The following is a 72,089-nucleotide window of genomic DNA, read 5'->3' on the forward strand; positions in this document are numbered from 1 at the left end:
GGCTTCTAAAACAAAGGAAAAAAGATGTGGCTATCTGGAGTTCTCACTGGGTACTTCAGAAAAATTTCCCTGGAATTCTTTGGCTCTGAATGTATTTTTTAAAATCTTCTTTACTTAAGATAGTACCACCAGCTCATGAGCATGTTCAGGCTAATCATTTCATTCCATAAATTGGAAAAGTAACTCTTTTACTTCATATTCCTGGGATAAGCCTGGTGAGGAAAATAGTACAGGGTCCTGAAGGGTTAAGGATAAGTTGAGGTACCATTTTAGTCCCTCAGTGATGGGACCAAAAAAAATTTTCCCCTTGAAAAACAAAAAGAAAAAAATGCTAAGGAAAATGTCAATACTCAATTAATTCTTTCCTATCATCTCTCCTCCAGTCTCAACCACTAGTGTGGGGAGTAATGCTCACCATTACACCATCCCTAGACGTGATCTAGAACGTCCTTAGTTTGAATGTGAATCCTTGTGCACCCTTTCCATCTCCCCACAGTGCCCATGGCTGAGGGCACAATCCTGATGGCAGAACTCTAGAGCACAGCATTGAAGTACTGAAGACTTTTCCCCTGAGAGAAGGAAAGAATGAGAACATTTACCGGGAATTTCAGTGTGTCGGTTATATGAGGACCAGGAGGTCCAAATGAGCGCTCAAGGCCAGGTGAAAGTTCTTGTGACTTGATCATGAATTACCACTGCCAACTTTTCCCTCTTAGGGATAAACTCAGAATTCTTGGAATTCCTGGACTGTACATTATGCTTGGATATCCCCAGTAGCCTAGAGACACTGCTCAATGCAAGTGACAATTCTCCCCTTACAAGATCCATGAGGGAATGGGACAGCACCTCCCCTTTCTCTGATCCACATTAAGGAGATGCAGACAACTAGAACCCCTGGTTCTTCCTTTCTAGCCCTCCCATCATTCCACACCTGCCAGAAGAGTTCCTTTTATATTTCCACCTACTCCAACTATCAGCTACATTTACTCCAGATTCATTTTCATCTCTTCCCTGACTTCATCTCTTCCCTGACTTCCCTGTTATTTCAGAGTCATCATTCATGATCAAACAGTCCAAAATAGCTTTGCAGACTTGCCTTGAGGCACAAAGCTCAAAAAAATTAACTGGCTTTAATCCCCCTTCCTGGCCTTATAAATAGGGTATGATGGTAGTGTGATTTTCATCCTGAAAATAACATAAACACTACAATTTTGAGAATTTTTATATTTACCCCCAAATTTTGCCTAACTTAATTTAGGCTTAGTTTAAATGATTTCAAAAGAAATTCCTTTCTTGAGTTCATTCATATGTAACAACATGATAAAGCTGTTTTCAAAACAAATAGTCAGCTTATACTAGTGTTTAAAAGTGTGAGCTCTGACCTCAGACTGCTGGGGTTCACATTTGATACCTCTGAGCTGGGAGACCTGTGCAAGTTACTTAACCCCTCTAAAACCCAGCTTCTTCATTTTTAGAATACAGATAATAATAGTGTTTGCCTATCCAACTATTAGGATTAAATGAGATAATGCACAAAATGTACTTAGCATAGTATCATGTGCATTGTAAATTGTATTTTTTAATAAATAAAACCATTATTTTATATGACAGGCATTTCCACATACACTATTGCATTTAATCCTGGTAACTCCATAATGTAGGTACAGCCCTCCCTCGGTTTCTGCAGGAATTAGTGCCAAGACCCCCATGGATACCAAAATCCGTGTATGCTTAAGTTGGTTATATAAGATGGTGAAGTATAGTGGGCAGGCCCTCCAAATCCACACATTTCACATCCCAGTATTCAACCAACCGTGGATCAATCCATGGTTGGTTGGCCCTGTGAATAGAGAGGGCCGACTGTATTTTGTTTCCATTTTGTAGAATGCTGGCTCACTCCTGAAGATATAACTTTCTACAGAGCTTTCCCAAGGAGAATTTGCTCAACCGCATATCCTAGAGTCTGGAGGGGCCTCCTTGTTCCACATAGACATTTCCACACTACTGTTCTTGCACCCTCTTGTAAAAACCCCTGCTCCATTAAGACTCTTGCTTTTGGCTCTACCATCCCTCTACTCCTCTTTGTCACTATTATCCACCAAATCTTGGTCTCTATACCCAGATTCTAACGTCAGCATCTCGTGTGACTTCATTTATGTTAATATCTAGTATCCTGGCTGCTGGGTTCCTTGAACTCTTCCTCTCCAGTCACCTTTACTTCACTCCCAACTTTGGTCGTGTGTTTTTATGGCCACTCTCTGGACTTTGTTATCACCCAGAACAGTTCTACCTTCAAAATCAACAACTCAGACACCTTACAACTCTTATCCTTCCAGGTGGCTCATTCAGTTATTTCTGTTAAACCAGCTCCTTGAATTCATTGGACTACCTTTACAATTTCTCACTTATCAGTGTCCTCCTTTCTTCACTTCCTTCCCTGTCCTACTTATAGTCAATGTTCTGTTACTTCGACCACTCTCACTAATTTCCTCAATTCCCTTACCCCATTGTCCTTTCAACACACCTACTTGGCCTTTCTCAGTGAATCCAACTATTGACCAAGGTTGCTGAGCATCACTGCAGAAAAAGCAGCAGGGCAGAGTGTTGTCATTATGTGTTCATGGTCAGCATATTCAACAGGACATGATACACTGCCAAAAAATTCTATTAACTTTTAAAAAATATTTTTAGTTGAAGTATAGTTGATTTTAAAAGTTGTGTTTCAGGTGTACAGCAAAGTGATTCAGTTTTATATATATATATTCTTTTTCAGATTCTTTTCCATTATAGGTTATTATAAGATATTGAATATAGTTCCCTGTTCTGTACAGTAGGTCCTTGTTGTTTATCTGTTTTATATATAGTAGTGCTTATATGTTCATCCCAAACTCCCAGTTTATCCTTCCCCTTTGGTAACCTTAACTTTGTATGCTATGTCTGTGAATCTGTTTCTGTTTTGTAAATATGTTCATTTGAATCATTTTTTAGATTCCACATATAAGTGATATCGTGGTATTTGTCTTTCTCTGACTGACTTACTTCACTTACTATGATAATCTCTAGGTCCATCCATGTTGCAGCAAATGGCATTACTTCATTCTTTTATATTGCTGAGTAATATTCCACTCTCTATATATATACCACACCTTCTTTATCCATTCACCTGTCAATGGACATTTAAGTTGTTTCCATGTCTTGGAAATAGTGCTCCTATGAACACTGGGGTGCGTGTATCTTTTTGAATTATGGTTTTCTCTGGATATATGCCCAAGAGTAGGATTGTAGGATCTTATGGTAGCTCTATTTTTAGTTTTTTAAGGAAACTGCATGCTATTCTTCATAATGGCTGCATCAATTTACATTCCCACCAACAATGTAGGAGGATTCGCTTTTCTCCACACCCTCTCCAAGATTTATTATTTGTAGACTTTGTGATGATGGCCATTCTAACCAGTGTAAGGTGATACCTCATTGTAGTTTTGATTTGCATTTCTCTTTTATTGAGTTTTTATCAGTTCTTTCTCCTCTTCTCTACAGTGAGGATTTCTCCATTGTCCTTAATCCTCCAATTTCCTCACATCCCTCCATACTCAAAGCAGGTGGCATCAACTCCTACCTCACGGAGAAGGTAGAGACCCTCAGAGGGGACATTCTTCAACTTCCCACCATCACATTTACAAACCCATGTTCTTATGCAGCTGTTCTTCCCCCTTGTCTCCTGACGCTATTTAAGAATCACCCTTCATTTCTAATTAGGGTTTAACTGTCCACCAGTCCCCTGCCATGCTTTATCCATGATGGACCATGCTTTATAAATTATCCCCTCTCTCTTCTATCTTAAACCTTTTGCTCTATACTGAATCTTTCTCATCAGCTTTAAAATATGTCCAAGACTTTTTTTTAATCACTTAAACCTGAAAACAATCATGAAATGCATATTTGCCTTTCTCGATTTCACAGATGAGAAAATGGAGGCTCATGGAGATTAATGAGGAAAAGATAGAGTAGGGTCCAAACCCAGGACATTACAGCCATATACAATGCCTTTCATTATGTGTCATGCCATGTTCTGTAGCAGCTGGTCCTGCCTAAGCTCTCATTTGTGGGCTGTGTAGATCTCTCTATTTTAGGTATATTCATTACAGGATTGGATTGGCTTCTTGGCAAGCCAATCTGCTGATCAATGCTCCAGCATTATGGCTTCCCTTAAGGCCCCTAAAGGGAAATAGTTGGGTAGACCTAATCTGTATGTGGGTTGCTCCATCAGTAAAGTGTAACTGATAATATACCTTCTTCCCACCTTCTAGAAGCATTCTCCTTCTATTTCCTGCCTCCATTTCTCATCTGCAACTTAATAAAGATGGCTAATCCCTCTCCCATGGAAGGTTTTCAATAGCTGAGGGGGAAGGTGCTACATAAATGCTCGATATAGCCATCTTTTTTGGGAAGCTAACTCCTTGCCTGAGCTGACAGAAAACTGTGATGTGGATGGGGCTGGGTACATTTTCTTTAGAAGAGAAAAAGTAGAGCAAGGAGGAGGAAGATTAGGTAAGCATCTGGAGGAAAGACTCAGAGAAGACCCAAGTAAGAACATGGTCAAGCAACTAAATCAACATCCACTGCTGCAGCTATTTGTATCTGCCCTTTGTTAGTCTTAGACCCAGGGGGAAGTGAGGAGGCATGTAGAGTGTGGAATATTATTAAAGAAAGAGAACTAGAAGTGAAGAGGAAGTGAGGGGAATGTGAGTCTTATAAGGAAGATAATAAGAACAGATAAAAAAAGAAACATGGGCCAACAAAGCTAATCTCTCCTTGTAAAAAGAGGTGATTTGTGTAGAAAAAGACTACATGTCAATGTTTGGTCCTTGAATGTTACTTTTCCAGCAAAGATAGTAAAGCCTCTAAAATATAGGACTAAGCCAGAAAAACAAAAAACCCAAGAAACTTAAATGAAAATTATTTTGCTTTAAACAAAGGAATAATTAAAAGACTGAGATAAAATTAAATTTGGATCTAAATTGATGTGGAGTCTGAAGCTTGAAAGTGTAGATAGAAGTAGTATTGGGGTCAAATCCTGGATTTTGAGCTAAGTAGCTATGTGATATTGGTCAAGTTGCACTTAACCTATCTGAGTATAAGTTTGCTAGTTCATAAAATTATGGAGAGTGACTAGATCCACTATTCTCAAGCTGTGATTCCATTAAGAAGCACTTATTTTAACGAGAGATGTTACTGAGGAAGATTGACTGAGCATGGGACCAATGTGTAAAGAGGACAGAAGTTTGAGAAATACTGGACTGTCTCAAAGATTTCTTCTATGGGATAGAGAATAAGATAATTTAAACAACTGGTTTGGGACCAATTTCACCTTTAGAAATTCATATAATTAAGTCAGTTAAAGGGGATATATGTAGAATCTATCATATGTTTTTATGTGCAATTAACTGAAAATCAAATATAAGGAAAGTATGGCAGTAGCTGGCAGAAACAAAGGCTTCACAGAATCTGGAGGAAGTCAAAGTCCCTTTTATCTTGGTGTGTGTCTTCAGATAAGCAGTGAAAAGGAGACTAATTGCTTTTTTTTTTTTTAACATCTTTACTGGAGTATAATTGCTTTACAATGATGTGTTAGTTTCTGCTTTATAAAAATGTGAATCAGTTATACATATACATATGTCCCCATATCTCTTCCCTCTTGCATCTCCCTCCCTCCCACCCTCCCTATCCCACCCCTCTAGGTGTCACAAAGCACCGAGCTGATCTCCCTGAGCTATGCGGCTGCTTCCCACTAGCTATCTATTTTACCTTTGGTAGTGTATATATGTCCATGCCACTCTCTCACTTTGTCCCAGCTTACCCTTCCCCCTCCCCATATCCTCAAGTCCATTCTCTAGTAGGTCTGCATATTTACTCCCCCGTTGCCCCTAGGTTCTTCATGACCATTTTTTTTCTTTTTAGATTCCATATATATGTGTTAGCATATGGTATTTGTTTTTCTCTTTCTGACTTACTTCACTTTGAGTAACAGTCTCTAGGTCCATCCACCTCACTACAAATAACTCAGTTTCGTTCTTTTTATAGATGAATAATATTCCATTGTATATATGTGCCACATCTTTATCCATTCATCTGTTGATGGACACTTAGGTTGCTTCCATGTCCTGGCTATTGTAAACAGAGCTGCAACGAACATTGTGGTACATAACTCTTTTTGAATTATGGTTTTCTCAGGGTATATGCCCAGTAGTGGGATTGCTGGGTCGTATGGTAGTTCTATTTTTTGTTTTTTAAGGAACCTCCATACTGTTCTCCATAGTGGCTGTACCAATTTACATTCCCATCAACAGTGCAAGAGGGTTCCCTTTTCTCCACACCCTCTCCAGCATTTACTGTTTGTAGAATTTTTGATGATGGTCATTCTGAACGGTGTGAGATGATACCTCATTGTAGTTTTGATTTGCGTTTCTCTAATGATTAATGATGTTGAGCATTCTTCATGTGTTTGTTGGCAATCTGTATATCTTCTTTGGAGAAATGTCTATTTAGGTCTTCTGCCCATTTCTGGACTGGGTTGTTTGTTTTTTTGATATTGAGCTGCATGAGCTGCTTGTAAATTTTGGAGATTAATCCTTTGTCAGTTGCTTCATTGGCAAATATTTTCTCCCATTCTGAGGGTTGTCTTTTCATCTTGTTTATGGTTTCCTTTGCTGTGCAAAAGCTTTTAAGTTTCATTAGGTCCCATTTGTTTATTTTTGTTTTTATTTCCATTTCTCTAGGAGGTGGGTCAGAAAGGATCTTGCTGTGATTTATGTCATAGAGTGTTTTGCCTATGTTTTCCTCTAAGAGTTTGATAGTGTCTGGCCTTATATTTAGGTGTTTAATCCATTTTGAGTTTATTTTTGTGTGTGGTGTTAGGAAGTGTTCCAATTTCATTCTTTTCCATGTAGCTGTCCAGTTTTCCCAGCACCACTTATTGAAGATGCTGTCTTTTCTCCGTTGTATATTCTGGCTTCCTTTATCAAAGATAAGGTGACCATATGTGCGTGGGTTTATCTCTTGGCTTTCTATCCTGTTCCATTGATCTGTATTTCTGTTTCTGTGCCAGTACCATACTGTCTTGATTACTGTAGCTTTGTAGTATAGTCTGAAGTCAGGGAGCCTGATTCCTCCAGCTCCATTTTTCTTTCTCAAGATTGCTTTGGCTATTCGGGGTCTTTTGTGTTTCCATACAAATTGTGAAATTTTTTGTTCTAGTTCTGTGAAAAATGCCAGTGGTAGTTTGATAGGGATTGCATTGAATCTGTAGATTGCTTTGCGGAGTAGAGTCATTTTCACAATGTTGATTCTTCTAATCCAAGAACATGGTATATCTCTCCATCTATTTGTATCATCTTTAATTTCTTTTATCAGTGTCTTATAATTTTCTGCATACAGGTCTTTTGTCTCCTTAGGTAGGTTTATTCCTAGATATTTTATTCTCTTTGTTGCAATGGTAAATGGGAGTGTTTCCTTAATTTCACTTTCAGATTTTTCATCATTAGTGTACAGGTGAATGCAAGAGATTTCTGTGCATTAATTTTGTATCGTGCTACTTTACCAAATTCATTGATTAGCTCTGGTAGTTTCCTGCTAGCATCTTTAGGATTCTCTACGTACAGTATCATGTCATCTGCAAACAGTGACAGCTTTACTTTTTCTTTTCCAACTTGGATTCCTTTTATTTCTTTTTCTTCTCTAATTGCTGTGGCTAAAACTTCCAAAACTATGTTGAATAATAGTGGGGAGAGTGGGCAACCTTGTCTTGTTCCTGATCTTAGAGGAAATGGTTTCAGTTTTTCACCATTGAGGATGTTTGCTGTGGGTTTGTCATATATGGCCTTTATTATGTTGAGGAAAGTTCCCTCTATGCCTCCTTTCTGGAGGGTTTTTATCATAAATGGGTGTTGAATTTTGTCAGAAGCTGTCTCTGCATTGATTGAGATGATCATATGCTTTTTCTCCTTCAATTTGTTAATATGGTGTATCACGTTGATTGATTTGCGTATATTGAAGAATCCTTGCATTCCTGGGATAAACCCCACTTGATCATAGTGTATGATCCTTTTAATGTGCTGTTGGATTCTGTTTGCTAGTATTTTTTTGAGGAATTTTGCATCTATGTTCATCAGTGATATTGGCCTGTAGTTTTCTTTCTTTGTGACATCGTTGTCTGGTTTTGGTATCAGGGTGATGGTGGCCTCATACAATGAGTTTGGGAGTGTTCCTCCCTCTGCAATATTTTGGAAGAGTTTGAGAAGGATAGGTGTTAGCTGTTCTCTAAATGTTTGATAGCATTCGCCTGTGAAGCCATCTGGTCCTGGGCTTTTGTTTGTTGGAAGATTTTTAAACACAGTTTCAATTTCAGTGCTTGTGATTGGTCTGTTCATATTTTCTATTTCTTCCTGGTTCAGTCTAAGAAGGGTGTGCATTTCTAAGAATGTCCATTTCTTCCAGGTTGTCCATTTTATTGGCATATAGTTTCTTGTAGTAATCTCTCATGATCCTTTGTATTTCTGCCATGCCAGTTGTTACTTCTCCTTTTTCATTTCTAATTCTGTTGATCTGAGTCTTCTCCCCTTTTTTCTTGATGAGTCTGGCTAATGGTTTATCAATTTTGTTTATTTTCTCAAAGAACCAGCTTTTAGTTTTATTGATCTTTGCTATTGTTTCCTTCATTTCTTTTTCATTTATTTCTAATCTGATCTTTATGATTTCTTTCCTTCTGCTAACTTTGGGGTTTTTTGTTCTTCTTTCTCTAATTGCTTTAGGTGTAAGGTTAGGTTGTTTATTTGAGATGTTTCTTGTTTCTTAAGGTAGGATTGTATTGCTATAAACTTCCCTCTTAGAACTGCTTTTGCTGCGTCCCATAGGTTTTGGGTCATCGTGTTTTCATTGTCATTTGTTTCTAGGTATTTTTTGATTTCCTCTTTGATTTCTTCAGTGATCTCTTGGTTATTAAGCAGTGTGATGTTTAGCCTCCATGTGTTCGTATTTCTTACAGATTTTTTCCTGCAATTGATATCTAGTCTCATAGCGTTGTGGTCAGAAAAGGTACTTGATACGATTTCAATTTTCTTAAATTTACCAAGGATTGGTTTGTGACCCAAGATATGATCTATCCTGGAGAATGTTCCATGAGCACTTGAGAAGAATGTGTATTCTGTTATTTTTGGATGGAATGTCCTATAAATATCAATTAAGTCCATCTTGTTTAATGTATCATTTAAAGCTTGTGTTTCCTTATTTATTTTCATTTTGGACGATCTGTCCATTGGTGAAAGTGGGGTGTTAAAGTCCGCTACTATGATTGTGTTACTGTCAATTTCCCCTTTTATGGCTATTAGCATTTGCCTTATGTATTGAGGTGCTCCTATGTTGGGTGCATAAATATTTACAATTGTTATATCTTCTTCTTGGATTGATCCCTTGATCATTATATAGTGTCCTTCTTTGTCTCTTGTAATAGTCTTTGTTTGAAAGTCTATTTTGTCTGATATGAGAATTGCTACTCCAGCTTTCTTTTGATTTCCATTTGCATGGAATATCTTTTTCTATCCCCTCACTTTCAGTCTGTATGTGTCCCTAGGTCTGAAGTGGATCTCTTGTAGATAGCATATATATGGGTCTTGTTTTTGTATCCATTCAGCCAGTCTATGTCTTTTGGTTGGAGCATTTAATCCATTTACATTTAAGGTAATTATCAATATGCATGTTCCTTTTACCATTTTCTTAATTGTTTTGGGTTTATTATTATAGGTCTTTTCCTTCTCTTGTGTTTCCTGCCTAGAGAAGTACCTTTAGCATTGTTGTAAAGCTGGTTTGGTGGTGCTGAATTCTCTTAGCTTTTGCTTCTCTGTAAAGGTTTTAATTTCTCCGTCAAATCTGAATGAGATCCTTGCTGAGTAATCTTGGTTGTAGTTTTTTCTCCTTCATCACTTTGAATGTGTCCTGCCACTCCCTTCTCGCTTGCTGAGTTTCTGTTGAAAGATCAGCTGTGAACCGTATGGGGATTCCCTTATGTGTTATTTGCTGTTTTTCCCTTGCAGCTTTTAATATTTTTTCTTTGTATTTAATTTTTGATAGTTTGATTAATATGTGTCTTGGCATGTTTCTCCTTGGATTTATCCTATATGGGACTCTCTGTGCTTCCTGGACTTGATTAACTATTTCCTTTCCCATATTAGGGAAGTTTTCAACTATAATCTCTTCAAATATTTTCTCAGTCCCTTTCTTTTTCTCTTCTTCTTCTGGGACCCCTATAATTTGAAGGTTGGTGCATTTAATGTTGTCCCAGAGGTCTCTGAGACTGTCCTCAATTCTTTTCATTATTTTTTCTTTATTCTGCTCTGCAGTAGTTATTTCCACTATTTTATCTTCCAGGTCACTTATCCGTTCTTCTCCCTCAGTTATTCTGCTATTGATCCCTTCTAGAGAATTTTTAATTTCATTTATTGTATTGTTCATCAGTGTTTGTTTGCTCTTTAGTCCTTCTAGGTCCTTGTTAAATGTTTCTTGTATTTTCTCCATTCTATTTCCAAGATTTTGGATCATGTTTACTATCATTATTCTGAATTCTTTTTCAGGTAGACTGCCTATTTCCTCTTCATTTGTTAGGTCTGGTGGGTTTTTGCCTTGCTCCTTCATCTGCTGTGTGTTTCTCTGCTTCTCATTTTGATTATCTTACTGTGTTTGGGATCTCCTTTTCGCAGGCTGCAGGTTCATAGTTTCCGTTGTTTTTGGTGTCTGTCCCCAGTGGCTTAGGTTGGTTCAGTGGGTTGTGTAGACTTCCTGGTGGAGGGGACTAGTTCCTGTGTTCTGGTGGATGAGGCTGGATCTTGTTTTTCTGGTGAGCAGGTCCACGTCTGGTGGTGTGTTTTGTGGTGTCTGTGGCCTTATTGTGATTTTTAGGCAGCCTCTGTGCCTACAGATGGTGTTTTCTTCCTGTCTTGCTAGTTATTTGGCATAGGGTGTCCAGCACTGTAGCTTGCTGGTCGTTGAGTGGAGCTGGGTCTTGGCGTTGAGATGGAGATCTCTGGGAGATTTTTGCCGTTCGATATTACGTGGAGCTGGGAGGTCTCTTGTGGACCAGTGTCCTGAACTTGGCTCTTCCACCTCAGTGGCACAGCCTTGACGCCTGGCTGGAGCACCAAGAGCCTGTCCTCCACATGGCTTTCACGCCACCGTAGTCTCGAAGCTCTAATTGCTTTTTAATTAATGTCGTACAGGGGTTAAGTTGCCTGGGGTCGGGTGCACCATTGAGGGTAATGAAACGCAATCAGTCCTCAATCACTCACTTTGTCAATGAGCCACAGAGACCAGAGACCAGCTTCAGCCCCCAAATAGCAGAGCACTGGCAAGGGAGTCATTCCAAACTGGGAAAGAAAACCAGAACCTTGTTCGAACACGTGGCAGCCACACAGGGCCTTCCATCCATGATGTGGTCCTTGCATACCTCATCAGAGTCATCCCTCCCTGTGGTAGGCAGAATAATGACCCACCCACCACCCCAACCCACCCAAAGATGCCCACACCCTAATCCCCAGAACCTGTTACCTTGCATGGAAATAGGGATTTTTCAGATATGATTAAGGTTACAGACGTTGAAATAATTATATTATCCTGGATTATCCAGGTAGGCCTTTTCTAATCACGTGAATCATTAAAAGTGGGGAACCTTTCCCAGCTTTGGTCAGAGAAAGATATGTACCAAAAACAGGGTCACATGGTACTACATTGCTGGCTTTGAAGATCAAAGCAGAGGGCCACAAGCCAAGGAATATGGGTGAACTCTAGAAGCTGAACAAGACTTAGCTCAAGCATCCCCTCTCTATAGAGCCATTTCTAAAAACCCCAAACAATCTCTTTCTTCCCCAAACCCAGGGTGGACTCCATCACTCCCATCCTTTTGCTCCCACCACACAAAGCGCAAATGCCTAACACAAGACTGTATTCAAGCTGTCTATTTATAGTCTGTCTCTACTTCTTGAAATGGATATCCTTCCAGGACTGGCATCCTAGCAGACTGCCCATCAGCAGGCCCATGATGAAAGATGAATGAGAACCAAGCTTTGGGGAATCACATGTCTTTAATTATATCCTCAAACCAAATGGGGATTATCAGATATTAAATACTCCCACTTTACTAGAAATACTGCATTTTATTAGTTGAGTGAGTTTTTGTTATTTTGTTTTGTTTACATTTTTGAAACACTTCCTTAGTACAGCTCTGTTTGGCTTTGAACTCTGTTAGAAGACAAGATACCACCACCCTCCATGCCTGGAGGTACATGATCATTCACAGAAACAGCATAGTCTTATAAGCAGATCTGTTTCTAGAGTTTATGTTTAAGATCAAAGTTGAAAAGGACTAAACTGAGCCACTTTTGTTCCCAGAGTAATTTCTTCACTCTTTCACAATTTTGAGAGCTACCAGTGTTCTTCTTTTCAGCTCAGACTTTCTTCTCCATTCAATGTGTCCCATGCTCCCAGACCATACTTACAAGATACTTACCAGACCATTTGACCTACACCCCCTAGTATTTTAATGATTTCCTTCACTCTTGGAATAACTAACCTGATTGTGTACTTGACACAATTCTCTGGTCTTCTACCCACCCTCTGAACATTCTTCATACTTGGGACAGATTCCTGGCTGCACAGCCACCAAATTGGGAATCTGTCTCCAAAATCATCTCTTTCATATTTGTTGGTCAGCTTGATGAGTCTCGGTCATACATCATGAAGGAGAAGGTAAAGCCAAACCTCTTTTTAACATAGGTTGCAGGCATCAATAATCAATTAAGAGTGGAGTCAAGATTGCAGACTAGGAGGACGTGGAATTCCTGTCTCCGCACAACTAGGGCACCTACCAGGCACCGGTGGGGGACCACGGACACCTAAGGGGATGGGAGGAACCCCAAGCGACCAGCTTGGGGGATCTTGGTTCCCAGGCCGGAGGTCGGGCCCGAGCTCCTGTGGTGGGAGCTCCGAGTCCAAACCGCTGGACTAACAGGGAACCACAGGCCCCAGGGAATATTAATTGGACTGAGCCCCCTGGAGATCCTAATCTCAGCACCAACTATATCCAACTGCCTGCAAACTCCAGTGCTGCACGATGAAAGAGCAAGGTAAAAACCTACAAGACCACATAAATGAAGATGAAATAGGCAACCTACCTGAAAAAGAATTCAGAGTAATGATAGTAAAGATGATCCAAAATCTCGGAAACAGAATGGAGAAAATACAAGAAACATTTACTAAGGATCTAGAAAACTAAAGAGCAAACAAACAGTGATGAACAATACAATTACTAAAATTAAAAATACTCTAAAAAGAGTCAATAACAGAATAACCGAGGCAAAAGAACGCATAAGTGAGCTGGAAGATAAAATGGTGGAAATAACTGCCAGGGAGTAGAATAAAGAAAAAAGAATGAAAAGAATTCAGGACAGTCTCAGAGACCTCTGAGACAACATTAAACACACCAACATTCGAATTATAGGGGTCCCAGAAGAAGAGAAAAAGAAAGGGTTTGAGAAAATATTTGAAGAGATTATAGTCGAAAACTTCCCTAACATGGGAAAGGAAATAGCCACCCAAGTCCAGGAAGCGCAGCGAGACCCATACAGGATAAACCCAAGGAGAAACATGCCGAGACAGATATTAATCAAACTATCAAAAATTAAATACAAAGAAAAAATATTAAAAGCAGCAAGGGAAAAGCAACTAATTAAATACAAGGGAATCTCCATAAGGTTAACAGCTGATTTTTCAGCAGAAACTCTGCAAGTCAGAAGGGAGAGGCAGGACATATTTAAAGTGATGAAGGAGAAAAAACTACAACCAAGATTACTCTACCCAGCAAGGATCTTATTCAGATTGGACAGAGAAATTAAAACCTTTACAGATAAGCAAAAGCTAAGAGAATTCAGCACCACCAAACAACCTTTACAACAGATGCTAAAGGTACTTCTCTAGGCAGGAAACACAAGAGAAGGAAAAGACCTACAAAAACAAACCCAAAACAATTAAGAAAATGGTAATAGGAACATACATATTGATAATTACCTTAAATGTAAATGGATTAAATGCTCCAACCAAAAGACATAGACTGGCTGAATGGATACAAAAACAGGACCCATACATATGCTGTCTACAACAGACCCACTTTAGACCTAGGGACACATACAGACTGAAAGTGAGGGGATGGAAAAAGGTATTCCATGCAAATGGAAATCAAAAGAAAGCTGGAGTAGCAATCCTCATACCAGACAAAATAGACTTTCAAACAAAGACTATTACAAGAGACAAAGAAGGACACTACATAATGATCAAAGGATGAATCCAAAAACAAGGTATAACAACTGTAAATATTTATGCACCCGATATAGGAGCACCTCAATACATAAGGCAACTGCTAACAGCTATAAAAGAGGAAATCGACAGTCACACAATAATAGTGGGGGACTTTAACACCTCACTTACACCAATGGGCAGATCATCCAAAATGAAAATTAATAAGGAAACAAAAGCTTTAAATGACACAATAGACCAGATAGATTTATTGATATTTATAGGACATTCCATCCAAAAACAGCAGATTACACTTTCTTCTCAAGTGCGCACAGAACATTCTCCAGGATAGATCACATCTTGGGTCACAAATCAAGCCTCAGTAAATTTAAGAAAATTAAAATCATATCAAGCATCTTTTCTGACCACAACGCTATGCAATTAGCAATGAATTACAGGGTAAAAATGTAAAAAACACAAACACATGGAGGCTAAACAGTACATTACTAAATAACCAAGAGATCACTGAAGAAATCAAAGAGGAAATCAAAAAATACCTAGAGACAAATGACAATGAAAACACGAGGATCCAAAACCTATGGGATGCAGCAAAAGCAGTTCTAAGAGGGAAGTTTATAGCTATACAAGCCTACCCCAAGAAACAAGAAAAATCTCAAATAAACAATCTAACCTTACACCTAAAGGAACTAGAGAAAGAAGAACAAAAAAACCCAAAGTTAGCAGAAGGAAAGAAATCATAAAGATCAGAGCGGAAATAAATGAAATAGAAACAAAGAAAACAATAGCAAAGATCAATAAAACTAAAAGCTGGTTCCTTGAGAAGATAAACAAAATTGGTAAACCATTAGCCAGACTCATCAAGAAAAAGAGGGAGAGGACTCAAATCAATAAAATCAGAAATGAAAAAGGAGAAGTTACAACAGACACCGCAGAAATACAAAGCATCCTAAGAGACTACTACAAGCAACTCTATGCCATTAAAATGGACAACCTGGAAGAAATGGATAAATTCTTAGAAATGCACACCCTTCCAAGACTGAACCAGGAAGAAATAAAAAATATGAACAGACCAATCACAAACACTGAAACTGAAACTGTGATTAAAAATCTTCCAACAAACAAAAGCCCAGGACCAGATGGCTTCACAGGCGAATTCTATCAAACACTTAGAGAAGAGCTAACACCCATCCTTCTCAAACTCTTCCAAAAAATTGCAGAGGGAGGAACACTCCCAAACTCATTGTATGAGGCCACCATCACCCTGATACCAAAACCAGACACAGATACTACAAAATAAGAAAATTACAGACCAATATCACTGATGAATATAGATGCAAAGATCCTCAACAAAATACTAGCAAACAGAATCCAACAACACATTAAAAGGATCATACACCATGATCAAGTGGGATTTATCCCAGGGATGCAAGGATTCTTCAGTATACGCAAATCAATCAATGTGATACACCATATTAACAAATTGAAGAATAAAAACCATATGATCATCTCAATAGATGCAGAAAAAGCTTTTGACAAAATTCAACACCCATTTATGATAAAAACTCTCCAGAAAGTGGGCATAGAGGGAACCTACCTCAACATAATAAAGGCCATATATAAAAAAATAAATAAAATATACCTATCGTGATAAAATATATCTTAAAATATCTCTTTATCTCTAGTAATGCTATTGCCTTAAAATTTACTTTGTCTTATATTGGAATAGTTATATAAGCTTTCTTTTGGTTAGTGTTGCATGACATACTTTTTCCATATTTTTACCTGTGCTTTATATTTAACGTTTGTATCATGTAAGGAGCATATATATGGATTTTGTTTTGTTTTATACACTCTAGCAATCTCTGTGTCTTCATTGGAGTATTTACCTCACATTTAATGTAATTGCTAATAAATTTAGGTATAAATCTACTATATGATATTTCTTTTCTCTTCATTGCATCTAGTTTTTGTTGTTTTTATCCTTCCTTGCCTTTTTTTGAATCAAATATCTTTAAAACCATTTTTCTATTTTCTTCATTAATAGTGGTTTTAGAGGTTGTCTTAGACATTTCAAGGTGCATTCTTAAGTTATGATAGTCTTCCTAACATTAGTTCTTTTACTACCTCCCAGTCAGGGCAGTCTTTTTTTCTTTTTTTGCTATTATGACAGGGCAGTCTTATATCACTTCAACTCTCTTTATCATTCCCCATTGCTGTCTGTGCTATTGTTCTCATGTATTATAGGACTCTATATATTTAAAACCATAAACCATTTTATAATTATTTTTCTCAATCATCAATATTTATTTAGATTTCTCTACTCTCTCCCCACCCACAGTGATCTTCATTTCTTCTTGCATTATTTTGTTTCCATATGAGGTCATATTTTTCTTTTTCTGCATAAAATAAATTTTTAGTAGTTCTTTTAGTGCAGCTCTTCCGAAGACAATTTCTCTCATTTTTGTTTGTCTAAATCTGTCTTTATTTGATGAGGACATCTTTACTATACATAACATTTTAAATTGACTGTTATCATCTTCCAGCTCTTTAAAGATAATCAGTCATTTTATTGAATTCTGGCATTCAACATTTCTGTTGAAAAGTCAACTGTCAATCTTGTAGTTTTGAAGGAGAATGTCTTTTTTGATTACTTTAAAGATTTTTCTCTTTTTATTTTGTTTTTATCAGTTTGAATATATTGTCTCTAGAAATGGTCTTCTTTGTGTTAATCCCGCTTGGGGTTTATAGCACTTCTTGACTCTGTAAACTTAATGTTTTCCAACTTATGGAAAATTCCTAGCCAGTATTTTTTCAAATGAATTGTTTTTGTTTTCTTCCATCTTTTCTTCTCCTGGAACTCCAACCATATATGGTAGTCATCTTAACCATCTACCACATATTTCTTACATTCATTCTGTATTTTCAATTCTTTTCTTATCTGTGTGATATTTTCTTAGATCTGGATATTTTCTACTAGCCTATATTTTAGTTTAATGATCTATTTTTATTCCATGTTTGAATTCATAGTATCTGATACTGTATTTTTAATTTTTAGAATTTCTACTTGACTTTATTCTTTTTTATAGATACTAGTTTTCTGGAAAAACTATCTTTTAAAAAATCTTGATCATATTAATCATAGTTATTTTAAATTTCTTATATTATAGTTGTTTTAAATTTCCTATATCATAGTTATTTTAAATTTCCTGTATTATAACTCCAACATCTGGACCCGTTTCTATTGTTTGCTTTTTATTTTGCTTTTTAGTCTGTTCCTGTTTCTTGGCATTCCTAGTAATTTTTCATTGAATATCAAACATTTTACGTGAACAACTTGTAAGATCTCTGGGTGGAGTAATCTTTCTCCTTGGAGGATTTAATTTTGTCTGACAGGTAAGTGAGTATGTGAAGATCAACTTCAATCAAGGCTGGGCTCAAAGTTTTGTAAGAGCTAGTTTGTGGCATAATAAAGATGACCTCAAATTCTTTGACACTCCTCTCACTGAGTTGACACTCCCCTCACTCTCTCCTTCCCTTACAACTGGGTAGGTCTGGGGACTGCTTTGACCAATATAATATGGCAGAAGTGATGCTGTGCCATTTTAGGGCCCAGGTCTTAAAAGACCTCCAGCTCTGCTTCCTGTCTCTTAAAATGCCCACTCTGATATAAGCCAGTCACCACATAAGAAGTCCAACTACACTGAGACTTCCAAGTGTGAGGAAGCCCAAACTAGTCACGTGGAGAGGACACCTATAGAGATGAATGCTCAACCACTCCCCACCTATTCCATATTTCCCAGCCCAGGCTCCAGACACTTGAGTGAAGATGCTTTCAAATGAGTCCAGCTTCAAACACTATCTGGCTGCACATGAAGGACATGAAACAAGAAACACCCAACTGAATCTGTCAACCTCTAGAACTATGAGAGATAATTAGTTATTGTCTTAAGTCTCTTGGTTCTGAGAAGGTTTGCAAAACAGTAATAGGTAATGGGAACATTGTCTACTTCAGGATTGCCTTTAATGCTATTGTTTAGTCCTAGCCCTTAGGGCAGTTACTCCCCAGTATCTTCAAGCTATTGTTTTATCTAGCTTTTATAATTTGTCCTGGCAGGAGAGTTAGTTTGATACAAGTCATTCTATAATGCCAGAAACACAAGTTCTAATGATCACACAGCCTTCCTGACCCACTGCTTATAACTAGTAGACACTCAAATACTCTTAGTAGTCTTAGATACTCTTTCTTTCAATCACATATGGACTGAACTTCTGACACTGCCTACTTACTTCTACACCCCTCCAACATATTCAAAACTTTCAGAGCACAGAGACTCACAACTGGATGCTAGTTTGGGTGAAATTCCAACCATGATGAGGTTGAAAAGAGAGAATTGCTTATCATATTTCACTTCTCCTCCTTTTGCTCATGGATCCCATGATGCCTTCTGCCTTGCTAATCACCACACCACACTGGTAAACTATTCTGAATCCAAATAGCATATCTTTCATCCATTTTGTGCAGTGGGAAACAGTTTTCCAGGAATTATTCAGGAAAGTCTTAATTAGCATCACCACCACCACCACCATCATCGTCATCATCATTATCACCATCTGCTCACTGAAAATATGTGGAGACTGCAAATAGCTTTTTCTAGAAGTGACTCAAAAGGAAGTCTCCATTTGACCTCATCGAACCAGGAAGGAGCTGGGCCTGCTCTGGAAATGGAAACAGAATATTGCAACATATGATTTTTTTGATTCTGTCATTTTCAATTTTGGCAAACACAAACATCCCCACCCTGTGACTTGTAGAAAGCAGAAGCCCAAAAGGCAAGGCTTCAAACTCTGCCCAAATCCACAAGTGGTTAAAAAAAAAAAAAGTAGTCTGAAGCTCTCTTGCTTACCAAAAAATAAAAAAGAAAGAAATCCACAGTGTTCTATTTAAGGGAATTTCAACTGACACCTAGGACTTGATAAATTGATTTGCCTTTAGTTTCCAATTTAAAAAGTGATAGCCTACCACAATAATAAATGGGTATTAAGTTATACTTTCTTCTTTAAAGGTATACAATTTTTTAATAATACATTTACCAGGTATTCAGTTATCATAATTAATTTTAAAACTCATCATGCAGTCGTCACATAAAAAAGGATGGTTTGGGAAATGTTACAAAGTTATTATATTTAACTTGCTACGTTGCCTTCATTGAGAGACAGGGAAGTAGTAAGCAGAAAGAAATATAGAGAGCAAATGAGGGAGAACGAGAAAAGGGTGACAGTTATAGAGAGAAAAGAAGTTGGCAGGTTTAGAAATAAGAGCATGTTCAAATTTTAAAGATATCTCAGAGCTTTCTAGATTCCTTGCTATATTAATTTCTCACTACTAACCAACTATGTTTTTTCTTTAGTTGATCAAAATAGGTTTGCCTTAAATTCTGTAAATTGCTTTCCTGTTTCCATGTCCATCTTTGCCCCAAGGCCATGTCTCCGATACACCCTGTATTTGATCTTTGTCTGGCTTGAGAGGCTAGAGATGAGAAACATTTTTGTTTTCTGTTCTTCACATTTTGCAACCTGACCAGTTGTTGTTGTGTTGTTGTTTTAAGCTCATCTTCTTTTTCTGTACCTTATCTTTTAGCAACTAACTGATACTTTAAACATTGTGCCTAGAGATCTTCTTAGCCAAATCCAAAAGGTCGTTAGGGACACGATCTATATTCCAAGTTTGCTAGTCATTTCATTGCTATATAACACGAGTTGCTATTTTTCCAGGCTCCCCTAAAAATTTCCTCATCATTTTTCCAACCAGAGTTTACAGTTGCCCATCATTTTTCTAGCCACCACTCACCACTCAGACACAAAGCCAATGCCACATACTTTAGGATGTTGTCATGGGCATCAATTTCTGTATCCTTTAGTAATTGCTGTGCAATATATCATCCACAAACTTAGCAGCTTAAAGCAATAACCATTTTTATTTCTTGTGACTCCAGGTTGACTAGGCAGACTTGACTTGTTGATCTGGGCCAGACTTGATAGTTCTCTTCTGGGGTCCTTCATACATCTGTGATCAACTGGTAGGTTAGCCAAGAGCTCTATTTCTGGGGGTTGGCTCAGCTCTCCTCCATGTGCTTCCTCGCCCTCTAACAGGGCATCCCAGCCTGTACACATGGAAAAGGCAGGGCTCTAAGACACTAGGAGTCACAGGATCTCTAGAGGTCCAGGCTGAAATTGGCCCATCATCAGTCAAACCACTATCTACTGGTTAGAGCAAGTCACAAGGCCAGCCCATGCTCAAAGGTCAGGGGAAATAGAGCCCACCTCCTGATAGGGCTGCAAAGGTACGTGGCAAAGTGCATGAATACGGAGAGAGGTGGATGACTGGGGACATTTTTTACAATCAATCTACCATGAGCTATGTCAGAAGTCAGCACAGGGTGAGCAGAGAGCAATAAACCAAGAGCATTGCATGCAAGGAAGTCTTCAAAACAAGATAGTATCCAAGCTAAGTTTTATAAGATGAACAGAAATCAGTCAAATGAATAAAAAGGAGAAAGCATTCCAAGTACAGAAACTAGCATGTGCAAAAACATTAAGCTGAGACATTAGGTTCTTGGAGCTTGGGTACAGAGTATTTTCTTGATTTGGAATGCCTCCTCCCATCCAGTCATCAGGCTTATGTCCTCCACTGCTTAAAGAAATTACAAACCTTCCTCCAGGAAACCTTTCTTAATCCACTCCTTTTCTTTTCTGATCTATCAGTATAGCCTCAAATGGCCTTAGTACTGGCATCAGAATGGCTGGATTTGAATCCTGTTTCTTCCACCTACCATCTGAATAGCCTCTCTGTAACTTAACATCTGTAAATGGTGATAACAACTTATAGGGATATTGTAAGAATTAATTAAAATAATGCGTATAAGTGCTTAGAGGAATACCTGGCACTTAGTAAGCTCTTATAACTATTATTGGTTTTTAATGTTGTTGTTATTAATATTGTTAATATTATAGCAAAGTGCCAGTTAGCAATTCTGAGTAGAACTTGTTCTGTATGTTACTTGGTATGTGTTCCTTTCTCCCTTCCTGGACAAACAAGGCCCCAGAGGAGGCGGAGGTTATAGGAGCCTGGGACTGCCAGTGAATGCAGAGTAAAGGCCAAAGGCAGATCCAGGGGGCCATCCTGTGGGATGAATCAGGACTGAGATCAAAGTGTTACTATGAAGAGGCTTACTTTTGATGCATCAAAGCAGGAATTGCTGCCTCTGAGGCAGAGCAAATGGGTTTGGGGGGAAAGATAGCAGGCAAGGGCTGAAGAGATCCCCTCCTTTGTTATAGGGCAGTCTCAAGGACTGTAGGATGAAGCTTAACTGATTTAAGCTGCTTTCTCAATTAAAATAAAATTCCTTTTAAGGGTGGAAATAGGGACTGGAGACTGAGTTCAGTCCCCCAGTGACCAATTATTTAATCAATCATTCCTACATAATTAGACCTCCATAAAAATGACTAAATGACAGGTGATCTGGAGAGCTTCCAAGCTGATGAACACATTAAAGTGTTAGGAGGGTGGCATACTCCAGTTCCATGGAGATAAAGGCTCCTGCACGCAGGACCCTTTTGGTGCTCACCCTCTGTACCTCTTAATCTGGCTGTTTATTTTTATCCTTTATAATAAACTGTAATAGTAAGTACAGTAGTGCCCCCTTACCCATGGGGTATAAGTTCTAAGACTCCCAGTGGATGCTTGAAACCGTGGATAGTACCAAACCCTATACATAGTGTGGTTTTCCCAGCATCGCTACTCTTGTACTTTGGGGCCATTTTTAAGTAAAGTATGAGTTACTTAAACACAAGCCCTGTGATACTGCGAAAGTCAATCTGATAACCAAGATGGCTACTAACTTGACTAAGAGACAGGTAACATGTACAGTGTGGATTCATTGAACAAAGGGATGATTCATCACACTACTCAGAACAGCATGCAATTTTTTTTTTAATTTAAACTTATGAATTGTTTATTTCTGGAATTTTCCATTTAATATTTTTGGATTGAGGTTGAACACAGGTAACTAAAACTACAGGAAATGAAACTGTGGATAAGGGGGGACTACTGTGTAGAATTTTCCTAAGTTCTGTGACTCATTCCAGCCAAGCTAGACAGAAGTGCAGGTATCCTGGGCACCCCATTGCAACTGGCATCTGAGGTAGGGGGCAGTCTTGTGAGACTGAACCCCTAACCTGTGGGGTGTGATGCTAAATCTGAGAGTTAGTATCAGAATTGAATTGAAATGTTGGACACCCAGTTTGTGTCAGAGAATTGGGAAATAAGAGATATTCATTTATTCATGATGCTCAACACTTTACTCAGGCTTTCAGTTTGGGACTCTGAGTCCTCCTCCCCTTTCCAAAATTAGCCTTTAACGTGGCCAGCCAAAATCTGTAGTAGTGTTAGATATCAAACTTTTATCTGGTAAAAACTTGACTTTGTCACTTCTCTCCCCAAAGTATGTCTATGTCAAATCCTTCTCACTTCACAGACTTGCGTGTTTCTCGCCATAGCCCATTGCTCCCTTTCTCTACCTAATCAGAGAAGTCGATGAGCCTGGAGTTCCTCAGTACCCGGCTCAGAGACTTTACAATGAATTTCCACAACTTTGCAGATTTGGAACTATAATCCATCTTCCCTGCCTTTTCTCCTCCCCTCCCTGCAAAAAAGACTGGAACTACTGCTTTAATCCACTGACTTCAAACATGGAAGCAACTCTGGAAATAATTAAACCCAAATATAACAAAAAGACATTCCCCAAATAACCAGTCCTTAAGGCCTACAATCCTATTCAACATTTTATATTTTCTCAAGAGGTGAGTTAGTTGATATAAACAGGGAGATCCAGAATCCACCATCTGCCATTTAATTTGCTTGTTGGAAATACGAGATCTTCCACAAATATTTTAAGCCTTCTGTGATGAATCAAGATTATCAGAATATTTATTATAGATAAACTTAATGTCCAATTATAAAAGAATGGTTAATTAAAATATAGTGCATAAATAAGGGTAGCATTATGTAAACATTAAATTTATGTATTGAAGATATTTTAATAGTATTGGGAAATGCTTATAATCTAAGAGTGGGTGAAAAAAGGCAGTTTACAGAGGAATTATAAAATATGATGTCAAAAAACATATACATGTACACATAGAAAACTGGCTGGAAGCATACGCATTAAAATGTTAATAATAATATTATTTTTCTTTTATAATTTTGTGTATTTTCCAAGTTTTTCTGTGTTAACATCTGCTCACCTCCTCATGTGAGTTATTTTTTTTTCTTTAGGAACCACCAGGCAAATTGCAAATGCCAATAAATTGGCTTCAACAGTTCATAAATTGGCTCATTAAATTGCTCCCTATCAGAATAATAGCAAGCAGTCTATTCTTTTCATAATGAGTTATTTCATTTTTCTCTAAGATGGGCACAATCTAAAATTTATCTTAATCAATTTCCTCAAATTAAGCTGCAGCAAGACCTACTTTCCTCTGGCTTGTTACAAGTGTTATCTCTAATGAAAAATACAATTTAACAAATGCAAAGGATGGGACGCCTGAGCAGTGGTGAGCGTGCGACTTGCTTGAGCTCCCAAAACTCAAAATAAGATTTTCTAGAATCACACTCCCATGCCCTCCATTAGAAGTCAGCCAATAGGCTCACACATGACAATGGGCCTCACCCTCCGAGAAAAGGCACCAGACAGCTTTTCAACACATTTAATTTTTCTTCTATTATCTGAGACCATAATGCCATTCCCAGTTGTACTTAGCAAAAGCTAAATGGCAAATGAAGTAAAAAAGAAAATGCATTTGATGGGGTAAGTATTTGGGGGTGGATATGATGACAATGTATCCCAAGGTTCCTCACTAAAGAAAAGGCTAAAATCTGAGGAAAAAGCAAAAGACAATACAGTATAGTGGTGATAACCAAACTGAGTTCACATTTTCCCTTGCTGGTTTCATAATAATTGTTATTTACATGTGAGAAACTAAATTGTTTTTTACATCAACCTTCTAAACATTTCACATTTTCTAAATATTTTCACATTCAGTCAGGACCCCCACTGAATATAACTCAGTAGTCTAAAGAAAATGCAGTGGGGGAAGGATGAAAACTGAAACAGCTCCACTGCAGGGCCACACGTTGAGGTTTCTATCCAGTGCTTCAAGAGAGAGATCCACATGGCTGCCCAGGGATCCACTGCCACTTCTTAGCTGCAGAATGCAATTACATTAGGTGCTTCAAGCTTCGAAAAGCTTGGCATTTACCAAATGAATTGCATTTGTGGCCAGAATATGAATGACTATTATCATACTTGGCCCATAATAACTCTCCAGTGAATCATTTCACAAAACTTGTCATTTACAAAAAAGAAAAAAAAAGGAGTCAGTGAAAGGGAGAGTCATTTTCAAAGCTAGATTTTCTCCCGTTCTATTTTAGCAAGCTCTCTTTTGCCTCACAGTGTCTGCACTGGTGAAGTTCAATGTCTGTGCTAGTTTTCAGTTACAGGACATGCATAAACACAAAATTCTCAGGGATGATCTTCTTACCAGGATTTTTAAGCAGGTCTTCTATGGTCCTGGCTACATTAGAATCATGGAAAGGTACTGATTTAAAAATATAGATTTGGGGGACTCACCCTAACGTTAACTACATACAATCTCTGGTGGTGGGAGGTCAAGGGTCTACATTTTTATAACTTCTTCCCTAGGTGATTTTTATGCCCACTAAAATCTGAATATCATCACTCTAATAGGAGATTTCCTTAGAAACAAACTGATGAGCAAATCATAAAACTAAATATTAGAAGAATTAACTTACCACAACTTATCCACCTTTAGTGGGTTTGCCTGAAGGTCTATCCTGAATGAAGAGGCATGTCCAAGTTGCTCCTGGAGCGGTGCTCAAAGGTGTATTAACTTCATCAATGTAGAATTTATAAAGACAAGTCGAGATGCGTTTTCGTTTAATGATCTTTTAAAGCAAATTTTTACATTCCATATTTTGTCTTTCAAGAGATGTGCATGCTTGATAAGCCAAATCTAAATCTATAGGTGCCAAGAAAGAATAGAATAAACAGAAGTAACAAAAGGAACAGAAGTGAAATATCCAGCTGCCTGTAGGCTGCCAATACACACACCAGAAAGCCACCATAAATTCAAAGGAATCTGAGTGAGCCTGGGGTTTAGATTTATATTTCATAGCCAACTCTAATCTAAGACAGAAGGGTAGTTTCGATTCTCAGATAAGTGAGAGAGGAGGCCATTGAAGAGAGGTTTCCAAACTTGGTTGTATGTTTGAATCACCTACAGAGCTAAAAAATAAGTTGTTGGTTGTCTTATTATTGAATTTTGTGAATTGTTTATATTTTATAGATACAGGCCTTTGTCAGAAATGTGATTTGCAAATATTTTCTTCCAGTCTTGAGCTTAGCTTTTTATGCACTTAACAGTCTTTCACAGATCAGAAGTTTTCAAATTGGATAATATCCAACTTACAGTTTTTTTCTTTTATGGATCATGTTTTGGGTATAATATTTTAAAATTCCTTGCCTCACCTGAGGTCACAAATATTTTCTCCTAAGTTTTCTTCTAGAAGTTTTATAGTTTTATGTTTTATATTTATGCCTATAAAACATTTTGAGTTAGCTTTTGTGTAAGATATGAGATATGGTTTCGAGTTGTTTTTTTTTGTTTTCACCTATGGATGTAGAGTTGCATGTAATGTGTCTCTTTTAACTTTAAAATTTTTCTTGTCTTTTGTTTTCAACTGTTTAATTATGATATGCTTAGGTGTGTGCTGTTGTTTGGTTAATATTTATCCTGTTTGGTGTTCTCTGAACTTCTTGAATCTGTGGTTTGGTATCTGTCATTAATTTTTGAAAATTGTCAGCGATGATTTCTTCAAATATTTCTTCTGTCCATTTTTCTCTTTTCTCCTTCTGGCATTCCAATAATGCATATAGACAATTTGATATTATCCCATAGTTCTTGGATGCCTGGGGTTTTTTCCTGCACTTATTCCTCTTTTGTTTCAGATTGGGTAATTTCTATTGACATATCTTCAAGTTTACTGATTCTTTCCTTGGCTGTGTCCAGTCTACTGATCAGTCCATACAGAGCAGTCCAGATCTTTGTTATTATGTTTTTCATTTCTCTCATTTCCATTTTGATTCTTTCTTATAGTTTTCATGTCTTGGTTGAAATTACTCATATAATCTAACCCATTGTCCAACTTTGCCACTGAGCCTTTTCCTTATTAATCACAGTTATTCTAGATTCTCTGTTAGACAATTCCAGCATCTCTATAATAGCCACATCTGGTTCCGTTGACTGTTCTGCTTCTTGCGAGTGTGTGTGTGTGTGTGTGTGTGTGTGTGTGTGTGTGTGTGTGTTTGACTTGTGTAGGGCAATAGAGACTGAGGTAAGTAGGTTTTGAGCTTGGAAATGGGCACAGCTTTCCTTCTGCTAGGCCTTTAGTATTTAGGCTTTAGGTTTGTGTTAATCAGAGTCAACTTGAATTTGAGGTTTGTTGTTGCTTGTTTACTCTCAATGCATGCAAGATTTCTCTAATGATAACTCATGTTTGAGGGCTGGTTGCCAAGCTGGTGTTTCTCATCATCTGTTCTACCCTCAGCTTTAGGTCTTCTTTTATACTCTACTGTATAGAGGGCCTGAATGTTACAGCTCTCCTGGCAGTAGTCCACTGTTTTCTATTACTCAATGGTTTTTAGCATTGTGAAGGCAGTGCGGTAGGTGTGGTCTGCTCTGATATCCTGATTAAACCTTAGTCTTAGATAGGTACTCTTTCCCTGAGTTCGGGGAACGTAGCCTTTAAAATCCTCTTGCCTCTCCTCCAACTGTAGTTCTGGACCCAGCATATATTCAAGCTCCTCCCTCAGGGTAGAAGGTACTTTTCCTGTTTCCTTCTTCCAGCTACAAGGAGTTTTTACCATTACTCTAGGGGCAACAATTTTTCTTGCCCTCCTCCCCCTACTCTGTATAGTAAGGCTTTGTTCTATAGAGGAAATAGGGGAAATAGAAGAGAAAGATCCAGGCAGAGTTTTGTGCCCCTTCCACAGCAGCTGCTCTTCTCCTCCCCTGACCTACACCATGAAGGAATCTTTCTCAGGATTCTCCTTAGCCTTCCTGGTGAGTAGTTGTGATTTGTAGAGATTTGTAGAGAAAAAACTTGCAAGAAGATGTAAATTCCTCCCCTCTCCCATATCTGTGGACCTCAGGGTCTTCCAACTATCCCTCTAGCCCATACTCACTTTTGCCAATTTATCAACTATTGTAGCTGAATTCTCCTTACTGGTGTCTGGCTGCATCTGCCGAGGTAAGCAAGCTCTCGTGTCCCATCTCTGTCCATATTTCAGCTTTAGTTTTTCACCATGCAGTGTTAGCATTCTGTTGGGTCCAAGGAAATTCGTGAACTTGAAAATTGCCCAGCTTTTTTTTTTTTTTAAATATTTATTTATTTATTTATTCGGGTCTTAGTTGCAGCACATGGGATCTTTAGTTGCGGCACATGGGATCTTTATTTGCAGCACGTGGGATCTTTAGTTGCGGCATGTGGGATCTTTTAGTTGTGGCATGTGGAATCTGGTTCCCTGACCAGGGATCGAACCCGGGCCCCCTGCATTGACAGGCAGATTCTTAACCACTGTGCCACCGGGGAAGTCCTGAAAATTGCCCAGCTTTTTATGTTCTTATTGTAAGTGTGGGAGTAGCACTCTTTGTAGTCTCAAGATCCCCAAGCCCATCCTTTCATTTTTGACTTTTCTGTAATGTTATTTAAAATTAAAATGTTTTACTCATAAGAAGCATATAGTTGGGTTTTGTGTTTTTAATCTAATTAATCTTCATCATTTAAATGATGTATTAATCCATTTACATTTAATTACTGATATAACTGATTTTTTAGCTATAATTTTTCCATTTGTTTCGTTTCCCATCTGTTTTATATTTCCTTTTTTCTTCTTTCTATCGTTTTGGATCAACCCCTTTTTTATTATTTCAGCTTTCCTCTTTTAAACAGTAAATATGTACTAAAACATTATTTTTTATTCCTTTAATGACTACTTTAGAGATTGCAGTATGCATTTTTAAAAATTTATATATTTTATTTATTTTTGGTTGCATTGGGTCTTCGTTGCTGCACGCGGGCTTTCTCTAGTTGCAGCGAGTGGGGTCTACTCTTCACTGTGGTGCGCGGGCTTCTCATTGTGGTGGCCCCTCCCATTGCAGAGCACAGGCTCCAGGCATGCAGGCTCAGTAGTGTGGCTCGCAGGCTCTAGAATGCAGGCTCAGTAGTTGTGGCGCATGGGCTTAGTTGCTCCGCGGCATATGGGATCCTCCCGGACCAGGGCTCGAACCCGTGTCCCCTTCATTGGCAGGCGGATTCTTAACCACTGTGCCACCAGGGAAGCCCCCTTTTTTATTTTTTATTTTTTTGCATTTTTGATTTATTATAGCTAGCTCAAATAATTATCACTTCCCAAATGCTACTTTAGAATATTTTCACTCCTTTAATCCCCCTTTATCAAATTTTTTATTATTGTTCTCATGCATTTAGTTCTAATTATATTTTAAACTATATAAACATTACAATTATTTTATAATATTCAATATTTATTTCTATTTCTTGGATATTTACCCTTTTTGGTATTCTTCATTTTCTCCTACATTTCCATGTTTTTGTCTGTGTTTATTTTCCTTCTGCTGGAAAATATCCTTTTCTTATTTTTTTAATACAGTCATAATAACAGTGATTTCCCTCAGTACTTGTCTAAAAAGGTCTTCCCTTTCATTTTTGAAGGATATTTTTGCTATGTACGGAATTCCAGGTTGGCACTTAATTTTCTTTCAGCACTTTAAAGGCATTTTCCTATTTTCTTCTGGCTTCCATTCTTTCTGTTCAGAAATTAGCTTTTCAGCTTGTCAGTCCTTGAAATTAATTTGTCTTTTAAGTTCTGGCAACTTTTAAATTCGTTTCTTTACCTTTGTTTTTCAGTATTTTGACTGAGATATGTCTAGGTTTTTTGATGGGTTTTGTTTTTTGTTTTTTGTTTTTTTAATCCTGCTTGACATTTGCTAAACTTCTTAAATCTGTGAGTTGATTTTTATCAGTTTAGGGAAATTCTTGGATAAAACACCTAAGACTATTGCTACTATTCCCCTCCCTTTTCTTTATTCTGATGCTGCAATTACATGTACGTTAAACCTTTTGAGTGTGTCTCACCCGTCTTTTATGTCACATCTGAGTTTTCCCCCATTTTTTTTCCTTCAGTCTGTTTGGATATTTCCTACTTACCTATTTTATTCAATGATCCTGGGTTCTTCATTGTCCAATCTGCTGTTAAATCCATCCATTCAGTTCTTAATTTCAATTATATTTTATAGTTCTAAAATATCCATTAGATTCCTTTTTAAAATTAGCCTGGTGAAATTCTTCATCCTTTCATCTCTTTTATCTATCTTTTCTCTCTTTTTTTCTTGAACATATTTATCAAGCTCATTTATATTCTCATCTGCTAACTCTAATATCTGATCTTTTTTTTTTTATTGTAGTATAGTTGCTTTACAATGTTGTGTTAGTTTCTGCTGTACAGTGATGTGAATCAGCTATATGTATACACACATCTGCTCCCTCTTGGACCTCCCAACCCCCACCCCCATCCCACCCATCTAGGTCATCACAGAGCACCAAGCTGAGCTCCCTGGGCTCTACAGCAGGTTCCCACTAGCTATCTATTTTACACATGGTAGTGTATTTATGTCAAACCTCATCTCCCAGTTCATCCTACCCTCTCCTTCCCCACCCTGTGTCCACACGTCTGTTCTCTAGGTCTGCATTTCTATTCCTGCCCAATATCTGGTCTTCTATTGTCTGGGTTTTTTTTTTTTTTTCAATTATCTATTGTATGGTATTACCTCTTCACATATTTCATACTTTTTCTTGTTACAAAGTGTGTATGAAAGAACCGTAAAGTCCCCAGCTGATGTTGTGTCTCACCACAAAGGTGTTTTCCTTTGTTAGATAGGGTAAGGGACTACTCACCTGAATCCATTCAGGAATTGAGATGCGTCCTCTTTGGACTTCAGTTTTTCTAAAGTTCAGTCTACCTCATATTTGCTGGTATTTCTAGGATGTGGTCCACTAGGATTTTTATTTTAAAGCTGCTGAGTCTTTGTCTTCTTGGCTCTATAAAACTCCAGTAGTTCTACTCTTCCGAGTTTTTCAATTTAGCTTATTATCCTCCTGATATAGCTTCAGATACATCAGATGTTTGAGGGGGAGACCAGCAATGTGTCTGAGGCTTCTCTACTCCCTAGTCCCTACATAAACGACAAAATCTATGCTAATCTCCCCAAACAGCAGCCTTTTGCCAGGGCCAAACCTGGGTTTTCAGCCTCTACTTGTGTCCTCCCTCCCACTCCCCGCAGAGGTGTCCCCAGGTAAAAAGAGGATATAGATCCTCAATGTCAGTTCACTACTTCCTCTAGGGATTTCATCTCTTGCCTATTTAATTTCAAGATTGCCCTGGTTGATCTTTGTTTCTTAAGTACTGCAAGAGATTTCACTCTGCCTGTCAGATTTTTTTCCCTTATCTCTTAACACCCCATGCCACTTCAGATTACTGCAAATATCTTTTGCAGAAAACTGACCAAGTAGTTGGGGCCTCTAAAATCTCCAGTTTTAAAAGATTTAATGATTTCTCTATCAGCCTTATACATGGGTCAAGCTCCATTTATCAACCTACACCTAAAATTGACAAGTGCCCCAGGGAAAAACTGGTAGCTAATTGTCTACTCACCTCTAAATGATTCTCCCCGCTCTGGAATTTTAGTCCAAGTCGTTCCTTAGATTTCCACATCTCTCTGATTTTTTAAATATGACTTTTATTATTCATCTGGCTTTTTCTAGTTGTTGTCTATTGGAGCATAACTTACTACATCCTGACATGACCTATCATGAACTACTTAACTACATCCTGTTTGGAAATGGAAGACACCTGACTCATTCTTTAGTATATAATCGTAATTGACCCTTTAGAAATGCTCTGGTAAATGAGAATCTCCACAGGATTCACCTTTATCTAGACACTTACTTTCTTTACCTTTCAACAACATATCTTTATGTGCAAACCACTTAAGTATATTTACCCAATATTCATCTGAATATAATTTTTACATGAGCATGCTAACCAATGAATATGAAAGCGTCCAGTAACCACTTGAAAATCACATGGGTTAATTAAGAAATGATGATACTGCTACTGACAGGTGAAGGTAGTCAGTGGCCACTTATGAGAACTCGTGTCTGAACATTTTTTTGCTCAGTTCTTCTACTGGGTTGTTTGTCTTCTTATTTCATTATAAAAGTTATCTATTCTTAGTAAGTCCTTTATCTGCTGTATGTTTTGCACATATCTTTTTCAAGTATGTGGCTTGTCTTTTCATTGCCCTAATTTTATCTTTTGAAAAGCAGAAGTTTAGAATTTTGATGTGGTACAATTTACCAATGTTTTTGGGTCATACTTCTAATGTATATCTATGAAATGTTTGCCTAACCCAAGGTTGCAAATTTTTCTGCAATGTTTCCTTGTAGAAGTTTTATAGTTTGAGTTCTTACATTTAGGTCTATCTGTGATTCATTTTCAGTTAATTTTTGTGTTTGGTACAAATTATGAGTCAAAGTTTATGTATATATTTTATGGATATCCAATATTCCTGCACTGCTTGTTGAAAAGACTCTCCTTTCTCCACTGTGTTGCCTTGGCACCTTTGTTGAATATCATATTGATTTGTTTCTGGACTCTTTATTCTCTTCTATTGATCTATATTTCTATCCTTATGCCAGTACCCCATTGTATTAATGCTTAATATTTTTGAAATGAAAGTTAAAATGTCTATAAATTAATGTATTTCACATACTTTGAAATCAATAGTTTGTTGGGTTACAAAATTTTAAGTCTTAAAGATTTAAATGACTCAAGTAACATTTTAAAAGTCATTAAATTTAAAACTCTGATAACCCATAAACAGATGCTAACAAAACATAGAAAAGAGTCTTTCAAGATTAAAAAAATATATAAAGCTCTATGATCATACAGCACTGCAGAGAACTCTAGAAAAAAAAAAAAGTTATTGTAATTGTGGAAAAGGGAGAATTTATGGAAGACTTACCAGAGTTGTCCACATTAGTTACACAGGAGACCATTAGATTTTTAAAGTATCAATACCTGATCTGCAACCCCAAAGATATGGATTATTTTGGAACAGGGCTAGTTTGAGAATCATAACAACCAAACAGATAGTCCAGATACCAATAAATAAAACACATTTTATCATTTTGGAAGGAGCATAAGAAAATAAATATGCAATACAGAAATGAGAACTACAATGTAAGATATTTGAGAATGAGCTAAATATCAGAGAAATACACTTTTACTTTTAATAATTATTAACACATTTTTGACCGGAGACGTATTATGGCCACAGGCATTAGTTTCTGCAAAAATCCCCCGGTCAATAACGTGTTAAGATCTGTAGAATAGCACACATTTACACAAGTACAGTTATTTTACATTAAAAGGTCTGAATTTTACCTAGTAGACTAGAAGAAGTCATTACATATTAATAGCTACCATTTTTAAAATCTTAGTTGAGTTCCCCCAGAAGCAGATCCTAAGACAATAATTCAATGCAATTATTTTATTGGGAAACAACAGGAGAAGTGGAGAAATGACGAAAGAAAGAGAAAGCAGCCAATAAAGGATGCGTGGTCAAGCCAGCTATCACTGTGACTGGCTAGAGCTTAATCTTGTAGAGAAACACTGGGAAGCCTCAGAGTTATCCCAGGTGTCTAGAGAATTGGGGTATTTATGCACCAACACCCAGGAGTCACAATTTGAGGGCTTCTGGGGTGGGAATGTTATTTCCCAGTCACTTCTGTCCTTCCAAGTCTTCAGAAATAGTCCTCAGACAAGGAGCAGTATACATTGGTAGTTGGAAGTCCACCAGAGTACATACAATTGGTAAAGTCTGAAGGAAAAGGACAAGCACAGACAGATCTGCTGCAATGAACTAAAGGACTTTGAGATTCCATTTAATACATTATTCATAATCTTTACAAACACTACAAGAAGGTTTTTTTCTGTCTTCACTTTAAAGAGAAAGAAACCAAGACACATCTGATAATTATTGTATGCCTTTTATGTACTAGACACTGTTCTAGACATTTGGGATAGAGTGATGAACAAAACAGACTAGAAATATGCCCATGTGGAGTTTATATTGTAGTTGGGGAGACTGGCAACCATGTAAACTAATACACTTACAGACAGAGATAAGAGCTGAGAAGAAAAATAAAGCAAAGTAAGGTAATCGAGAATGATAAGAGGTCCTTTTTTTAGATAAATAATTTTGGGAAGCCTGATATTAAGAGATGAAATTGAGAAGAGAACCAAATGCAGTGAAGGAGCCAGCCGAGTAAAAACTGCAGGCAGAGGAAACAGCAAGTCCACAGCCCCAGGGTGGATCTGGGCTTGGTGTGTGTAAAGAACAAGGAAGCCAGTGTGGCCAGAGCAGAGGGAAAAGGGGGACTAATTAGAAGTAAGGCGAGAGAGGTCGATCCTCATGGGACATAGAAAGTACTTCATATTTAACTTTAGTTAATAAGTGTGACAGTTAAGGGTAGAAGAAGGAAAACAAGTTAGGAGTCGATTGTGCTAATTCAGGAACAGTGATGGTATTAAATGACTCTCCCAAGAAGATAGAATTATTAATTGTTCAATCGTCAGTTCAGACACAAGTCTTCCAAGCTGATGATCTTTGCACTATATGACACTGCCTCTCCTTTACAGCATGACATTTTTATTTCTCTAGAACTCTTTATGAATGTGTGCACTTGGTGATGTCTGTTTGGCAAATCAAAACAAGGGAAATACCCCCAAATTGATAAATTTTTTAAAATTCCATTGATAGCCCAAATTTAATAAGCTATGACTGCTTATGTTTTTAAATCCTGGGAAGTATGAACATTTTAAATTTGCAGCACTAACACTCCACTAGTACCTTAGACTGCCAGCGCCCCATACAAGCACTACCTTGTGAGACTCCTAGACTCACTGAATTCTCAAATTGCTGCTTTTCTGTCTGCTGTGTGCTGTGAGTTGAAAAGAACCCAGAGTCATTTGTTTCCTCCAGAAGTCTGAGGTATTTCATGAATCCGCATTTCAGGGATGCTTTCTTTCCCCTGTGGGAGACTTTTAAGTCTCAAAGGTCAACAGAAAGCCTTGGAATACGAAGCCTTTTTCATCTTGCTAACAGCAGGGAAAGAGTAGAAACAAAGAACCTAACAGTAAAAAAACAAACAAACAAAAAGAACCTAACAGTAAGAGGACACAAAGAACAAAAGGAATGGCATCGTAATTTCATTCATGTTTTTCAGTCAAAGAAAGAAAACAAGAATAGCCCTAGCAGTAATAATTACCTGGTTAGCATTCTGGAACCTTGCCCGGTTTTTTATGCTACAGAAATATTGATGGTCCTGACTCGGGGGCAGTTTGGTCCAACTAATGACAGGGTCATGGCTCCTCTTCACAAACTGCAGATTGGCTTTTACAGACTTCCTGAGTCAGTCCTCACCAACGCTAGGCCTCCTGAATCTCCATTGAGGTATTGGAATTAGGGAGGTGACCATTTCTCCTTCTCCTCTTCTCTCAGAGAAGCAAACATCGTCTTTTGTTGCCTACATCAATAATAAATCCATCTGCCATTATCAAACACTTGAAGAACACTGGTGGAGGGTCCCGGATAATAATTCACAAGGTAAATACATGGTTTGTCCTTGAGAATCATGGGTTAGACAAAAATAAAAGGGGCAGTAAAGTCAGACTGCCTGGGTTAGAATCCCAGCGCCTCCACTTACTAGTTATGTGGGCAAATTGCTCAGCCTTCAGTGCCTCAGTTTACTGGTTTGAAAAATGGGAGAATAATAATAGTATTTCCCTTGGGATTTTAGTGAGTTAATATAGAAAATAATTCCTGGAATAACTCTCCCCGTGATAATAATGTACATTCGCACATAACCTGATTCATTCCCATCCTCTGTCTAGCCCATGTCCCCAGAATTCTACTGGCCACATATCCCAGGATTGGGCTAAAGAAATGGGTGTCACCTAATTAAGAGATTCCTGGAATCATTCATGCTGTCTTGGAAGTCTCAGCAAGGATTTCAGGACCCAAAATCATTGCTCCCAGATGGCATCAATCCATAGCCAGAAATAAGAATAGATTATAATTGTCCCAGGGAATTCCTAGCCAACTAACAATAAACTTTCAATCATGCTTCTCTGGCATATTGAATTATTTGGCCCCCACTAACTGCATTAGAAAAGGATTTTGGAATATAAATAAAGCACTTAGAACACAAAGTAGAACTACATATATAACTGTTAGTTACTGCCATTGCTGTGCATCCTCTGGGAAAAAGAGACAATGTTGAGGCTAATACTCACCACTTCTATATGTCCATCTCATTGCAACAACAAAAGAAAAGCAGTCAAATAAACTCTTGTGTAACATTAAGACTGAAAAAGGGATTCTTGATCTATAAAACGAGAGAGCAAGAGATGACCACGTAAATTTTCACATTTTAACTAGTTGTGTGGTATGAAGAAGGGAGAAGTAATTGAATTTGGAAGAGAATTTGTATAAAGTTCATATCTTAACTGAAATGTATGTCTTGTAAAAAAATGAATTTTTAAAATGATAGTCCTTGCATCTTATTCACCTCCTCTGGGCTCAGTAAGATAACTAGGATATCTCTGAGGCTATCAGTAGAGTTGTCCTTTTTTCTTAGCTACATTTATTTTTATCACATTTTTGTGGCCAAGCTTTTTAGCATTAAGTATTAAGAAGTTAGCAGGATGATGGTGGGGTGAGAGGGGCGAGTATCACAAAGGGAGTGCCTGCCAATTTCCCAAGCAGTCTTTCTGCTTCTTGAGTGAAGGGAGTTCATCTCTTCAACCTGAGTGTCCACATATATAAATAAGAGTGCTCTGACCTGCCCATGGAGTTACTGTGAGTTAAATATCTTACTGTTTGGGACTCAGAACAAATCACTTGCTGCCCCTCTCAGATCTGTAAATCAAACTTAGAAAATGAAGTATCACTGGCACAAATAGTCTGGAGCCCCCCTTATATTTATAGCGACCTGTAATCCCAGCAGGGTCAGTTAAGAAGTGGCATCAAAGGCTCCTAAATCCAAAGAGAAGATGGATTGCCATGAGTGTAGGAAGCACTTAACACACTCAGTGAGGCCTGAGTGACATGAACTGTATGGCTTCTTCTTATAAAGCGTATCTTTCTCCATTAGAACTCAGGTCTCTTACTTTGTACTGGTTTAGGGTAAATAATTAGTCTTTTCTGGCATTCGTTGGATGATTGGCCTTTTAAATCAAAACCATGTTTTTCATTTTTTAATCCTCATTACCATAAACCAATATCAAGTAATTTTTCATCCTGACTTTTCCTGTCATTCATGGTAGCAGCTTTTTCATTACTTATGTATCACCAACCACATACACATTTGCTTATGCATTTATATATTTTTAAGCATAAACTTGTTTTATATATTCACATCCAATCCTATAGCCCTGGGTATGCATTCCAAATCTCAAAAAATAGAAGTTCAGCTTGATAATTCAGATATTTATGAAAACAGAAAACTAGCTCATTAGTGGGCAGAAGAGAAGGCAGCAAAAAAAGTAAAGAGCTTTGTTTTCCAGTGAGGGCTTTAACACTTAGCTTAAACTACTAAATTTATGAAAGTTTAAATCTGTATTTCTGAATATTTGGAGATTCAGCCCCAAAAGCAGAACACAGATTTTAGTTTTATTTATATAAATAAATTTATATATAATTTAATTATATATAATTTTAGTTATATATATAAATCAGAACTTAAAATTAAAGTAAAATTAAAATATTTTCTGAAAAGTTTTCTAAGAAGAAAACTATTTTATTAATTTTATTTTAATAATAAAACATATTTGTTAATAACATATAATACAGAGGAAGATACTATTAAAGTCTTCCACCAAGGTACGTTGGGTATATGTGCATGTAAAAATGCCAGAAATATACAGAGTTTAAGAGTGTGAGTTTTAGAGGCAGGACCTGTGTTTCAATTTTAGTTCTGCCAGTTACTTAACTTGGGTACGTTACTTACCTTCTTTGTTCCTCAATCTCCTCATTGATGAAATGAATAAAATAGTGTACCTACTGCACAGCATTGTTACAAAGACTAAATTCAACAAATGCGGAAAAATTCCTGGCATAAAACAAGTACTCAGTAAACATCACCTATTGATGTAAAAGGCATATCAGTGAAAAGTTCTCCTACTTTCAGTTAATTTAATAGACTCAAAGAATGCATTCACCATCCTACTTATTTCAGTTCAATAAAATCAATTTTAGACACAGTTGGTACTTAGGTTGCTCTAAGTTGCTTTCTAGTTAGAGTTAACCCAAAACATACATGAAAAGATTTTCAACCTTACCAATATTTGAGCAAATTGAAATATCAAAATTCCTTCTTTACCTCTCAAATTAGCAAAGGTAAAAGGGATTCTAAATCTCATTGTTGGTATGGGGTACGCTGTGAGGAAAGGGTCTTCTTCTACTGTTTCTAGGAGTCTAAATAGGCACAGACTTTCTGGAAGGCAATTTGGCAGTATACATCCAAATCCATAAAACTTATATTCTTTTGATCCAGAAATTCAACATAGAGAAATTAACCCTAAGAAAGTGTTAGACAAAGGGGCAAAGATGAATAAACAGGACAGTCACTGCAGTGTTATTTATAACAGCTTCAAATTAGAAGCTACTTAAAAAGGGGTACAAGTTATTGATATTGGATCAGGTCCATAAAGTAGAATTCAGTGGAATCATTCATGAAGATGATAGATTTTATATGAAAAGATGATCAAGAGAAAACAGCATTATTACAGTATGGTTCAATTTTTTTGTAATGTGCATACATGTGTGTGCATAGAAAACATTAGAAAGGCTATACACCAAAGTATTACCAGTTATTGTCTCTGAAAGATAGAATAAGTGATTTATTTTATGCTTTTCAGTAAACTATGGGCATTTTACAAAGAAAATATATATCTTTCATAATCATAGAAACACCTGTGAAACTGGTTAATAAAAACTTAAATCAAGTGAAACTCCTAAATCTACAGAAAAACATCATGGTGTTAAACTACTGGACAACCGAGGCATTCAAAAATATAGCTTTATATGTACTTTAGTATTTTTTTATTCCCCTAGCCAAGTGGCCTTCAGTATGGGCAGAACAACTGGAATAGAATTGTGGCTTTTTGTTTTGTCTCCCCCATACTACCCATACCCTCAGGGCAGTTTATTTCAGTTAATGCTCCTTCAGTCTGGCTGCTAGGTATAATTTGGAATTCATTGAATTGTTGACATGGTTGACTTGGGCCAGTGTGATTCAAGGTTAACAGGACTAAAAGTCAAAATGAAAAAGAAGTTCTATGGTATACAAGAAAGGCAATCATAGAAGGGCTATTCCAGAACAATGGAGTTAATGAAAAGCTATCTGTCTTCTGTCAGTAACACCAAAATTCCAAAGATCCATGTATTTAACCAGTCCTAAATAATGGTTAAAATTGATATGCAAGTTTTACAAAAGGAGATTGACAGTCAAAAGCAATGGTCCAAATTTTATGCTTGGTAAGGAAGGGGCATCAGGGGTAGGCAAGTGTTTAAATAAAAGAGAATTTTAGTTTGGGTAACCTGAAAAGTATTAAACTTCTGAAGATTAGTTAATATAGGATCCTAAAATTTTTAAAAAGTTATCTGAAGGCATCAGAATCAAACGGCACTTTAAGAGTTTTCTGTGATTAGACTATTGTAAAAAACAAAGCCACATATAAACTCATATATTTTGTATATTATTTATTATAAATATTGTGTATTTAAATTATGGTGGACAGGGAGGCCCTTTTCAGAAAATATTCCAAATAGAAATTTATCTCAGCCACTGATATTTGATAAGGCCAAGTTAGAATGTGCCAAGATGAATGTTTTAACAGAATCATCCCTGTGGTGATGTCTATGTGTGAGGGGGGAAGCAAATGAGAGTGAGTTGAAGAGAGAAACATTTAGTAAGTAGAGGAGAAGATAAAGACAGGAAAGATAAATTAACCCAGGAGTTAAGAACTCTGAGTTCTTCTCCCATCTCTGTGGATCAATCTCCAGATCTTAGTCTCTCATTTATCATTATAAATAAAAGATGTGAACTATAGATGTCTAAAGGTCTTCATCACTCCAGTCTGTCCTTATTTTCTGCTTCTGTAGACTGCCATTTTATTTGAGATGACAAACTACAAAATGTCAAATTTCAGTCAGAGTTTGAATAAATAAGCCATTCGTGAAAATGCATTTCTCTTCATCAGACCACTAGGATCCCCACACTAACATGATACAAATAGGGTCCAAAAACTAAGAGATTTAAGTAAACAAATGAAATGCAAGTGACCAAGCAGCTGGAAAGAACTCAGTCACCCACCGATTGAAGAAAACCTATTCCAGAGAGTAATAACCATGAAGAAGGTTTAGAGGTTTATAGCTCAGATTACAGAGACTACCACTTTTAGAATATCAATAATTTTAAATGGTTGAGATTAGAGAATATGCCAATCCATGGTTCCAAATGGCATTTCTTTAAGTCATGTTCCATCTTTTCTCCGTTTAATCAGTATTCAAACAATAAAAGGCTATATTTTAATTTTTTTTAAAGATATGCTTGAACACAGAAGTGTACACTTTGGTGTCTCTCAGTTACCCTCCATGCCTGGAATAATTTGAAAAGGGAAATTTATTCTACCCTAAAAAGACAGAATCTTCCACCAGATGTCTTTCAACCAAATTCCATGAATATTGCCTAAGCAAAACTAGCACTAAAAGATAAATCTGCTAATGCAGCCTTAATATATAATGACCAACACACAACCATACGTGAGGCAGAATAGCAGGGGCTTGATAGATTCCATGTCAGACATGACTTTTCTTTACCTCTTTTTCTCTCCCTCCCTCCCTATCTCTTTTCCTCTTCCTTCCCTCTCTTCCTTCCTCCCTTCCTCCCTTCCTTCAAGCAAAAGCTGCTATTAAGTTTCAGGACATTTTTAAAGTAATATTTTTATTCACAAATTATATATTCTACAGAATATGCAAGCCTGGGAAATTAATATAATAGGGTGCATATTTTTAACATATGATAAACAACCAGTTTGGTTGATGAGGTAATTTCTAAGTATTGTTTTAGACATTGACCATTCTAAATTTCAATAGCCTTTTAATGCTTTACCCCAGAAAAGTTTAGTGGAAATGCACAGAAAGAAAGAATAATAACTAGATAAAAAAGAGCTCACTGCAACTGTAGAGTGATGATCATTATAAATAGAAATATACCCAGCCAGTGAGAAAGATCTGATGAAGCAGGTCAAAGATAGATGCTAAGTGCCATTTTCCTCATATCTTTATAGATGAGCTGCAAGATACAGAAGAAATAGAGAAAATACATTAATTTTATCCTCAAATGATGTAGGACTAGGCATCATCATAAAAGCTGCACGCATAAAGGAAAAATACAGGGAAATCTTAAAATGCACTGAATGATTTATCTTAATGAGTGGGGGTGCCTTAGAAATATTGTGTAGGGACAGAGGTAAATGATGGAGCTAGAAATAGCACATGACTACCTCCAATGCATGAGACTTTTCAGTGACTCCTCATTTCTTACCATAGCAAATCATCCACTGCTCTTCAACATACACGCCACCAGAGTTTCTGGTGGAATCTGTTTCCTCTCTGTCCATAAGCTCACCAGACTCAACATTGTCTCTAGGCCTTCAATCCAGTTGACCTTCTGCACCCCACCTCTTCTCTACAACCACCCCAACTTCACCCATTCTGCCCAGTGTCCTCTCTTGTCATTTAAACACACCCCCAATCCATCCTACTTCCTCCTGGAAGCCTTCATGGCCATTTCAACCTGCATTAGTCTTCAAAGTCTCTGATCTACAGAACACTTAATATGCTCTTGTCTTGCTCTCCTTTGTTCTCTTACTGTCTTTGCTGTGACTCTAGTTTCTCCAGTTATAGTCTCTAATCTCTTCAAGGGTAGAGATTAAAAATCACGTGTTAATTTTTGATTGAATTGAGTTGACTCTACAATGGTAAGCATGTGGATTAATTGTTGCCAAGGTACTTTTAATATTAAATATAAGTATTTTAACTCATGTCATCCACGTATCTGAGTTTTTTGGCATATTAATAATCAATTTTCACAATCATTTATTCAACAAACCTTTATTAAGTCCCTTGTACATTCCAGGCACTGTGCTCTTTGACTAAGATACAGAGTTAATATGGCTCAGTCTCATAACTTAATAATAACAATCCTGGACAATTTATATGAATAGCATTTATAGTTTATGAAACAATTTGACATTTTATGTAACTTAATACTTACAGTAACTCTTTATTACTGACATTGAATGGAATCTAGGAATGTACTAATCACTCTCAGAAATCACTCTTCTATCAACTTCATTGCCATCAAGGGGCCCAGTTCTACATAACATCTCTTACCGTCAGCTTGACCTACAGAGGAAGATCATAACTAAGCATTTCATCAGTGCTATTCCCCATTTACTGGTGCATTCCTTATGACATTGATAAGTGGGGTACCTTCTGGGCCCTACCACAAAACATATTGGGCTGGTGGGTTTTCCTAAATTATATAATATGATACATCCACTCAAGCATGTCCAGTTCACTTAGCTTTTTGATACCTTTTCTATTTTTTGCCATGGTAGGTGTGGCATTTTTTACTTGGTGTTGTCTTCCTCCAAGCTTCTAAGAGCCATCCTCCAAGACAGCATCAACATCATCTAAGGGACCTTCCAGGGTGCTAAATCCTGTATTACTCAAAAGTGCTCCTACATAAACTCTCTCTTCTCTGCCTTTATGTTCTCCCTTGCTTGATCCAGCAGCCTCAGCATGAAGTTCCATATATGTTCTCCCAATTCCTGGGGCACGTGTTGGGCTAGAACCCACAGCTCCTCACAGTATAGCTCCTTTCCTTTCTCATCAGTCCCTGCACTTCCATAGCAGGACTGAGTGGTGACTTAGTGCCAGTTACTCACCCCGTGGCCAAGGATGAAAGTGAAAGAAAGGCAGAGGACTCCAGCAAGTGGAGAGAACTGAACTTTAACAGAGCAGTTTGGGCCACTTTTCCAGGCCCAAAGGGTTAAGGAGAATATGGGGAGTCAAGATTTTTTAGAGTATCAACCCAGATTTCCCTGTGCCATGTCTCAGGGTCTTACATCTCCAAATATAGCCCTGCCATTGGCATAGAAAACATGGCAAATTTGAGAACTCTGTCTCTATAGTTCTGCTACTTTTATAATTAAGGTTTAGGACGCAATCCTCAGCTTTCTGGAGATGAGAGTCTCTTTATATGCTGCCACCAAGAACCTCTGGCTTTCATACTCACTTTTTAATTTGGTGATTAAACATCCTCAATTTTCATTATCTTTTCCAATGTATTGATTGCCTCCATGCTATAGTCATCCAGTTCCACAGTTATTATAACTATTCTTTCTCTCTTGCTCAGGTTATCTAATACTGTGTAAACAGTATTACACCAAAATTACTGGTGTAAACAACAACAATTTTAGTATATTTACAGATTCTGCATAATGAGAATTTGGAGATGGCACAATAGGGAGGAATTGCTTTTCTCTGTTTCATGATGTCTGGGATATATACTGGGAAGGCTCGCATATCTTAAGGTTACTCAAAGGCCTGAGAGCTGAATTTATTTGAAGGAGTGGTTCCTAACTGGGGGTAATTTTGTCCCCATGGAATACAGCAATGTCAGAAACATTTTTGTTTGTCACAACTTCAGGAAAGGGAGTACTACTGGTGGTAGTAGATAGAGGTCAGAGATACTGCTAACCATCCTACAATGTACAGGATAGTCCTGTACACTGATACAACTTCCCACAATGAAGAATTGTCTGGCTTCAAATGTGAATATTGGGCGAGGACAACTAAAAAGTTGGGCTATTCTGGGACCTCTCCAGATGACAGGCTCCCTCATAGCATGGCAACCTCAGGGCAGCTGAATTTTTACGTAGCGGCACAAAGTTTCAAGAATAAACAAGGTTGTCACTGAACCATACACTTTAAATGATTAAAATGGTAAAATTAAATAAACAAGTAAATAAAAAATTATTGTTTGAAAAAAAGAGTAAACAAGTCTAGTAAAAGCTACATGGCCTTTTATGATAGATTCTCATAAATCACATAGGATCACTTCTACCATAATCTATTGATCAAAGCAGTCAAAGTTTCATTCAAATTCAGGGATAGAGGACATAGTTCCCACTTATTAATGGAAGGAGTAGAAAAAAATTTCCAGCCATGTTCTAAAGACACCATAACCCATATCTCTTATAAATCTGAGATATACCTCTCAGTGCATTTTATTCTATCAGTATCATATCCCAGTTCCGTGCCAATTAATCATTAACAATTGCGTTCCTGTAGGATGTCAGGCACTACTCATCCTCCACCTGCCACCAGTGATGGAGTTCTCTCTGCTACTCAACTAGGGGATCATCCAGCTCCAAAATCTCAAAATCTCTTAGGATAACTTCTGGTTCCAATTGTCACAGATCAGGTTCCCAGGAAATAAATACTGAAATTCTGACATTTGCATGTGAGAGAGTTTTTGAGGGACGCTTTCAGGAACAGCACCTCTGAGGACATAAGGTAATAAGAATTGGGCAGAGGGAGAAGTTGAACTGTGTTGCAATTACAATACCCTCGTGGATCCTACAGATTGCTCCAAAGATGGGATGATCCTTTAGAGATGCTTGTAACAGAGGTAAAAGTTTCAGTCTTTTGTTCCCCTGCTTCAGCCGGTTATTGAATGCAGGCTGCTCCCTTGGAAGGGGCATAACCTCGGGCTAAGCAGTATAAGTAAACAGAGGGCAATTCCCCCAATAGGGACATAGTCATGAGCCTTCAGCAACTAACACTCTTGACAGCTGGAGGAATGAATTCCTAAAGGGGGATCTGGTCGGTGCATTCACTACAGGTCTTATTTTTTTTTTTTTACCAAAGTAAGTTTTTATGATCCACATTTAACTTACTAGGGAAGAAAATTGCCACTTACCCTTAGTGCTTGCTCTATAATTGCCATTTGCTTTACTTTCAAGTCCAGTATGTTTGAGATGTGCCACTTGAAGTATTATATAATGACTCATCTCTGTAGGAATACAACAGATACTGGTAACAGCTTATAGCCTGATGCAAATAATTCTAGTTGCACACCACACGATTCAAATTTGAAGCAATCCATTGGGGGGAAAGATTTCCTTGTTTTTCCGTTCTGTGAAAAATAGTTGACCCTCCACCCACAAGATATTTCATTCTTCACCTCGGAAAGAGAGTTCAGATTTGTACAGTTCACTGAAGCTCAGCTCAGAAAATAACTACATGGGCTGTTTGTTATAATCCTTTCAATACAGAAAGGAACAAAATTGATGACAAAATTTCCAAACTATTTTTGTTAATTAACATTTATCAAGGTGAAACAAAACCTGTGGTTGATCTTTTTTTTTTCTTTAGGATTCATTTAGGAAGACTTACTAAATGCTACCTCTCCATAGAAAATGCAACCCTATGGTCAGGTTTTTGGAACTCCTATGGATTTTTGTCTTCGAAATACCAGTATTAGTGGTAGACACACCATTAAAACTCAAGTAATAAATGGTAAAAGGAAGTCAAAACAAAAGAAACTGCCTCTCAATAGCAGGGCAAGGACTAGGGTGAGGCAAACGAAGTGCCTCGGGTACAAAATTTAAGGAGGCATTCACTCTTAGCCATTGATTCTGCCCTTGCACGTCCCTGAAAATGAGTGCCTTCTAAAATTCTTCACCCAGGCCTCTCTTGCCTTATCCTAATCCAGCCCTGCTCAGTAGGACATCTGAATAGTAATCAGGTATGAAGTTGGTGGAATGGGCATGTGTCTACATGGAGGGTGTATTTAACAGTTCATACTGAGTGCCTGTCATTCTTCTAATCCCCTTTTCGGTGGTTCTTTGACCAAAAGTCACCCCCACTTTGTACCATGGGTTCCAGCTAGCGTAATCGTACCCAATTTGACCAGGAGTTAACATGTGAGCTAGAGACAGTTGTCTGTGGTCTGTGCCCTTTGATGTGCTCTATCTTGAGACCCCCGCCCAGGGCATTTTATACCAGATAGTAACAGTTCAAATCAATCTGATCATGTTTTGGAGAATTTGAATGGAATTTACAGTGAGAGTAAGCAGAGACCAAAGTCATACCACGTAGGAACTCTCAGAAAGAGAAGGTCACAAGTAGAAGTAGAGAGAGTCAACAAAGAGGTAGCTGGCAGCAGAACCGGAAGAAGCAGCCCATGGAGAGTAACAGGTTGAAGAGTTAACTCTAGAGCATCAAGCACTATTTGAGTCGTGTTCAGACCACTGGCTTCAGACTCCTGTGTCTACTCTTCTATCTTAAACTGTGATGGTGACACCCTTGCTTTCACTGAAGCCTGACTACTCAATACTAAAATGTTTCTCATCTTTCTTATCTTTTTCCTTCTAATAAACCACTATTAATAGAAATAAACTGTGCATTTTCCTGTACATTTCAGGGCTACGATTTCAGAGGCTCGCAATAAAAGTGTTTTGTCCTAAAATATCTTCCCCAGCTGCTGACCATAGTTTCTAAAATTCCATAATAGGTGATTCATTTGTTTGGGTCCTGAATGTATTTCAAGCTTGATGAATTCCCTGTTAAAATGCAAGTACACCTGGAAGGGGGACATTTGAACTGCTGCCAAACAACCTCTTTGTTTTATTTGCTAGTGAAACTCATGAGAATGAGATGGAAAAAATCCTCCTAATGGGAGGATTAACTGAGGGGGGAAGGGAAGGAGGACTCTCCTAGGTCAGCTCCATCCTATAAACTTTGGCCTCAGCAGACACCAGGGCTGGGTCCATCTGCAGGTCATATTTTTACCTAGCTTGTATGCTTTGGCTTAAAATACATTTTTCTCTTCTAAGAGCTGACAACTTAGCTTACAAAATAAGGTGTTTAAGTGACCGTTGACCAAACCAGAACTGAGTTGCCACCCTGGTGTCCTCGCATATGCAAAGAGCACAGGAGTCAGAACCAGACTTGAGTTCAAATCTTGGTCCTGCTCTTTAGGCACTAGGTAACCTTTAGATGATAAGGTAATTTTGCTTCCTGAGGTGTGTCCTCATTTGTCAAATTTTGATAAGATTTTGTAGGATTATTTTGAGGATTATAAATAACATAGGTATCTGATCATAGCTATTATACAGGAATATTTTCAATAACCTGATGAGTAATACAAAACTTCTGCTTTAAGTTGAAACTTCAATGCCGAATACTGAAGAGCCAATAAATCTTTGTTTTTCACTTTTCCCATCACAATCAAGTTGTCTTGTTCTATCACTTCCACACACACTAGGCTCTCTTTAGCCTCTCTGCCTTCATTGGGACAATGAATGATGATAACATCATCACATCATTTATTATATACTATTCTATAGTTTACAGAGGAATTTTCATGTATTATCTCATTTGATCCAGTGAAACAGGTTTTATAATCCCTAGTTTGCAGATGAGGAAACTGAGGGCCAGAAAGTTTAAATAACTTGCTAAGGTTACATAGTGTTGAGCTGCACTCTGAAGCCTAGGAGCCTTGTAATGGCCCAGCCACAAAAGTGAAGAAAGAACCCAGAGACAGTGACAGTGACATTCACGATTCGTTGGATAAGGAATCTTACAAGTCAGAAGCAAAAGGTCCCAGAGCGATACTCCACCACCTAAGGCAGAGGGCGAGCAGGCGGGTGGGCAGGACACGACAACAGTCTTCACTGCTTGGAGGAGAAGGAGGCTACCATTTATAGGGGGAATTAACCTCAGATTGGCTCATCAGTTATCTGGGAAACCAGCGGCTGGGGCAGGTGGCAAGCTTGTAGGTAGTTACTGATTAAGCCCTATGATTAAGAGGATTGGATATTCATGTGAGTAGGGTGTAGGTGAAGCAGGGAGTGGTCGAGCAGGGGATGTACAAAGAGCAAGAGAACCACCATCTTGAGTGACCTGATCATACACATAGTGAGTAAGCAGTAGGGTTAGGCCTAAATTTCTTTTTTTTTTAATTATTTTTATTTTTATTTTATATTGGAGTATAGCTGATTAGCAATGTTGTGTTAGTTTCAGGTGTACAGCAATGTGATTGTTATACATATACATGTATCTATTCTTTTTCAAATTCTTGTCCCACTTAGGTTATTACAGAGTACTGAGCAGAGTTCCCTGTGCTATACAGTAGGTCCTTGATGGTTACCTAGTTTTTTTTTTGTTTTTTGTTTTTGGCTGTGTTGGGTCTTCGTTGCTGCGCGTGGGCTTTCTCTAGTTGCCGCGAGCGGGGGCTACTCTTCATTGCAGTGCACGGGCTTCTCATTGCAGTGGCTTCTCTCGTTGTGGAGCACAGGCTCTAGGCACACGGGCTTCAGTAGTTGCGGCACGTGGGCTCAGTAGTTATGGCTCACAGGCTCTAGAGCACAGGCTCAGTAGTTGTGGCACACGAGCTTAGTTGCTCTGTGGCATGTGGGATCTTCCCGGACCAGGGATTGAACCCGTGTCCCCTGCATTGGCAGGCAGATTCTCAACCACTGTGCCACCGGGGAAGCCTGGTTATCTAGTTTTAATATAGCAGTGTGTACATGTCAATCCCAAACTCCCAATCTATCCCCTCTGCCACCCTTCCCCCCTGGTAACCATAAGTTTGTTCTCTAAGTCTATGAGTCTGTTTCTGTTTTGTAAATAAGTTCATTTGTATCATTTTTTTTTTAGATTCCACATATAAGCGATATCATAATTGTCTTTCTCTGTCTGACTTACTTCATTTAGTTTGATAATCTCCAGGGCCATCCATGTTGCTGCAAATGGCATTATTTCATTCTTTTTAATGGCTGAGTAATATTCCATCATATATATGTACCACATCTTCTTTATCCATTCATCTGTCGATGGACATTTAGGTTGCTTCCATGTCTTGGCTATTGTAAACAGTGCTGCAATGAACATTGGGGTGCATGTATCCTTTCGAGCCATGTTTTTCTCCAGATATATGCCCAGGAGTGGGATTGCTGGATCATATAGTAGCTCTACTTTTAGTGTCTTAAGAAACCTCCATACTGTTCTCCATAGTGGTTGTACTTATTTACATTCCCACCAATAGTGTAGGAGGGTTCCCTTTTCTCCACACGTCTCCAGCATTTATTGTTTGTAGATTTTTTGATGATGGCCATTCTGACTGGTGTGAAGTGATATCTCGTTGTAGTTTTGATTTGCATTTCTCTAATAATTAGCGATGTTGAGCATCTTTTCATGTGCCTCTTGCCCATCTGTATGTCTTCTTTGGAGAAATGTCTGTTTAGGTCTTCTGCTCATTTTCTGATTGGGTTCTTTGTTTTTTTGATATTTAGCCACAAGTAAGTTTGGAGATTAATCCCTTGTCAGCCTCATCATTTGCAAATATTTTCTCACATTCTGTGGGTTGTCTTTTCATTTTGTTTAAGGTTTCAAACTTTCTGATTTCAAAGCCCATGAGGTTTCCACAGTGGTTCTCAGCCCTGGCTATTCATTTGAATCACCTGGGTGCTGTAAACTATCCATGTCAGGGCTCCACCCCAGACCAATTAAATGAGAATGGCACTGGCCTGAGCCTTGGGAATTTTTTAAACTCATCAGGACATTCTTAGACTGATTTAAACCAGGTCCAGTGAGAGTCCTGACTCTGCTATGAAACTTTCCTCAACAAAGTTAAGCCATCTTATGTCTCTAATGAATCTCTTATTGTGTTCATTAAAAATTCTACATAATTAGTGCTTTATCTTAGAAGTCAGATAATGTAAATTCTGGAAGGAACTTCATATCCTTAATTAGTCTGGTTCCAAAACTTGGGTCTGAGGACTGGTCAGCAGAAAAATAAGGACAACATAGCAGATGCAAGCTGATTTTCTTTTGGAAGAATTGATCATTATTTTAAAATTTGTTTGTGTTAAATGTCCATTCTTTTCAGAAATAATGGTGGTTTGTTTTGCTCATATCATCGTTTAGAAACATAAAACTTTGACAACCCTTTAATGCATATCAAATTATTTTTGGAAATTTTACTGGCTTGTAAAATCCAACAATTTCTGGAAACCACTGATCTTTCCCAGTCCCCTCACTTTGCAGATAAGGAAACTGAGGCCCAGAGAGAAGTTCCAGTACTCAAGTTCTGCTCTATGTAATGCCTCAATGATTTTAAACTTATTTTTAAAAGTAAAGTTTAATTGCGCCTTTTAATCTACATGTCATTCTGATGAATGCAGAGAAAGGAAACATGATTGGAAAAGAGAAAATAGAAGGGTAAAAAAAAAGCTGTAACTCAAGGACTCTGGAATTGTGACATAACAGATTTGAAAATAAGCCAAAGAGAAATTCTACAACTGTAAAATACAATAACCTAAATTAAGAATTCAATGGACAATAATAACAACAAATTGGTCACAGCTGAAGAAATAATCAGACAACTGGGAGGTAGACCAGAGAAAATAACCAAATAACACAACAGTAGACAAAAAGTTATAAAATACAGAAGAAAGAGTGAAAGATGTAGGGCATAGAGTGAGAAGGTCCCTGAAAGAAATAAGATAATGGAGCGGAGGCAAAATTTGAAGAGAATTTTCAGAGAATTCTTCCAGCGCTATTGAAAGACATCAAGCCATAGCTTCAAGAAGCCAAACAAATCAAAAAAGAGAAAAAAACACATCTAAATCCAATTCACTGAAAATGAAAAACAAAAGAAAGAACTACTTAATAGTAGTTTTAAAAAGGAGTATATCTTCAAAGTCGTGAAAATTAAATTAGCAGTGACTTCTCAGTAGCAATCATGAAAGCCAAAACACAGTGGATAGATATATTCCGTATGCTGAAAGAAATAATAGCCAACTTAGAGCTTAATATCCAGCAAAAAAAAGAATTTCCAAAAGCAAAGGCAAGAGGAAAACATTTTCAGACAAATGAAACTGCAAAAAAGTCTCTCAGAGTTCTTAACCTTTTCTTGTGTCATGGCCCCTTTGGCACTCTGGTGAGACCTGTGACTACCTTCTCAGAATAAGGTCCTTAAAAACATAAAATAAAGTATGTAAAATCACAAAGGAAACCAATTTTAATCAAATACAAAATATCTAAAAAATCAAATTCATGATATAGTGATATGTTTATCAATGTGCTGAATAACAAGACCTACATATAGATCTAAACAAGAAGTTCTAAATAACAAGTGTGTACGGTAATTTCGTAGTTAATTACAGTAATTTCCAAGTAGGATAAGTTTGTAAAAAGTTTATCTCCTAGAGTTTAGTCAGAAAGCTAACTGCGCTAAGTTCTCTCATGCAGCAAGGAAGTGGAACAAAGCAATCAGCAGGAAAGCTGATACCTCCCTAAGGCATATCCAAGAGGCAGGGGCTGGGGTCACCCCTATTACAAAGTGGTTGGTACAGATCTTTAATTAAGAGAATAATAAACAAATAAATAATAATAAACAGTCAATCAATGCTTGCTGCATAAAAAGAATGTGTAGGTTACACGAGTGTGTACCATTTCTATTAAAAAAAATATCCTGACAAAGAAATGTCATCTTTCTTTTTTTTATTGAAGTATAGTTGATTTACAGTGTTGTGTTAATTACTGCTATACAGCAAAGTGATTCAGTTATACATATATATATATATATATACATGTTCTTTTTTTAACATTCTTTTTCATTATGGTTTATCATAGGATATTGTGCTATAGGACCTTGTTATTTATCCATTCTATTTATAAAAGCTTACATCTGCTAACCTCAACCTCCCAGTCCATCCCTCCCCCAGCCCCTCCCTCTTGGTAACCACCAGTCTGTCCTCTATGTCTGTGAGTCTGTTTCTGTTTTAAAGATAGGTTCATTTGTATCATAGTTCAGATTCCACATATAAGTGATATCATACGATAGTTGTCTTTCTCTTTCTGACTTACTTCCCTTAGTATGATAATCTCTAGTTGCATCCATGTTGCTGCAAATGGCATTATTTCATTCTTTTTTATGGCTGAGTCGTATTCCATTGTATATATGTACCACATCTTCTTTATCCATTCATCTGTTGATGGACATTTAGGTGGTTTCCATGTCTTGGCTGTTGTGAATAGTGCTGCTATGTTCATAGGGGTGCATGTATCTTTTTGAATTATAGTTTTGTCTGGATATATGCCCAGAAGTGGTATTGCTGGATCATATGGTAATTCTATTTTTAGTTTTCTGAGGAACCTCCACACTGTTTTCTACAGTGGCTGCACCAACTTACATTCCCAACAACAGTGTAGGAGGGTTTCCTTTTCTCCACACCCTCTCCAGCATTTGTTATTTGTAGAGAAATGTCATCTTTCAACATTTTCTCTTTGAAAGTATATATGCAACAAAGTCAAGCTTTAAATAAATACTGTCTGCTTCCTTCCATCTTATTTAAAGAAAATAAGAATTCTGCCTTTGATTTCCAAATGTTTTTGTTTGCTTTGAGTAGGAATGAGTCCTCTCAAAGCAGTTATAGTGTCTCCATATAAGAATTTCATCTTTAAGCTGTTATTAATGCTATTTCTGAGAAAGCAGGTTGTTGGTATTCTTGTTCAGATTATAGGGGGAAAAGATATATTGTATCAGTGCAAAGAGACACTAGTTATTTAAAGTATTCCCTTAAACAGAGCATCCTTAATGTACTGTGGTAATTGCCAATCTGTGGGCTTCATTTAGCCATGAGGTACTTCTTCCTATTGGCATAAACATTAATAGGAAGAATAGGTGTTTGGGTGAATACCTGAAGATGATAAATAATTGAAGAGCTTTTAAAGCTCTGAAGTGTTGAGTTTATTATTTTGCCAAGAATAAAAACTGGCATTCCATCTGCCTGTGCTCATAGCTGGAGCTTCTGCCCTTGCTCAGACGACACGACCAACGTGATCGTCACCTGCGGGTGCATGTTACACATCTGGCATTCTCCCCAGTGGTCCTTAACTAGCTCATCTTCTTCTTCCCCTGTGAAACCACATGGAACAAGATAATTGACTTCCCAATTTTGCTGGCCCAAATCTACACTGTGCATCATTTCCCCCTCATGAATGCTCTATCCAGGTGGCAGAAAATCAACTTTAGAAACAGAAATAAGGGTCTTTGTTTCCTTGCTTCCTTTATTTCCTCAATCCAACCCTCGAAACATTTTAAGATTCCTGTAAAGCCAATATTGAAATGTCCACATTAGAGCTTCCAAAGTACCTTTGTGCCAGAGGCAGAATAAAAATCAAATTGGCTCTAAATGCTTCGAGAAGGAGGCCCAGCTATGATACTGTTACTCATCGTGGGTTCTGATAACTCTAGATTATCAGGCTGTGCCACAGCCCTCACAGGAAGTGGGCAGCCTTCTTCCTGGGACTTCATTAACCCAGTGAAGCCTGCCAGATGAGGAAGAGGGAGTTAATTTCACATCCAGGCTTCCAAAGAAATTCTGAGTTGTTTCAGATCAAGCTACCAAATCCATGTAATGGGAGTAACAATCTCCTTTCTTAAATGTTACCTGTATTACTTGTGAGATTTGGATTTATTATGAAGGTTTGAGCAATCAGAACCATGTTCATAGGTTCTATTAATGATTTATTTTCCATTTTACTTTATCTTGGAATAATGCATAACTAATATCTGGGGGTATATACCCACAGAGATTTACAAAGAAATTAATGCTAAAATGCTCAGATGAATTTCAGAATGTCCTCTTCCCTTTTGTGAGAAGAAAGATATTTTTAAATGATTTTGTTCACCCGCCCACATTGTTCTCCCTAGGGTGTCCTTCTATTCAGCATTAGAAGGCCATTAGACAGGACCAGGGTGGCAATGATGCAGGTTATCTACATCGAGGCTGACCAAACTTAGTGGAAGATATAAAGAGTTCTGCTACACTGAGAGGTTCCTGAACAGGAAGCCCTAATGTTGCCCTTGTTATTCACAATGAGTTCTTTGTCTCCTGTCCTCATCCTATCCCTGCCACACAGCCTACCCCCAAGGTAGTGCTAGCTAGGTCACCTGTTGCTCCACTGCTAACTACCACTTACTTCGTTTGCATGTGTAATAAGTTGCCTGTAACCAAGGCAACCAGGGATGGCACTCGTGCAGTCAGTCAAGCATTTCTCCCATCTGCAATAGCATTCTTACTCACCTCACTCTTGTGGCAGCAAGAAATACACGTTCAGCAGAATCCTTCTCCATATGTCATCAGTTTCTCCACAAGGACTCAGGAACTGTACAGTTTTCTCTAGGTTTATTAATTAACTTATTTCTTCTAACGAATCTTGGTATGTTTTCCTCCTCCAGTAGATTACACTTCCAACAAGTTGGTGCACTCACCATATTTCAAAATCAGAAGAAAAAATGTACAAACATACAGACTCACAGACAACACACACCTGTTCTTGGATCACCACCAGTGAATGTGTGTGCTCGGTGGAAATTTAAAAAAAACCTCCAACAGGTTGTTTATTCTCTGGGCATTTTCCCTTAAAGCAAGGACAGACTGCTATGCCAGTGAGACTTTTACAGTAACGGGACATAATCCATGAAAACTCTTGGGTAGATTAGACTACTATCCATGAACCTCCTCTCCTTTTAAGCTACACTCTTACTCTTTTGGAAATTTCATTCATTCTCCCATCTTTTTTTTTTTTTTTTTTAAAGCTATGTTTTTTTTTTTGTTTTTTTTTAATTAATTAATTTATTTATTTATATTTTTGGCTGTGTTGGGTCTTCGTTTCTGTGCGAGGGCTTTCTCTAGTTGCAGCCAGCAGGGGCCACTCTTCATCGCGGTGCGCGGGCCTCTCACTATCGCGGCCTCTCTTGTTGCGGAGCACAGGCTCCAGACGCGCAGGCTCAGTAGCCGTGGCTCACGGGCCTAGCCGCTCCGCGGCATGTGGGATCTTCCCAGACCAGGGCTCGAACCCGTGTCCCCTGCATTGGCAGGCAGATTCTCAACCACTGCGCCACCAGGGAAGCCCCTCCCATCTTTAAATACTATGTATAATGAGGATTCTTATGTTTGTATGTGCAATCTGGAACACTACCCTGAATTCCAGATCCATAAATTCACCTGCCTACTTGACATCTATATCTGGACAGCTATTAGGAATCCCAGTGTGAATATATCCAAAGAAACTGAGCTCCTGATCTTGTTCTTATCCCAAATTTGTTCTACCCTCAGCCATTCCCTTTTCAGTTAGTGGCAACTCCTTTCTTCCAGTTTATTATGCCAAAATCTTGGATTCACCCTTTACCTCGCTTTCCCTCATCACCACACATCAAATTGGTTATCAGATCCTGTGGGCTCCCCTCTCAAAATACATCCAGAATCCAAACAATTCTTTAATCTCTTTAACTGCTAGTAACTTGGTCCAAGTCACCATTATCCCTTTCCTAGATTATTTCAGTTGGCTCCCACCCTTGTACCTTTCTTTGATCTTTGTTGGTCATAATATTATTCTCAACATATCTGCTAGTGTGGGTGAGCTTTTGAAGATAAAGATTAAACCGATCAACATCCTCCAGGGGCTTTCCATCTCACTCAGAGTGAAAAACCAAAGCCCCTTCATAGCTTATAAAGGTCTAGTTGATTTCTGACTTCATCTTTTCTACCCTCTTGTTCTTGCACAATCTATGCCAGCCATGCCATGCTCCTTTTCAAGGATTTGAACTTGTTGTTTCCTCTTCTGGAAAGTTTTCTTACCAGATATTTATCCCTATGGTTGGCTCCCTTATCTCCTTTAGGTCTTTACCAGATAAAGGAGAAGGGAGAGAAAACTAATGTAAGAAAGGGGAAGTGAGCAAAACATTGTATAAATGTTTATTTAATACAATAAAATCAGGCAGCTATATCGTTGTGTAGGAGATGTACCATTGCTAAGAGATATATCATTGTCTAAGTGATAGACAAAAATCAGAGAAACGAATGAGGATCTAGAGGAATAAAAATGAAAGTAGAATGAAATCTAGGAGAGTGAATAAAAATAAAATGCAAAGACTTTATCTCCAAGGCCATGAGGGGTCCAGATGCCATAACCTCAGAAGTTCCCTTCTTGTCCTGATGAGCATTAAATTGGAGAACATATAGGTAGCCATTTCTGTTGTTTCTAGTATGTTCATTCTGGGTAAACCTTTTACTAGACTGGAACTCTGACGATCAAACAGAAAAACATGATCCCAGAGGTAAGCCAGAAAGTAGTGATTCAAAAGGTTAGGCTAAGAATTGAAATATTAAAAAGACCCAGGAGGATTTAAAATATTTTTCCAAAGAATCATTTAAAAGACAAGAAAAGAGTCCTTTTCTAAGTATAAAAGTAGTGGCGGTAGAAATATTTGCTGGTTCACCGAATTGTGTTGGCTTGTAAGAAAGTTATTCCGGAGTGAAATCCAAGTGCTTATCCTTTTCCTCCTCATAGATCCTAACTCAGAATATTCTGGAAATGAAGCAGGACGAAGAATACCACTTTTACCCAAATACTTACCTTAGTAGACTATTCTTAACTGAAATTATTCAAATGTGCCTTAAAATTGTTTGAAACTGGACAGCCTCTCAAGATCTTATTTGATTGTATTTATTAATTTATTTTTGTAAGGAAGGTGCTAATGGAGGATGAAAATTTAAAACATCAAAGCTAGAAATGACAATTTGAGTGCAGATTTTTTATTCTGTAGCAAAATTTCTGTAACAGAATTTGTCTTTGGGAATGGCCATTTGGGCAGGGTCTTTTACTTATACAGATATAACACAGGTACTCACCCATTTCTCTTCTAGAACACTGCTTCTCACCAGCAATTGGCAATATAAACTGGATGTATGATTGTACCTTTACAGATTAAGATTTTTTTGTTTTTATCTAGACATCCCTGTCTACAAAGAAGTACTGTGTTGTTCTTATGAGGGGTGTGTGTGTGTGTGTGTGTGTGTGTGTGTGTGTGTGGTTAAGGAAGAAATTAGAAGCTAAGACTCGTTGATGGCAGGAAAGATGAGATAGCAATTCTGGCATGTCTTCGCCTCATGCTGGTGGTTGGATCATTAAGAATGGATGTCCCTGCCAAAGTGAGAGAGTGGCATGGACATATATACACTACCAAACGTAAAATAGATAGCTAGTGGGAAGCAGCCGCATAGCACAGGGAGATCAGCTCGGAGCTTTGTGACCACCTAGAGGGGTGGGATAGGGAGGGTGGGAGGGAGGGAGATGCAAGAGGGAGGAGATATGGGGATATATGTATATGTATAACTCATTCACTTTGTTATAAAGCAGAAACTGACACACCATTGTAAAGCAATTATACTCTAATAAAGATGTTAAAAAAAAAAAAGAAAAAAAATTAAAAAGAATGGATGTCCCTGGTAATCTTCTAAAACCCCCAAAAGTGACATACTTCCAACTGTAACAACTCTTGTCAAATATTTTACTTGCTCTATCCCATGACTTGGGAGCTAGACCAAATGTTATAAACAAGGGTGGGGCATTCCCGTAAAGAAAAATATGTCTGCTCTGTCAAATCACCTGAAGGGAGAAAAGGGGGAAGGCTTTAGTCTGGAGGAGGAAATGGGCTGTGAGCTGATGAGCCTAAATTGGGAACTTCTGATAAAAGGCATTTTTCTGAGAGGGGGTAGGCTTAGTTTTGGAACCTGGCGGCTGGACAATGTCAAGTAAAGAACCTTGTGGAAGGGCATTTCCAACAGGTCTAGAAAGAGTGATGTCTATATCCAGTTCCAAGCTTTTTTTCCTGCATTGTAGTTCTCTTCTCAGGTGACAAACAACCAGAATATTTAATTGTTCCTTGGAAATTCCCAGGAAATACTTGGAAAGTGTGGATTCCATTCTGAAAATATAAATGGATTTCTCAGGGTTCACCAGATGGGAGATAAGAATATTGGTTTGGGGAAAGGATTCCTTCTGAAGGCTGGAGAACCCATGGAATTCTGGGGCATGCTTAATTATGTGAAGGTTGCCAAGTGTAGAGTCCTGAAGTCCTTCAGCCTCCATATATTAGAAGAGGGGCAGTACCCAGCAGTAAGTCTTATCTCTGACACAGAATACCACCTCAGGGCCATGATCACTGGACAGATTCAGTCTCTAGCCTCAGTGATCAAATGAAAAGTCAGGAGTCACTTTGTGCCAGAGCAGTAGTTTAACTGTGTAACCTAAATTCTGTAAGTCATAACAGCATCATTAAAAGAATAACAAAACAGTATTTCTCTGGTTCTGCCCTCACTGGTGTTTTTGCGATGCCAGCCTCTCCCACTTCTGACTGCCTCTGCAAACTTCCTTACAGAATGCATCTCATGCTCCTTAGCCTAAACTCTGGGCCGCAGTCTAACTTCTGTCCTCTCTCTGCTCCTGTTCAAGCTATTGCAGTCAGCTGTCTCTTCTTGTGTGGTAGCTGCCCCAAGGTTTAAGTCCAAGGCTTCTGTCTCCAGTCCAAATGTAAGCCGAACTGCTCCATGTGCTGAAGGCCTCCAGAAGGCAAGAAGGTTCCCTTCATCCCCACTTGCACACTTGCACACACTCTGCTACAAGAAGGTTCCCTTCATCCCCACTTGCACACTTGCACACTTGCACACACTCTGCTACAAGAAGGTTCCCTTCATCCCCACTTGCACACTTGCACACACTCTGCTACAAGAAGGTTCCCTTCATCCCCACTTGCACACTTGCACACTTGCACACACTCTGCTACAAGAAGGTTCCCTTCATCCCCACTTGCACACTTGCACACACTCTGCTACAAGAAGGTTCCCTTCATCCCCACTTGCACACTTGCACACACTCTGCTACAAGAAGGTTCCCTTCATCCCCACTTGCACATTTGCACACACTCTGCTACAAGAAGGTTCCCTTCATCCCCACTTGCACACTTGCACACACTCTGCTACACAGCACTGCCTTCTGTTCTCCCAGTCTTACTGAGGTTTTATTAGAGCTGTTTTCTTTTTCCCTTAAACTGCCTCTGTATTGAAATAGTCTCTTTCCAGAAACAATCCATGACTGTGCAAGAGATGATCCAGAGGACATATTAAGAGGCAGACACTACACTGGACTCAAAGTTACCTCTGACCTCTGACTCCAACCTATTTTTCTTGGCTTGAATTTGTGAACCCGACTCCCCCTTCCAGCTGGATGAGTCTTTGCTATTCAGCGCCCTGGAGATCAGCCCTCCAGGCCCTCTGGACAGGCCCAGACTCTAAGCAAAGTGAGGTTCTGTTGGTGCTGGGAGTGAGAGCACTTTGGGTTGGGAGCAAGCACATAAAACAGCCACCACCCTTTGACTGCATGTCTCACTATCTAACTGTTAATGTTTTATCGCATATTTCATGTAGTTTCTTCTAGAGCTTTTTTGATGGTTATCTTAAAAATCATTAAAAGATGATGATTTGGGGGAAAGTTTTTCAGAAATGCAATCACTGTCCTTCTCCCTCCCAAGCTACCTCCTTCTGACTCAAAATCATCTGTATCCTTAGGCACACTGACCTGGAAACCCTGCCATAGGAAATATGAAAGTCTTTTCCTTATTAAACTTCTCTCTTCCATTGGATTGTTCACTAAGGGAAGGTGGTAGATGGCAGATATACCCTTTAACCCCCTGAATCCAGTCTTTTGGGAGAGTTAAACCCTCGGGTTACTTGGCAGATTCTTCAAACCTTGAGCCCACTGGCCTTCAAATGAGCTAAGAAAGCATAGGAAGCAAAAAGGTCTGAGGAATATGGATAGACTTCAACATCTTACTGGCCATTGAAAAGAAATTGTGTGCGCACTATTTAGAAATTCACCCACTATTACGTTTTGTAAATGGATATGCCTACATTTGTAGATGTACAAATAATTTATGCTAAGTAAAGTTATGTTTGTTTTATGGGCAGGGACACTCACTAGGTTCTAGGAAATCCACAGAACAAACTGTAACAATAATTTCAAAGACTCTTTTGCTGGACCTTGGAACAGAATTATCTGATGGTGGTAGCAGTTGTAGCATTTTGCCAATGAGATCAGAAGTTCCCAGAAGCATAGGACTTCATTCCCTGTTAATTTCCTGCAAAACTACATCTGAACCATGTTTTTGGTTCTAATTAGAAAAGTAACTCATGATCAGAATAAAACACTTTGAAAACACATAAAAGTATGAAGAAAACAAAAATAACTTACAATTCCAAAATCTACTGATAAGTACTCTTAATATTTTGGTGTATTCTATTCTATTATTTTCTATACTCTTTTACTGATACACATTTTTTTCACATTTTAACATCTTTGAAACAGATGCATCTTATAATTGGAGACTTGTTAAAATAATTATTGAAAGAGTTTTTGTCTTTCTTAAATGTAGGTATATGAAATGATGATGCATCTTAAAATCAATAACCACAGATTAGGTAATCATTTCAGACATGAAATACAGAATATATATGTGTGCATTTGTGAAGCTCTAATTATATTTAGGAGGATTTATCATGGTTCTCTCTTATTACTATTTTGTATTCAAAGGAAAACATTCTAGTAATCAAAACTAATCAAAATTTTCATTCCATTCTCTCAAAGGACATCAATATATAACCCCAGTTTACTTCTTAAAATTCTCTTTCCCAATTCCGTGCTTCCAAAGCTTGTTTTCAACCCTTCCCTATTCTCCCTTTTTTCCCCAGTCTTCTTCATTACTCCTTTCTTTAACCTCCATCATTTTCCCTGAAATTATTACTCTTGAGAGTGAAACTGGCCATATCTGATGCAGTTCCTTTCTGCATTACAAAGACCCAGAAACTCAGCACTCCAAGAGAATTTTCATTAGAGGCTAATAAGTGAGAGAAAGAGAGACCAGGGTGGGGGGGGGAGAGAGAGAGATGGAATATTAATATTAATTATTATTATCCCTGAGAAAACAAATACACAGATACAGAGATATATGTAATAATGTCCTTCTTCTAGGTGTAAAAAACTATTCAGCTTGATGGAGCTTATTGATTTGAAGTAGTAAAAACAATACAAAACAAAAGAAACAAAACCTTTAGTTTGTACATAAGGTTTACATTTCCTTTAATTCTTGCTCTTACACTTGGCTTGTAATAACGAAATATAAGTTAATAAGCATGTATCCTTTTCTTAATATGTACTTCTTTTATATAAAAAACACTTCTGAGAGTATGTTATAACCTTGCTTTTCTCACCTATTCACCTGAACAGAACCTACCCACTGCTCCCTTGGTACCTTTGATAGATCCCACTTTAACAGACATAGGGGCTTGGAGGAGTTAATCAACTTTCATCAGACTTGACTTGTACCTCTTATCTTTTACTAAATACTTTCTCAGAGTATTCTCTTTTGACACAAAATGAGAAATGAAGTTCAAAATTCCAGCAAATGGTAACACAAAGATGTCCATTCACTTCCATTCCATGCCTGATATCAGTTCCTTCCAAGGGGGAGGTCTTGGTGAAGACAAGAGTACCTTGGAGGAGAAAGAGGGCATAGAAAGGGAAAACCAGGAGGAAGCAAACAGCCAAACCTACTACTTCATCCTCTGGACTCTGGTCACCCCTAGACCTAGATTACGGAGAGTTCACCAAAAAATGTGGCTGGTTACACCAGGACTTTATTCTTTAAAAACTGAAATTACATGAGTTCCAAACTGTTTATACACAAGCCTAAATTTTAGATTCTTCAGAAAGCAGGGGAATCTTCCCCCACATCTGTTCCTCAAATTATAGTAATCATACAGAAAAGTCTCCAGACGTTCCTCCCCATTACCATTCTTCACCTCTGTTTTCTTCAGATACTTTATTTACAAAAGAAACAAGAGTGAGAATGAGAGAAAGAAAGAGAGGCTTAATGTAGATAAACATCAGACAAATCAGAGCTGAGACTTAATCCAAGCAAAAAGGGAGTCAGCAGGGTGTAGCATAATTGCTCTGTACACAACAGTACATTCACAAATAATGAACTTTAAACATTCTTTAATGTCAAACAACATTCTCCCCAGGCTTCTTTATCCTGCTGAGCACCAAGAGGTTGGCATCAAGCCCCAGGTGACACCACCTCTAAAGCTAAAAAAAGAAATGCAAGACAAAGAAGAAAGAAAATACCAAAGTCAATGTTTGTGCTAGATACATTTCACCGGCAAAGCCAACAGTATTCTGTAATCATTTGGGCTGGGAAACAGCTTTTCTTATAATATTGTTGTAAGTATCTGTAATAGCTACCAAAACTTCATAGGATTTTAATTATACATGGAGTTGCATACAAGCAAAGAAAATAGGTCAGTGTCAATTCAAAGAGATAGTGTAAATCTCCCTTTTCTCACTGATGTCTGGGTAAGCTGAGAAAAGCACTCGAACAAGGACTGTGAAGAACTGGCAGAAAGATTCATTGAGAAAGGCACATTTGTCAACTCCTGGCTGATGTGGATAAGCAGACAGAGTTAAATGAACCTTGCATAAGTTATGAAAAAGTCTCATTTAGGCTCAACTGACCTACAGATTTCAGTCAGTTCCTCATGTGACAAAAGGACAAAGGCTTTGTCAGAGTTCATTGCAAGATGCGACAGACCCAAGAATAATGTGTAGGTAAACTCTAACAAACCTGAATAAAACAATGAAATAATATAACAATGATAAACAAAAAGAAGGAAATAAAACTGTCCATAATCTCCACCCCACAGTTATAAACACTACAGACTTTTAACAGTTGGATCCATCCACTTATCCATCCACAACATACTATGGAGTTTTGTGTCCTATTTTTGTAGTAAACCTCTCATTTACGACTGGCCACCTGACGTGAAGAGTCACCTCCTTCTCTGCTTGTCACCCCAAATGCATCTCTTTTTTAATGTCATGCTGATAATGTCTCCTTGTCTTCACATTTCCCTCCCTTCCTCAGCTACTCTTATTCATTGATCCCACAAATATTCATGGAGTACATATTGCTGGTGTAAGCCAGACACTCTTCCCTCCAAAGAGCCAGACCACTACCCCTGTTGATGAACTTAACCCCTGAAGCTGAAGACACACAAGCTCCCTACAGAAGAGCTGCCTGCCCACCCCCATCACCCAGACTCTGCCTGTGCACCAGCAAAAGACCCTCAAATGAATGTTTCTCCCTCCTTCCAATCTGATCTGACCCTTAGCATCCTAACCAGACTCCACCCTTAAGTGCTCTGTCAGGTTCACCTTGTCAAATTCCCTGCTCACATTTTCACAGCTACACCTGGAACAGTGTCACGCTATATCATGTTGGACTAACCCAGTTGAATATTGTCATGTAGGAACCTCAACATGTACAATTATGAAGTGGAACCTTAGACCAGAATCTCTCAGACAGATTTCAGAAAAGGTGTCCTACTGCACATCATCACAGAAAAAGCCAAGGGCATTTAAAACTATTTTAGCCTCTGAATTTGGTGAGATACAGCTAGGGTGAAAAGAAGTCAAAAAACAGAAGGCTAATGCGTCAGGTGTGTTTACTTTTTTGAGACTCTGGTATCAGCAGGGGTTTTATATGCCTGGAAGGTATGTGTGTTCCATTTGCCTAGTTTTTATTTAGAAAAACAAAAAAAGAAGGGCTTTTGTGGGCAGCAAGACTGACCTTGGGAGTCTGAACATGGGAGACAACATAGAATGGTATTGAGAGCATCAGGGATCAAGGCCAGCAGTCTGACCTTGGGCAAGTGATGGAACTTGACTAAACCTCCAAGTCCTCAGCTGTAAAGCACGGTGATAATAATAATAGTAGTTACAGTGAGCATTAAATACCAGACTTTAACACATAGTCAGTATTCAAACAATGTTAGGTGTTATTAGTATTAATGTTAATTAATGGAAATGACACTCTAAAGCAAAAACTGCATAATCCCTTATCTGAAATGCTTTGTGCCTCTTCAACAGAGTAGGATTAGAAAACTTTACATCCCTTTCAATTCTATGGCTCTCTGATTCCCTATGACATTCTTAGTGTAAGAACAATCACAATAACCAAATTAGTGATGCTTAATGGAGCCTTGGTGAGTCTGGCAGCAGACTAGATCCTTTACACATGTCATTTTTTATTCAAGCCCAAACCCTATGAAGTATGAATTATCAATATTATCTTCATTTCACAGTTGAGAAAACTAAAGCTCAGGAGAGCAACTAAAGTGCTAGAGGCCATACTCCTGGGAAGTGGCAGAGGTTTAATCTGAACCTGAGTCCTTCAAACCTCAAAGCCTGCGCTCTTTCCAATATGTTGCACTTCTATATGGAAACAGGAAATGAGTCATTTGTCCTCAGGTGGTTTTCCAGGGGAGGAGTGTCTTTCCTCTCATTGGTCTACACTCATTTGTTGAGTTCCTTTTGTGACCAATAGTAATACAAAAGTAGCACCCATCTTCAAATTGATTGACTGGGGTGGGGCTGCCAGCTATGGCTGATGATCACATCTGACTAGACACTCATCTAATGCACTTAGTAGTCTTAGGGAATTCTACGACAAATACTTAGATGGTAAAAAAAAGTCAATTACCATTTCAATACAGTGGGTTTGACATGAACCAATAACTTTTTAAAACTTCTGTAAAACTGCAGGAATAAGTATCTTCAGCGTTTTCACCTTTGAATAGGGAAAAAGTGACATTTGCACTCATATTTAATGCTGGCTCTACTATCTATGGAGCCACTACTTCCTAGACCTTAGAAGCTGTGGGGAGATAGTGAAGATCCCGGGGTAACAATAACAATGGAAAATACCTTTGACCAAGTCTCCATCAATTATAGTCACTAGGAACTAGAGTATCCTTGCTTCCTTTAGCATGATCCCAAACGTCTTAGTGTACCCCTTGAGAGCCCGTTACCTTTATTTACTGTCAACATCAAGGTCATGTTTCACCAAACTGCCTGCCAGCCTGACTGGTGAGCCACTAGTTCTGCCAGTAATCGTCCTTCAGTGTCACAGCTGTGGCTCCTACTGCCATACGACTGCAACTCTCAGAGGCTAGGACTCCCAGACTAGGGTTTACGTATGTTTATATTGGGCTCTCCAAAGTGTGGTTGCCTGTTTTCTTTTAATCCACTCTTGAGGCAAATGGACAAGTTTACTTAGGAATGAGTTGGATTACACTTGAGTGGCACAGCCCAGATCACAACCAAAACCGTACTGCCAAGCTGACCATAAGAGAGTATCCTAGGAGAGAACTCTGCTACAGAGCAGGTGTCTGGTCCAATCAGAATATTCCTTTTGGAGCATGATTCTTGATGTGTGTCTGTCTGTATTCTGGTGAGATGAGCAGAGTTCTTCTGAGGAGCCAAGACCTGATCACTTATTTCTGTTGGAAGAATGATGAAAAACTCAATGTACATCTTTATGTAAATCTAATTGCTCCTTACCAGTAAAATGACTGACTAATGTATTAAAAGTTTGATGTAGAAACTACTTAGTGGTTTATATTTCCTCTAGAACAGAATCATCAGCAAAATAAGAAAAAGGCAATTTTCTTCATGCTCCTCTCAGAAATGGTCTTTGTGTTGCCTGTTCTGGGATTCCTGGATTTGCAGTGGCCAACAGACTCTTTGAGTTTCAGGATTTGTATAGAGTTATGCTGACCTGACACCAGTCCCATCCTGGGCTTGGCTTGGTTAGGAAAGGTGTCCCAGACTCAAATGTTTTCTGGGGCTTTGATAAATGAGTGCAGTGTTTAAGACATAATGAGGAGGATGGTATCTGTGGTAACCTGGAGTAGACAGTTAGATGTGTCCTTTTTAAAAGAAATCTGCAGCTGCCACCCAGCTTTAGCCAATTATTGCCGTCTAGGAATATAGGTCCAATATTGTCAGGTCATCAAATTAAAATAGAAATCTGTAAATAATGATGATATAGGAAATTTTTAAGTGTTGATAAGTAATGTACTTTTCTTAAACATTTTGTGAGCCAGTACTTTCTGGACCAAATAAAATACATCTGGGAGCCAGACATGGCTTATACAATTTGGGACTCAGTCCTAGTCATTGTTTCCCAAGGTATGGTCCAAGGAGCACCTACATCAATGTCATTTTTTTAAATGAAGATTTACAGGTCTACCCCAAACCTACTGAATCAGAATCTCCAGAATTAAGACCCAGCATTTTAAGTAAACATTCTTGGTGAAAATGATAGGGGAGATTGGCCCAACATTCAGGTACTGGATTTTCTAAGACTGCGAGATCTGAGAGATGGACATGTTCCCATATCACAAATAACACATTAGGACCCCACCTCTATTTTAGGTATTCCTCCTCTTCCTCGTCATCATCATCTTGATCACTTGACCATTTAACGGATATTTGTTGAGCTCCTATTAAGTGCCAGGTTCTGTTCTAGGCACTGGGGGATGCAGCACTGAACAAAAGATACTAAAAACCCTGCTCTCATGCAGCCTAATTCTAGTGGGGAGAGACAGAGGGTAAAGAAGTTAATAAGTAAAATCTAGAAGTAGTAGGTGAGATGGTGTTAAGTGCTAAGGAGAAAAATAAAGCAAAGAAGGCGGACAGGAATTCTGTGTGGGGAGGGTAATGGGAGAAGGAAGTTGCCATTTTAGACAGAATTTTCAGAGAAGGCCTCACTGCCTTGAGCTGAGACCTTTAGGAGAGAAGGGGAATGCCATGTGGAAATCTGGGGAAGGCATTCCAGGCAGAGGGAATACCAAGTGGAATGGCCCTCAGACATCTGTGATGCAGTGAGTTTGAGGAACAACATGGAGGACAGATTGGCCAAGAATAATGAGCAAGAAGAGGGTAGTAGGAGGAGAGGCCAGAGGAAAGGGGCTATACTGTGTAGGGCCTTTTGGGCCAGGTAAGGACTTCAGCCTTTTCACTCTCAGAGAGACCCTGGAGGGTTTTGAACAGAGGATGGCAGGATCTCTCTGGCTTCTGAGAAGGGGATGAGGAAAGACCATTTTGAAAGGTATTCCAATAATCCAGGTGGTATGGGCCATGAGGATAGTGATGGAGATGGTGAATTCTAAATATGTTTTGAACATAGAGCTAAGAGGCCTTGACAGTGAATCAGATGTATGATGTGAGACAAAGAACAGTCCAGAATGGCATCAGGTTTGGGACCCAAACAATTATAAGAATGGAGTTGATACTGGAATCGGAAAGACTGCAAGAAGAGTGGGGTTTGGAGGGGAGGTTATCTGAAGCTCGTTTTAGGATATATTAAACTAGAAATGCCTATTAGATATCCAAGTGGAGATTTCAAGTAGGCAGTTGGGGGTTCAGGTAACCCATCTGTGTCAGTCACAGTTCTCCAGAGAAACAGAACCAACTGCGTGTGTGTGTGTGTGTGTGAGAGAGAGAGAGAAATTTATTTTAAGGAATTGGCTCACACTATTGTGGAGGACTTGATGAGTCCAAAATCCGATGGGTAGGCCAGCATGCTGGAGACTCAGGGAAGAGTTGAAGTTCAAGCCAAAGATTGCCTGCTGGCAGAATTCCCTTTTGCTCAGGGAAGGTCAGTCTTTGTTCTCTTAAGACCTTCAACTGATTGGATGAGGCCCACCCACATTATGGAGGGTAATCTGCTTTACTCAAATCCACCAATTTAAATATTAATCTCATCCAAAAAATACCTTTGCAAAAATCATCCAGTATAACCTTTGACTAAATATCTGGGCATTGTAGCCTAACCAAGCTGACACATAAAACTAACCGTCACATCATCATCACCATAATAATCATAGTTACAGTTTACTGGGTGTCTACTATGTTGCCAGGTCTGATGCAGGTGCCGTATGTTATTTATCATTAAAATACCCCCCAGAACACCACAAGTAGATATTACTATTCCCATTTTATAGATGATAGAACTGAGGCTCTCCGAGATTAAGCAATTTGTCCATGGTCATATGGCCAGGATCCAATTCCATTTCCAACTCCAGGGACTATAATCTTCCCCGCTACACCACACTGCCTCCCAATCCACAAGCTCCTTATTTCCCCAATGTGCTATTCCATGTGTTTATGTCTTGTCACATTCTGTTCCTTGTGCCTGAAAAACACTCTCTCCTTCATCTGAATAAGTTTTACCCCTTCATCAAGACTCAGCTAAACGGTCACCTTCTCTAGGAAGCCTTCCTTGGTTCCTTCTCCTACCTGGATTTTAGAACCTCTTCCTCTGTGTTCTCATTAGCAGTAGACTTCACACATGTCTACAAAAGGAATCATCAAGTTACAATTGCTGATCTGCTGACCTTTCTTCTACTTTAGACTGTAAACTTCTTGGAGGAAGTTTTAATGGAGGGGAACACACCTTGTTCATCATTGTATCTGCAGATCCTCAGCACCTAGCCTGGAACTTGATAAGTGCCCCGTAAATGTTTGTTTCATGAATGATTGAACAAATGTTGTGGAAAGGAAGGGAAGACAGTAGGGGACCCAAGAAAGATCATTAACAGAGATAAGGGGCAGCAAGAGAGGACAGAATCACAACAGGCATGGGCACAGAGGTCTGGTGAATGATGCTAAATGATGCAGAGATATTGATAAGACTGGAAACTAAAAGAGGCTATTAGATTCACTGGGGAATAACTCAGTGAATGCCATAGAGTATAAGTGGCTTGGTGGCTTGGAAAAAAGTTTTATATGTAGAAATTTTAATGATGCTGGCTGTACTAGCTGAGACAGCATCACAAAGAACTTGCAGTCTGATCTGGGACTTATAGAAGGTAGAATCTGAATAAGTGTGTGCTGGGTGGCTGAGGGCAGGGGGTGAGGGCAGCTGTGATGAAATGGCAGGCAAAGAAGGACTACATCTTTAAAATAAGTGAGGAGGCTGTCAAAGACATTGGAGAGTAATTGGGTAGCCCAGGTATGGAAGAAAACAATACAACTTGAAACAAAACATTATTCCTTGGCAGGGTTCTTTGCCTCCTTGACAGCTCACCGCCCATCAGCAAATAGGGAAGAGTGGATCTCAGCTCTCTAATATTCAGATCACTGTGGTATATAATTTGTGTATATAATTCCTCTGATGAAAAGTGCGGTAAGAACTGTAATGAGTTTAGACGTATGTCAAATGATGAAAATACCAAATCTGGTAACAAGTCATCTGTTTTGCTTCTGTGATTTCCTAGCCAATTCAAACGTGACCTAGACACTAAACATTTTTTTCCTCTGCTTACCTTTGGAGCCTCAGAATAAATTTGCATTGGATAACAAATGATAGTCTCTCATTGAGAAATAAAATAAATGGCATGCTACCAATTAAGGCTGGTTAACCATTTCACATTCCTAAACTTACAATAGAAATGAAACATCACTTGATATTATAATTCTAAAGAAATGTGCTGCCTTAAATACATGCTTTAGCTTTTAGCTCAACCACTGCATTTCTTTAATACTCTCTAACACAAGCTCTTTGAGCCAACTGCATTTCATAAGAAAGAACAGTGAGAGAGATGGGAGGCCTTCGAGCCTTCTGCCAAATTACAGGGCAGAGATCAATAAATTCACTGTGCTAAGTGGGGTCATTTTTGTAGTACTAGTGGAAATTATGCTCTTTTGGGAACCTGGCATTTCCATAGTAACTGCACAAGATCCCAACAACACACAGATCATAGCAAATACTGGAGTAGGATTCGTTTACTTCTTACACAGAGGCAGTAGAAATTATTTTGTTTGAGGGTTTTGTCTTCTACACATAATGCCTTCCGTGCTACAAATGTTTCATGCAAAACTAGAGTTCAGTATGCAAAATGGTGTCTAACTATAATCTGCTAGATGTTGTGGGTTTAACAACCAGAGCCCAGCTGACCTTTGAAAAGAGAGCTGGTTTCCTTTGTTTTCAACTTTTTCAGCCTCTGTTGGTCACTTAGGAAAAGAGAACTTTATACTGAGCTTCCTCTGTGGCTAAATGGGCTGCAAAGGCTCACAGAGGAATTCTTCCCATCCACAGTTGACCTAATGAGAATTAGCACTTCTGCCAGAGCACCCTTGTTTTCTGGGGTGTCTCTCCAGCCTGTTATGAAATATAGCTGGTGCCTGGTTTGCTAAACTTACAGATGGACACCTCTGGGCAAAATTGTTTTCTTCAGGCTTGATGAGAAAATTTAAATGCAATTTACATTTCATATTCAACTATCACATGACAAATATTTAAAAGTCTCTTCTAATACACCAGTGACTTACAAAATACATGACTTACAGTGACCTCCTTTGCCCTGAATGCTTATAAACCTAAAAGTGATGGAAAACAATGCAGCTGCTTCTCATTATTTCCACTGTGTCTTCAGTTGACGGCTTGAGAGCCCAGAGCCCCATGCTTTGGGAATTCAAAGTCATTAGATTTTTTGGCTTTTACTCTAGTTCCCACACCTGTGCTCCCAGAACCCAATGGGCAAAATACTGTCCAAGTAGCCTCAGCAACAGCAAGAAACACAGGTGGCCCTTGCTGACATGAAATTAGCAGTGGATATGCAGAATTTGGTTACCAAGGGCTAAAAGTTTAAAAATACCCATTACTTATGGCCCCTTCTGCCAAATAAATCAAGTTCCAATTTAACCACATCTTAACCTGAATACTGAAGAGAGGGAAAGATGTGGATTTGAATTAGTAGAAAGTCTTGAGTTCAGACTCTCACTCCTTCACTCATTGAGTTGATATTGAATTTTTACATTAAATATTATTATACTGAATTTACATTGAATTTTTATATTGCTGAGCCTTTTTTCACATCTTTAAAATCCCTTTCCCACTAGGGTGTTGGAAGGATTGAATGACATAATGTATTAGAGGCACCTGGAATGTGCCTCCCAAGTCAGACGCTTAATAAACAACTAGGCCCATCTGAACCTCTAAAGGAGATTGGGTGTCCACACTCGCTTATTAAGAAAGAAGAAACCGTAGTTCCATGGCAACATCCAATCAAGGCTTTTATAGAATCTCGGAGTTGGAAAACAGTACAGATGTGTTCTAGTCCTTCCTGATGAATGATTTGTCTCTACATCGTCTCTGTCAGTAATTACTCATTCCAGCCCCTCAGGTGCGAATATTTCCAAATACAGAAGAATTGCTGCTTCATCAATCAGCCATTTAATGGAGAAAAATCAACCATTTTGAGGATCAACTGTGCACCCAGCACTAGACTGATATTATACTTAGTCATATGACTACTCTGTAAGGTAGGTATTATCCCAGTTTTACAGACTAGGAAACTGAGGCTCAGAGGATCAATAATTTCACAAGCTCCCACATCTTTATTTAAAACAGCAGTGATCACACATATATATGGAATCTAAAAAAAAAAAAGGTTCTGAAGAACCTAGGGGCAGGACAGGAATAAAGACGCAGACGTAGAGAATGGACTTGAGGACACGGGGAGGGGGAAAGGTAAGCTGGGATGAAGTGAGAGAGTGGCATGGACATATATACACTACCAAATGTAAAATAGCTAGCTAGCGGGAAGCAGCCACATAGCACAGGGAGATCAGCTCGGTGCTTTGTGACCACCTAGAGGGGTGGGATGTGGAGGGTGGGAGGGAGACGCAAGAGGGAAGGGATATGGGGATATAAATATACGTATAGCTGATTCAGTTTGTTGTAGAGCAGAAACTAACACAACAATGTAAAACAATTATACTCCAATAAAGATGTTAAAAAAAAAAAAAGCAATGATCTCCAAAGGTGATATACTCACTCTAAAATGTAAGAGACCAGTCAAGTTTAGTAGAACTGTTCTTACCATTTGCACAATTCCAACATGTCTGTGTTCTTAATGGAGATGGATAGAGGCATATGTTTCATCTTTTTATAACTCAGACCTTCTCTCCAAGTATAACATTTATGATTAGGTCAGAATCCCAGACGCACACTACCAGAAATTTGGAGCTATACTTTCTACAGATTCTGAAATGAGAGCTAAATCCATGTCATTCTCAAAGATTCTGTTGCTAATTGGGAGATAACTGCAAGTTAGGAAAGCAGAGATGGTGTTCTTTCTTGTTTGCCCTAGTATCCCCTGTGCCTCATACAGTGCCTGAGACATAGTGGATAGTCAGCAAATAATTATTGATTAACAAAGCCTAGTATTGAAGCTCCAGTGTGATTTAATATAATCTTTTATTGAATTTTTAAGCATGCCAAATTGCCTTCAGAAAAAGGGAGATAGGATACTTTGAACCAAGGAATTGAGCTTTTAGTTTAATTTTAAAAAGAAATTACCTTCTTGAAGTTTGTCCTGAAAGAAGACACTGACTCATATCCATTGGATTCTCATATTGTTATTCAGACTTCACCAGTGATTCCATACACTTGACAGTCATTTAGCCCTCAGCCCTCCATTTAACTCACTTACCTGACCTATAAAGAACCACTTATTATTTTTAAAATTTCTAAGAGGATACATTTGTTCCGTGTTCTTATT

The sequence above is a fragment of the Eubalaena glacialis genome, chromosome 1 (genome assembly GCF_028564815.1).
Source record: "Eubalaena glacialis isolate mEubGla1 chromosome 1, mEubGla1.1.hap2.+ XY, whole genome shotgun sequence".
Lineage (NCBI taxonomy): Eukaryota > Metazoa > Chordata > Mammalia > Artiodactyla > Balaenidae > Eubalaena > Eubalaena glacialis.